We start from the raw sequence: 72,089 nt of genomic DNA on the forward strand, positions 1-72,089 counted from the left end.
CCCCTTGATAAAATTCACCAAACATTCTTTTTGTTCCGGCTTAAAATCCTCAATCTCGGTAATCATTTTCCAACACAGAATGTCTGTCTTCGTCTACATCCATCTCGACGCTTTGTTTACTGATGTGCTGTACCAGAAAAGGGACCCAGACAGGCGCTTGAGTTTAACGTCATGGCCTCACAGCTCTTCGTTGATTGGCCGGTGAACGGTCTACAACTTTCGGGGGTTCTTGCAAACCGTCTAGTGCAGAGATGTCCAAACTTTTTTCATTAAGGGCCACATATGTAAACAGAGACGACGCAGAGGGCCGATCGAGGACTGTAGACTGATGCTCAATACAGTGAATAATTGAAATATTTACATGTTTAACACGTTAGAATGAGCCATCAGACTTTATTCATGCTAAGATCCTTAAAACCATAAACTAAATATTACATTTTAGTTTTTATCAAGGTAGATTTTCGAAAAACTTGCAGTAAAAAAGTAAATTTTTAATTGATGCAAAGTAATTTGGGCCATTTCACCTGGAAGCCTGAGGGCCAAGAGTTTGTCTGAGGGCCGCATTTGGCCCAAGGGCCATAGTTTGGACATGCCTGGTCTAGTGTATTCCAATTCCTGACCTAGTCGCTGGAGAGAAATGAAATTAAACTGAGGCACTAGGTTGCGCCAAATATGTGAAATATGCTGTAATGAGAAAGTTTTGTCGTTTTTTTCATGAATAATGGGCTCATACAGATTGAATTCCACTGATTTGAAATGAACTAATCTAAGCAGGATTGTTCATCTGCACCACTGGCCCCTCCAACCACTCACACAACACATCCATACTTGGCAACAAACAACACCAGATCTTTTTCGCACTGGCGCCTCACTGTGGCACCTGAACTTCCCATCCACGTACTAACCAAACGATGCCTGGCCTGGCTGAGCTTCGGAGACGTGCGCAGGCTTTGACAGGGAGCTTTGTCTTATCTGTTCCAAACTGGAGACACGACGCTGCGACTGTGAGAACACTTCATTAAACACCAATAAGAATCTATTTCACGGCTGTTCATTTTTCAAAGCCCTCGTTTATGTTCCCAATTTGCTTCTGGAGCCGAGACGACACAACACGGATAAAATCGGAGCAAAGTCAATAATCGGAGCTCTGTGTCCTGTGGCGGAGCTGTTTGTGGAGAGATGGAGCAGAGATGGAGGAGTGATGGAGCAGAGATGGAGCACAGATAGAGCCCCCCTCCTCCCCTCAGACCTCATTGTGAACCTGCTGTTATGATCTAGAGCGCGGACCTCTGTACCTTCAGGTTTGTTTTGGTTCGAGTGTTGTTGGAGCAGAGCAGAGACTGGCGCAGACTCAACCTTTCCTTCTGTGAACATGATTCTGTGGCTTCAGTGATGCAGAAAACACAGAGGAGTCTCACAGGGTTTAAGTCTGTCAATACATCAGATATTTGCAGAAAAAACAATCAAAAACATAATATTCATCTCAAAATTATTATTAGAAACTGGCCCTTGTTTACTTCACAAAAACACCTTCACACTCAATACTCATATTCATGTGTCAACATTTATACAATAAGTCTGTACTCCAATATTTACTTTACTCTGGTCACCGTGATTGACAGGTGGATCAGCCAATCAGGGACGCACATGGTCTGTCTAGCAAAACACCTCTGCTGCTTTTGAGGTAAAAAGAAAAGAAAAATAAATCAAAATAAATCACAGGGGGCTGAAAACATGGTGGATTTCTGATCAATGAACGAAGCTAGTCTGATTCATCAGCCGGTTTCCCTTCGTAGAAATCTGACCTCGCAGTGCTAGAATTATTTTGCTCAACGGTAGGCGGGTATTTTTAAAGGGCCCATCTCATGCAAAATCAACTTTTCAGAGCTTTCTACCTTCTAAGAGTGATGTGTGGGCCTTGTATATGTCGCCGAAGTGGTTTTTAGATTGATTTGGCTTTTTTTTAACAAACTGCAGTGTATTTCTGCCACCCTCCCACGTGACAACGAACTAAAGCTGCTACAACAATGACACGGCAGCTACACCTATGACACGTTTGACGTAGCAGAAAGCTCTTCGCCCCCAGCCCCTTCCCCGCTCCACCCTGCCTCCACCCCGCATCATCTGACAATTCCCTCATAAATACGTAAGCAAAAGCGACAGCATAAGCTCATTGTTCTAACTGCAGTGAACATGATATAATAAGTTTATCTACTAGTGTTTATTAATACTTTACCAATCAGTAATGTTCAGCTGATGTGGACGCGGTGCTTGAGCTTCGTGCTCCTCAAAGTCCTCGTCCGATTCCGGGTCCAACACATGCGGCTGAACGCGCTGTATCTCCATGATGAATAAAAGTTTATTCCTGCCACTATCAGGGTGCACGTCTGTCTCCCCCTCCCTCCCTGAGATGGGCGGAGGAAGGGCGGCTCACTCAGAGCCTGCGTCACGTTTGGAGGGCGGAGCCTGTGTTTTCTCAGGACGGGCGGGGGGAGGAGCAATAGTCGGTCTTTCATAGTTCCTGGTCTGTGACTGTCTCCAAGAAATCAGTAAGATTTCAGAACTATTGTGTAATGGATGTTCCAAAACCCAAATTGTGCTTGTTTATGTGCAGAAGATACAATGTGAAAAGAGTTTTTTTGCATGAGATGGGAACTTTAACCAATCACTGTTATTTGGTTGTGACGTATCTAATGCGCCGCTAACGGGGTTAACTGGTATATTAAGCTTTTCCCAAATGCCGTAGGAAGAAGGACAATAACATCTTTCCCCTTGATAAAATTCACCAAACATTCTCTTTGTTCCGGATTTAAATCCTCCAACTCAGGAATCGTTGCCAACACTGAATGTATGGCTCTTCACTGATTGGCTGGTGCCCAAACAGGCACTTCCGGGGTTTTTGCGAATTGTCTAGTGTATTCTGATTCCTGACCTAGTCGCTGGAGAGAAATTAAATTGAGCGGAGGCACTAGGTTGTGCCAGCCTGACTAAAATGAAGCACTAAATGCACTAAATGTTCCGGAATTGTTATTTTATTAGAAGTTTTCAAGTTAACAGCTTTTTGCATTTTGTTTAGCAGAGACCAGCAATTCCACAGCTGATTTCATCCAAATGATTCTTGTAAAGGTGTGTGGAGTTTAAAAATACAGTGGAGCACTTCCTGTATCACCACATGACATCACAAGATGGAACAGAATGTTTTCTGTGTGAGAGAAGAAGTCCTGCCAAAAGCAGAGACAGACTGACAGGATCAGAAGCAGACTGACAGGAGCAAAGTCAAACCGACAGGAGCAGAGACAGGGCTGGCAGGAGCAGAGACGGAGGAGGCGTCGCTGCTGCAGAGAGGCTCATTTACGTCAAACCAAAACTCGTAAAAGTGTAAAACGTCTCGTAATTTAGCCACGACAGCGATAATCAGTGTTCACTTTTATTATTCACTACAGACCGAGATGAGGCTGTAAAACCAAGACTCCAGGACTGGACACAAACTGCAAGGAGGACAGAAGAAGAGTTTAAACCAAGACATAGACTGTATTTATGATAAAAAGATTTTTGTTTTGAACTCACTTGAAAATTTTAAGATTTTTACATCGTTTCCTGGTGTAGGCGAGAAATATTGTGCTTGTGTCTGGTATAGTTATAATCTGTGACACTTGTGGATCTTTATGTTATAATTTGGACATTTTAAATCACAATATTCATCTATAATGACTTAATAAAAGAAACGTGCAGGTTTTTATTGTCATTTATATGAAAATGACGACGCAACGGTAAATGCACAAAATGTTCGGTCCTTGTGATTTCGTTGGAAATTTTCAAATTAACAGCTACTTTCAACCCTTAATTCAGCAGAAATTGGCAATTCCAGAGCTGAAATGATCCAAATGATTCTAGTGAACGTGTGTGGAGTTTAAAAACATAGTGGAGCACTTCCTTTATCACCACATGACATCACAAGGTGGAACATTACACTAGTGAAAAGCAGATTTTTATTCTCATTTATACGAAAATGTTGATGCAGTGCTGCCGAATCCTTCGTGTTTCTCTAATTAAGAAAATACAAGTGCAGAAGGAGTATGAGTATTGAGTATTTTAGATGATAATGATGAATTTGAAATCTGGAAATTAGACTGAATTAATTTTGATTATTTTAAATGCTTAATGCTGAATTTGATAGTGGTTATTTTAAGGAGACACTGTTACTGATGAAATGTTGTTGTTAGAGTTGGTCTAATGTAAATACCGTGTTTTTCGGACTAGAAGTAGCACTGGATTATAAGGTGCAACATTAATAATGTTGAATTCTCTTGTCTATTTTCATAAATAAGGTGCACTGGATTATAAGGAGCATTAATAGAAACAAACGGACAAAACTTGAGACTGATCCTTAGTCCAGGCGTCCATGATCCATCGGACAGATCGTGGTGTAATTCGCCTGGTGTTGTCTCCCTGTTTTGGTGAATGTAGATAATGAATTTGAATGTGGGTGAATCTTTTAAGTTTGTTTCTTTTATTTTCTACAAGGACAATTCAAATATACATTGAGTAATAATGTGTTTAATGCAGCTTTGGCACATTTGTTTATGTTTTACAGAAACAAATCTTAAAACCACATGACTCATTTGCATAAACTATAAGGCTGACAAAAGCAGCTCGTTCCTTATGCGCTGATGTGGTTCAGCTTCTGTTGGACTAAAGGACACGAATCAGTGGAGGTCAGTCAGCTCAACCAGAATTACATAACACATAAGGAGCACCGGATTATAAGGCACAGTGTAAATTTTTGAGAAAATTCAAGGATTTTAAATGCAGCTTATAGTTCCAAAAATACAGTAGTTTCTTAAATGCAGAGGTCTCCAACCTGTACCAGTAACTCCCCCCCCCCCCCACAAGTAGCTCGACAAGAGACTTTCTGACTAATACAATTGTGCTGAATAACAAAAATGTATTTAATTATATGTCTATTACCATTGTAAAAGCCCAACTTTGTGCACTAATAAGTGAACAACTGTTTATGTTTTATAGGTGTCTAACTGCACCCAAGGGCTCACCCTCTTTCTTATAATTGTCTCAAATTCTTGTGGCTGCAAAAATGTATAGCTCTGTCTTTTGTTTTGTAAAGGAGTTCACCGGTTGGAGACCCTTGCTTTAAAGTATTTTGTAACTGCACAATGACTGCAGATGGAAAGTCGCTTGTAGCTAAATCTGGCACAGAGCGTCTTTTCTCTCTAAGATTAAAGTTTTCTGTACACTGTTCTTGTTTTAAATAAATAAATAAAGGAAGTGTGTATACATCACAGTGGGCGTGTACAAGTGGAGGTGAAAATGGGGGTAGATCGGAGCAATAACGTCTTGAATACAGGAAAACAAAGATGATTCAAACATCACAAATTCAACAAACAACAAGGTGCACCTGAACAGAGGCAACGCTACCATTAGACAACAGTAGGGCCCCTGAACCTGAAGAGGCCCCCAACCAATTGCCTTCAGTGCCACTAATGGCTGAGGCCTCAGAATAATCTGATTTTCTCTCAATATGACATTTAATGAGAGTAACGTATTTTTGTATAAGAAAACACCATCAAAATATTATCTGACTGTCAAATCTACTTTAACTGTCAAAGCCTCCCCCCTTTCACAGTAGAATGGACGAGTCAACTTGAACCTGATTTGAATAGAATCATAATCATATGTAATAGATGTAAACAAAAATGTAATTGTACTAGCAAAAAAAAAAAAAAAAAAAAAAAAAAACTACTTTCAGTTTCTGGTTATCTAGTAGGCAACCTGACTAATAAGACAAGTTTCCAATCCACCCTAATTCAAATAAAGATGTGTGTGTCTCATGAACAGTAGGAAAAATCAGACAACAAATATAAAAAAAAAAAAAAAACAAAACAGTGCATTATAATCTATCTATCTATCTATCTATCTATCTATCTATCTATCTATCTATCTATCTATCTATCAGTGTCAGTGAGAATGGGAAAAACTATAGAGAAAGAGCAGAGTTTGCATGTTATGTTCTTAGGTTCTTTTTTCCGACCAACAGTTTGTTTTCATCCCTGACAGTTTGTTCTGCTCCCTGCGCTCTTCCTCAGAGTCTCGTGATGTTGCTGTGACGTGTCATTCAGCTGATTTAAACAGGTTTTGGTGCTGTTTTCCTACCGGTGGAGGCAGGATGCTCCATCTACAGTCCCACTTCCTCAGGACAGTATCCCTGGTGTGTGAGAGTAAAAAAGCCCCTCATCCCGGTTTATCATCCTGTGGGCATGTTTCTGTATTTTGATTGGGTGAAATCGTTTTCCTCTGTCCCAGTGACGCTTGCTCTTCCCAGTCCAGAATGTGCTTTTCTCTTTTACACTGATCACAAATGGCCAATTGGAGTTGTTCTTGTTCCTTTGTGTTTTGTTGCTCGTGTTTCGCCTTTGCTGTTTTCTCATTCTGTCGCATGTTCCTTTTTTCATTTACTGATGTAAATGTATTTCGTATACCCTCCATATGAAGACAGCGCCAAAACCTGTTTCAATCAGCTGAGCGACACATCACAGCAACATCACGTGACTGTGAGGAAGAGCGCAGGGAGCAGAACAGTCAGGGATGAAAAACAAAACTAATAACATAAATTATTAGAAGACCAAAGGAACCTCATTGGACTAGACCAGACCTGGGCATTGTCCAGCTCCAGGGCCACATACGGCCATTTGGTTGACTCTGAGTGGCCCATTTAAGCTCATTTGGAATTAAAATAAACATATTTTATCATTTTACCTCATCCAGTCATCCACCCATTTTCTTCCACTTCCTTCACCCCAGACACGTCCTCCAGCTCCTCCGGGGGGGGACCTCTCGACGTGGAGGAGCAGCGGCTCTACTCTGAGCTCCTCCTGTGTGACTGAGCTCCTCACCCTCTCTCTAAGGGAGCGCCCAGACACCCTGCAGAGGAAACTCATTTTGCTTGTATCTGCGACGAGATTGCGGATACAAGCAAAATGAGTTTCCATTTGACCTCATGCATGGACTAAAGCTGCATTGCTTTTATTTTAGGTGTTTTTTTTATGATACTTTTATAAGGCAGTCTCCCTTTTTCATTGTTTAGTCATAACATAAACTCTTAACAGTCTGAGCAGCTCTTCAAAACAATCATATTTACTACTTTTTATAAAGAAATACTATTAATATTGTGCAGAATAGAGTTAAGCATTTTGGCCTCCACAGTATTTTCTCATGTTGCCCCATGGAAAAAAGAATTGTGAGAAATAATTTATTACACATAGCTAGACTTCAGCAGGTAGAGACATCACTGAAGAGGAAGAGATGAAGGGGCTGATGGGGCTGATGATTCTGCTGCTGTCATGTCAAAATGGTCATATATTTTTACACTGTATACATGTGGTGGGAGCTTGGCTAGAATAGAAGTTCTCCTCTCAAACAGGAAACACACTGTGATTTGTGACTCTTGTGATTTCTCATGGTTCTCCACTGTGTTTCTATACTCCATACACTTTCACTAGAATCACATGGACCACTTCAGGCCTGGAATTGCCAATCTCTAAAGGTAAAAGGAGCTGTTCACTTGAAAACTACCACTTCATGAGATCACAAGTGAAACGGAGCATTTGCTTTGGAGATGTAGACTGAGTAATAATAAAGAGTTACTCAAACATGTGAATGAAACAAAACACAACTCGAGCTATGTTTTTGAGGAGGTAACAACATGAGAACATGACTTAAACCTCACAAGAGTCCATTTTGTGTAATATACAGGGTGTCCCAAAAAAATGTACATCATTTTAAAAGCAGTTGTTCTTGAAAAATACAAAGTTTAGCTCAATGATGATGCTGATGTTGGTCTACCAGATCCTTTAGTCAGGCATAATCAGCCTTCCTCTTTACAGTTTCAGTATCAAGTCCACATTTGTTTGCCTGCTGGTGAAGTTTTTCCAAAATTTACATTGAGGCTGCACAGTCTTGGATGACTCTTTCCATGACGCAAAATGACTTCTTTTTGGGAGTGAACGGCTCAACCTGAAAACAGAACAAAAATAAAATATTACATATAAAATCTTGATTCTGTTTCTATACATTCTGTGAAAATTTGAGGTTATTTCAACAAGAATTGCCAAAATTATTGACCTGCGAAACAATGCCAAACGTTTGGGACACCCTCGTATATAATATGTAGATATTGGCAGATAAAATAAATGTTAAAATGTTGATTTGTGTTCTAATACAGGGAGTTCTTGGGTCTAGTCACTAATACAGTGTAATGAATGGCACTACGTAATCCAATACATCTTCAAAACTAAAAATGTACAAACAAAATGTCATTATTTTTTGCTGCAGTTTCCAGCTCTTGAGGAGGCAACTTGAGGGAAGACGACCCAAACATGCGAATGAACCAAACCACAACTCCAGGTATGTTTTTGACAACGTAATAACATTATAACATGATTAAAAGCTATAAAAAGTCTGTTGTAAATTTTTGTGGTCCATAAATCATGATCCGAAACAGCATTAGCCGAACTCCGCACTAATTATGACAGGAGCGGGGCCAGACGTCAGATTTACGTGTTTGCTCAAGGGCGCGGGGGCAGAGCTGGGAGTCGTACTCGCGGCGCCGGCCTCCTCCCTCCCTCTGTGGCTCTGTTTATTATGAAACGCAACAAAACCGCCCCAGTCTCACCTCCCGTACACTCAGCTCTGCAAAAACAACCATATCTGACGCCGAGGACTTGAAAGAAGAACGACTGTCAGAGGTGCAACAAGAACTCTGTCACTTAAAGCTGCATTCTGGAACTTTTCTGGTGGAGGGTCTGTCAAATACTTTTCTCCGTGGAGATGTTATTGATTTGTCTGGAATATTTTAAAGTATGGTATTAAACCTTATATCGTCATGGAGACCAAACTGCCCCTACAAAGGCAAAACATCTTAACTCTCCAGAGTGTGAAACTGAGAAAAATCACTTCAAAGTTTCTGTTTTTATCCAGACAAAACTAGTTGCTATAATAAAGAAATATATTTGTCTTATTTGTCAGCAGTGTTGGGGAGTAACAGATTACATGTACTGGAGTTACATAATCAGAGTACAAATTTTGAGTAACTGTATTCAGTTACAGTTACTGTTTCAGTGAGTGGTAATTGGATTACAGTTACTTTGTTGAAATAAGTGGATTACACTACGACAGGACTTCTCAGTTTCATACCGATTTTGCTTCCTGTTTACAGACAGATCCTGCAGTTACAGCAGTGGAAACAGCTTATGAAAAAAATAGTTTGTGATTAAAAAAAAAAAAAAAAAGAACTCCATTAAAAAATATTAAATTGTTTTGCTCGTTAATAGCATGATATTTTTGACAGCACTAATAAATACATGAAATACTTTCACATTAAAGATCATTTAAGTATAATTCGAGGCTGGATTATTCATACGGGCAGTGGCACCAACCATTCACAACCAGTGGGGGGCACCACATGACACAAACGTTTGCGTAAATGTGTATGTTATTCACTTGAAAATATTAAATGGCCATACATAACTCATCATTAACACTAATTTCATAATAATAACAATAATAATAATTATTATAATACTGAACAAATCAAGATTACATGACCATTCATTCCCTTTTCCCCCAGTCTGTCAGTTGAGTCAGTCTACAAGTCTGCACAAATAAATCATTAAAAAAAAAAACAACAACAAAAAAAAAAACACAGCACAAATGAAAAATGGACAGGCATCAACTGAGTTGTTCAAAGAGAAAAAAAAGAAAAGAAAAACTCCAGAGGTCTAGCCATGATTAAAAATGTTCCAGTGATTCATTGTTTTTTCGTAAGAACATCAGGAACAACGACTGAACTGGTAACACCACCAGGGGGCGCCACATGGACTTAATACAGCTCTAGTATAAGTGAATATAAAGTTATATTTATATAACATGTTAAGACCAACAAAAAGAAGGAGGCCAGAGGTTGGATTTGAAACCAGAGCAAGTTACAGGTCAGATCTGTGGAGAGGCGACCCCACTCACAGCCACAATGTGCTCTTCTCTGTATTTTTGAGCCATAAAACCACCTGTAATTGTATACATAGAGCAAGAAAGATGGAGAGAGAAAGGAGGAGAAGAGTGTAGATTCAGAGAGAGAGAGAAAGAGGAGGAGAGAGAGAAAGAGGAGAAGGTAGAGAGGAGGAGATAGAGGAGAAGAGAGAAGAAAGCGAGAGAAAGACAAAGAAAGAAAGAAAGAAAGAAAGAGAAGACTCAAGGAGGAACAAGAGAGAGGGGGGAACAAGAGCTAGAGGGAAAAAGATGGAGAGAGAGAGAGAGAGAGAGAAAGGGGGAGAAGAGGGAAAGCTCAGAAAGAGAGGAAGAGAGAGAGGAGGAGGAGGAGAGAGTGTCTTGTCATTTTGGTCTTAAAATGTTCGTTTAAATCCGCTCTACATGATCCTGGTGTTTTGATTTCACTGTTTTGTCCATAAATCAAAATGTGAACATGAATAACAATCAAACCAGGATCGACCTCAGGGAAGAAAGTGTCTGATTTGTCTGACAGCGTTGCTAAGCGCCCGCTCCCTCCTGGACCAGACTGAGAGAGTGACTTTGTTACATAAAACCATCAGTGGAGGTGATGGGCTCACCGACTGCACTCCTGGTTTAGTCCTGTTTTAGTCCTGGTTTAGTCCTGGTCCAGTCCTGGTGTAGTCCTTGCAATCGGTTCAGCGGTTGTGGCCTGTATATATTTATTCTAATGACACTGGTTTAGTCCTGGTTTAGTCCTGGTTTGGTCTTGGACTATTGGGCTGTTGGACTGACCCTTTATCACAGGCTCAGGCGGGTAACGGGTGGAATGTTAAGGGGTCCGCGCGGGTATGGATTTAACTTTGATGTAATCACGGGTTAACGGGCGGGTGTGGTGCTGTACTGTGCGGGTGCAGGTCTTGCACGTGGACCTGTGCAAGACTCTGCTCCACCCCAAGAAAGTGCAATGAAACAGCCAGTCAAATCGGGGTTCTGAAACACAAACTCGAGTCGGTTGGATTTTCTTCACAGCACAAATGTCGGCACACACAGTAAAAGGCTAGAAGCGTCTTTTGGTCATTTTGATGTGTTCAGTTGTGTATGTGTGAGAAAGTGTCTCTAAAAACTTTGCAGTGACATTTATACTTTCTTTGACATCATCCATATTTCCCCCGACTGTTGCAGTGGAACACATTTGCAACGGATGTCGGGAAAACTGATTCGGATTTATCCACTGCCCACATTCAATAGAACACGACATAGATGGGTCCCTCATTGGGGTCACTCACTTCAGCCATGTTTGTAGTTCTCTTGAGACTTTGTTGATTTGTTGGGAGCACATTTCTTCCTCGTTCCTCTTGTGGTGTGATTTCACTCACACGCTCCATAAAAACACAGCGCCTCAGGCCAAAATTCATGGAAAAGTTTGAATCAAAGCAGATAATTAGGCGAGTTCTTTCATAATTACACGGGTTACTCAGCACAGACAGACTGACAGGAGCTCAGGCTGCGGTTTCACACACTCATAAAAACACTGGCAGAAATAATCACTTCATTTATGTCTCATCAGAACAGAAAATGTATTTAAAACAACATTAAAGGACCTGGAGCCGATTCTTCCATATACTTATGCTGCTCCAGTACTGATACATCGTAAAAGCAGCTCTTGAGGCGAAAATAAGTCTGCTGTATACTGTCTAAAGCATTTGACTGTTCTAGAATCAGGAAGTGCACAATGGCATGCTAGTTGTTAGCTTTTCTGTAATGGCAAAACTCATGTGCAAAATGTATACAACTGTAAAAATGTGTAAATAGATGACATGCACTGAAGTAGGGATGGGCATGATTAGTCGATTCATTGATAATTGATCATTAAGAATTTCATCGATTACGTTCATTTTAATCGACAAACCGAATGTAGGTTGCTGTGCGTAGTGTGACCAAACAGGGTCTGTACATGTGTCTCTGCATCAGAAGGAGCGAGACACAAACAGTGGGTCAGTCTGTAACGTGCCGAAGCACAAAAGCATATTTAAAGATGATTTGTTCAAGAAATTCCACGCTTTCCTCGGTCCACGGTCGGGACAAGTGTGAGGCCATGTGCACAGTGAACAAAGCAGCACAGATGTTTCGGTGTCCAGTGGGAAAAAGTTCACCAGGACACCAAAAACATGAAAAGGTTTTGCCAGGTGAGAGTAGCGCAATGTCGATGACGAGGCCCCACCTCCCTCCCCCCGTACGGTGTCCTGGTTTTGTGCAAATATGGTCACAGTAACCTGTATTCCACTGAGTCGTGTCCTTCAATCCGACAGAAGTTGAACCACATCTGCGCACAAAAGCTGTTTTTTTTTCCTTTGCTTAGTTTATGCAAATGAGCCATGCAGTTTAAGTTTTGTTTCTGTGAGAGTTGCGCAAAGCTTCTAATGTCAAACAGGCTAATGTGGCTCTAGAGTCGTTACGGTTTATATGTTGTAAAGTTGAATTTATTTATGCAGATCAGTAGTGCAGATAGTAATAATAATGATGAATTTTAATATAAAAAACGTAAATGATTAATCGATAATCGATTGTTAATTCTCCCGACGATCGATTAAGAAAATGTAATCGAATGCCCATCTCTACTCTGAAGACCTGTTTCATTTGAACTGTCTTGAGTAAAACACAGGACATACAGTATTTTTCAGATTACATCAATATCAATAATGTTGAATTCTCTTATTTATTTTCATACATAAGGCACACAGGATTATAAAGTGCATTAAGGAAACAAACGGACGACACTTGAGACTGATCCTTAGCCCGGGCGTCCACGATCCATCGGCAGATCCTGGTGTGATTCGCCTGACGTTGCCTCCCTGTCGTGATGAATGTGGATTATGAATGTGAATGGATAGTTTTTGTTTTTTTATTTCCTACTAGAAGAACTCAAATATGCATTGAGTAATAATGTGTTTAATGCAGCTTTGCCATATTTGTTTACGTTTTGCAGAAATGAAATTTAAAACCACATGGCTCATTTCCATAAATTATAAGCTCTGAAAAAACAGATCGATCCTTGTGCGCTGATGTGGTTCAGCTTCTGTCGGACTAAAGGACAAGACTTATGTACTCTACAAGGCTCCGGATTACGGTAGCTGCAATGCTCTGACCATCCTTCAAGCGGTGTGGCTTCGTAGTTTATTGAAGTCGTCCTAAAACATTTTGACATATTTTTGAGCACCGTGTACCACAGAACCGGAATTAATACATAAGACACCGGATTATAAGGCGCACTGTTGTTTTTTGAGAAAATTTAAGGATTTTAGTGCACCTTATAGTCTGAAAAATACAGTATTTACAGCTCCTTTATTACACAAAATGGACTCTTGTGAGCTTTAAGTCATGTTATAATGTTGGTACCTGTGACAGTGAGGTCCCTGTCACGGTCATTTTAAAAAACTTTCAATAAAATGATCTATTTGTCTATCTGTCTGCATGCTGTATGGACATTTTTATTATATTTGTAAAAGTTTTAAAAAGTGAAACATTGTTCGAGAACATTATGGGTCGGGGGTTTGGTGGTGGGTTGTGTGAGGTCGGGTGCATCATGATGGATTTGATCGGCCATGCTGTAAAGCACAGGCAGCGGGTAAAACTTACTGATGGCGGCGAGTGGCTTGGGGTGGCTGCGGCGGTGTCTTCCAGGTGGTGTCTGCCAGAAGCGCTCTCACAAACTTCACCCGGTTTATACTGGCTCCGGGTGGGAACTTTGAAAATTCTGAAGTGTGGGGGTACTTGGTCTACAAAAATATTCTGAGGAAGATGGTGGAGATTTGTATAATTGAGTGTTCATGGCGGCACAGTGGCTGAGTGGCTAGCACTCATGCCTCACAGCAAGAAGGTTCTAGGTTACCTGGGCCTTTCTGTGTGGAGTTTGCATGTTTCTCCCCATGTCTGGATGGGTTTCCTTCTTCAACCCAAAACATGCTACACAGATCTCCAAGAACAGTTGATAGTCAAGGTCAGTTAAATACAATCAATCAATGAACCTGCCCAGGGACGACAGGTGGAAATTAGCACTGATGCTACATCCTGATGTACAATGCATCTCTCCTGTTAAGGTTAATGCAAAAATTGTGCACTGTCCCTGTCTCAAATAAATAATATAGAATGAGAAAACAGTGAAATGTGGGCACTTAGAATAAATAAATACATTTAAAAAGACAGCCCTTTATAGGTTATAATATCTTCCAGTACAGTTTTTGGTCCTGGCCCAGCGCTTAAAGAACGATTTTCCATGTTTTGTCCTATTTCTGTAATTTCTACCATAACAATTAGGGATGTAACAAGAACCAAAACATTGTGATATTGTATCGTCAGAAGTCTTACAATAATATCGAAAGCTGTCACAATATATCGAATTATAGGTTCCTTTGCTTAAATGCATTATTTTTTAATAGGAACAGCTTATAAACATCAGGAACTGCATATCCCATGATCCATTTCAGTGCAAACAACATGAAGAAATATGTTTTTACTTGAATTCTTCAGATTATGACAGGTATACTTTACACCAAAATCTTGTCAAGGTATTTTAAAAGCAAAAAAGTGTCCTATGTACAATTCTATTAACCTCTCCACAATATCGCAGTAAATATCGTACCAAGAGATTCGGATATCGTTACATCCCTAAAAATAATAATGCATGTTACATACTATTTATACTATATACAGAGTTCCCATGGTCATGGAAATCCTGGAAGAGTCATGGAATTTTTTAAATTCAATGAAAGTTTTGGAAAAGTCATGAATTTTTGTATCTCTTTCCCACAGCTCCAGCGTTCTGTTAAGTTCTCATGAGGCTATTCTGATTCTTTCTGAACGTGTGTGCCTTTTGTTTAAAAGAGACGACAATAAATGCAATGACAGGATTTTAAATGTTCAAAAACTATAATCCCAAACCATAAGGTGAGTGGAAAGAGTTAAAATTTCAGATTTATCGCTAAAAGTCTGATAAATTCTACACATGTAGGTGCCATAAAATCATGAAAAATTCACTTTAGGTCATGAAAAAGTCATACAAATTTTTGTCCGTGAAAAAAAGTGGGAACCCTGTGTATATATTTAGTTTTGTGAGTTGCACACAGTGCGCTCCTGCTTCAGACTGATCTCGTAGAAAAGGCAAAGTGAAATGCTCGGGGCTCGCAGACAGACTCAGGGACTGCAGTCATTATCGGACCATAACAGCTTTAAGTGCTATAATCTTGGGTTAAAATGATGAGGCGTCTCAGTTTGTACATACATTTCTGAAACACCAACAGACGCTCTGGATAATTAGCATCCACAATTACCTCTGAGCTTTCAGAAATACAACGAGCTGCTGTTAAAATGTCCCGAAGCGGTCCTCCCTCGAAGAAAAGCTGCTCCGTCTGCAGATGTAAAACACAGTATACAAGTTTGCTCATGCCAGACTGAAATGTGCAGCTCGAAATTGAGTTGAGATCGAGGAAAAGGCGGGAGCTCGCGAGGAATACTTGAATCGGATTGGTCGGAATGGACAGTTCTCACCAAACCTACCTCCACCATCTTCATTTGAGCGCTTTAGGTCGATTTGAGGAATAGCCGCGTCCAAACAAACCTGTCAGTACGGCGCTTGTGTGTTCTTCTTGGTGGGTGGGTTTTCTCTGGTTACTCCTTTATGAACCAAAAACGCACAAAGAAAGATGCTCCAGCTGAGGTTAGGCGTCTTCTGACCAAACTGATCTAAGGATCTAGAGATGGGTTCCTGAACTTCCGGGTTCAATGGTCCAAAGTTCTTCCTCACTTCAGAACATCCTAATTATTTGTCATGATAAGTTTATAAGCTCATTTTGGAACTTTCAGAGACCAGAGCGGAGTTTTGTCAACAACAACTAGGATGCTAATACACAATAAAGTGCTTTAATTAGATGGACACAATGGTCTTATTTTGACCTCAGCTGCTTAATGAACTTCTTCCGCCTCGCCAACTTTTGCCTCACAACCGCACTCACTGTAGTGGCACCGTTGACTGTACTTAAAGTATAAATGGACATAACTAACCTGCCAACCGCTGTGTTCCAAACAGGACATGAGCATGGAGGAGCTTCCGGTTCATTCAGCTCTGGCTCTGATTCATTTTGTATTGAAAACCGTCACCTGTCTCTCTGTAACTGCTGCTGTCAGGCTCCTCATTTTGGTCTTAAAATGTTGGTCTTTACTCGCTCGGTCTACATGCTTTTTGGGTTTTATGTTCCTACTTTGTCCCTAATGTGGACATTAATAATTAATTTGTTTATTGCTTGTAGGGATGTAACAATATCCAAATCTCTCAGTACAATATCATCACAATATGCATCTCACGGTACAATATTTAGTACTTATTATTATCTATTTATTATTTATTTTATTATGATATTTTGAAGAGGTTAATATAATTGTAGATAAGACACTTTTTTGATTTTAAAATACATTGACAAGATTTTGGTGTGAATTATTAGATTTATTTATTGTCATTGTATGAAATACAACGAAACTTCAACAGCGCAAATCTGTAGCAGTAAAAATGAATAAATATAGACACACCCTGACATCCATACCAATAAAAACATCAAATAAATAAATAGATTATTGCACTGAGTCCCTTTTATCTGTGCCTGTGCTCCTGAAGCTCGTCCACTGCTCGTGGACAGAAGTCTGTGCAGCCTGTTTGTGCGTGTGAGGGGAGTTTGAAGCCTTCCCAAGGAGGCAGTTCCCAGGGTGTGTGGGGTCCTGCAGAACGGTGGAGGCCCGTGTGTGGAGACGTGAAGAGTAGATGGTGTCCAGGTTCGGGAGTGAGGAGCCCACCACCTTTTCAGCTGTTCTCACCACTCGCTGCAGGTCCTTCTTTTCAGCAGCTGTGCAGCAGTACATTAGAACACTTTCAATGGTGCACTGGTAGAAGTTGATTAGCAACTTCTGGGAGATCCCGTTCTGGCGGAGTATTTGTTAAAAAAAAAAAAGTCTCTGCTGGGCACACTGTATAATGCTGATAGTGTTTAGGCTCCAGGTCAGATCCTCACTGATCTCCATACCCAGGAACTTAAAATTGGAGCGAAATGAATGTGTCTGTTTTTCCTAAAATCAATTATGATTTCTTTGTATTTAGGTGCAGGTCATTGTCTTTGCACCAGGAGATCAGTGTCAGGACCTCCTCCCTGTAAGCAGTTTCATCAGTGTTTGTTATGAGCCACACAATGGTTGTGTCATCAGCAAATTTGATGACAGTGTTGGAGTTACGTTGTGCTATGCAGTCATATGTGAAGAGTAGAGAGCTGGGCTCAAGACGCAGCCCTGAGGCAGACCTGTACTCACAGTGATAGTGGAGGACAAATGCTGACCAATTCTGACATGCTGGCATCCGTTAGTCAGAAAGTTCTTTATCCAGAGACACAAGAGGGGTGAGAGGCCAAGAGTGAGTAGTTTATTAAACAGCTGATAGAGTTGAATGCAAAGTTCATATGAAACAGAAACTTTACTCATCAAAACAATGAAAATGTCAAATGTGTCGCATAAATGAGTTTACTTCCTCTAAACAAACAAAACTGTAGCACTGTGACTGAATAATTTAATAAAATATACCAAAAAATACTCTTGACGATATATCAATACAGCAGCCCAAGATATCGATACTGTATCTTCCCATTAAATGATACAATATATCGATATTTTTGAACACCCCTTATTGCAAACATTATTTGTCTTATCTTTGCTGCACAAACAAAAGGAACAGGAAGAACATAAATCTTATAAACCCACTTTCATTTCCACTTTCAAAATAAATAAATAAATAAATAAATTTAACATTTCTTTAATAATCAATCCCCACCCCATAAACCGAACCCACTCACCCATCAGCCATATGTATGTTACAATATCTCTCTTGTGCTTTCATGTACTTCAAACATTTTCCTTCATTATTTTATCTTTGTACATTTTCTTGAATTTAGAAACACTCGTGCTACTTTTAAAATCAGGATTTAACAATTTCCATATTTTGACTCTATACACAGAGACACATTTCTGTTTTAATGCTGTCCTCGAGAATAAAGTTCAGAAAAAATATTGTCTTCTATGGTCACCAACAGTCTTCAAGACAAATGTTAAAAGATTTTGTAGATCTTCGGGTAAATGTCTTTGTTTGGCTCTTCACAGAACTAATAAAATCTTAAGCTCAACTACGTCTTTAAACTTCAGTTGACTAGACTTAACAGATGAGTTTGTTTTTGATGATTCGTATTGCTGTTTTCTGGTACTTGGATAAGTGACAATGATCTGTCCTCTTTCCCCGGGTTAAATTAAAGTCAGTGATTCTCTGGGAGCCTTTTAAACAGTTTGTAGTCCACACTGAACAGATTTGGTGCCAGGATTAGCAGCCCAAGGCAAAATAATACAGCAATATGACGATGGCAGGTTCCATGGCAATAAGGTACAATATTCTGCCCTACAAAGGCAAAAGACTTTAACTCGCTCGAGTGTGAAAGTGAGAAAAATGATTTCTAAGTTTCTGTTTTGTCCAGACGAAAGTAAAATAGGTCCGGCTCCCAAAATTTGACAACTTGCTGCTATAATGAAGAAATATTTGTATGTGAAAAATCCTGAGTTCAGAATGGACCTTTGACTTATTTGGCAGTTCCTTTGTATCATGAGCCAAAAATAAGGAGTCGTCCAAAAGCAAAAGGCAGAAACTGACATGATCATTATTTGGTTGATTTTCACCAGACTTCCATCCATTATAAAAACACCTCACGACAACGGAAAAAACCAATACCTAGGTATATTAAAATGATTTAAATTAAGAACATTTGACTTTATTTGAGTAGATTCAACTTGACAAGTCAAATGATCTACAAATGGAATAAGTGTGTTTTTCTTCATTCAAGCAACATTCGATTTTGTTTCTTATTTTAAGTGCCAAAAGTTGTTGTTTTTCTTATTTTAAGTGTAGCAAGATGTATTTTCATATTTTAAGTCCAAAAAGTCTTATTCCTCTGGAAAATAATTTTACATGTCAAGTGAAATTTACCCAAATCATGATAAAATTTTATTAATTCAAGTCAACTTAACTTGGCTAGATTTGGATTTTTATTGTGCAAGGTCCAGTCATCATTTGAAATGATATAGAAGAGCAGACATGTCAAACTCAGGCCCGGGGGCCAAATTTGGCCCACGGTATAATATAATGGTCCATGAGATCATATCAAATAGGTATTAGAGTTGTCCCACTGGCTACAGATAGATTATACTGACATTATTTATTTAAAATGTTGTTATTATTTTATATTTTGCTCGCTCTGGATTCCATTTTTAAGCAAAACTATTATTAAACATTTATTTTAATAAGAAAAGGTTTAACATTACATATCTCGAAAGAAAAGAAAACATGCAGATGTTGGCAAAATGTTTTAATACATATTTAGTTTAGTTTTAGTTTGACTTAGACCCAGTTTCTAATTTTGGCCTCTGTGAATTTGAGTTTGACACTCGTGTAGAAGAGCTTAGAATTTCCTGTTTAGTGTTGATCAGGATCATGCAGCGACACTTACACAGTTAAACACAGTTAAACACAGTTGACAGACAAGTGACTTTGCAGTATAGTATGTACAGTATGAATAAATACACCAAATACTTTCATACTAAAGGTCATTTAAGTACAACTGGATACAAAGGTATGCTACCGTTCAAAAGTTTTAGAACGCCACACTTTTTCCAGTTTTTTGCTGTTTACTGTTGACCAAAACGTATTCCAAACTTTTGATTCATGGAAGTGTCCACCTTTGGCAGCTGAACACACTCGTGGGTCATTCTTTTTACAACAGAAATCAAATATTCTTCAGAAAGTTCTCCCTAAATCTGTTGCAGAAGTTTCCATAAATGTGTGGCACTTGTAGGTTGCTTCACTCTTCTGTCCATTTCATCCCAAACCAGCTCCATGGGGTTTAAGTCTGGACACTGTGCTGCTGCTGCTGCTGCTGCTGCTGGACACTCCAGGTTTTCAAGCTTTATCATCTTGTTCTTTTTTCCTGAGATAGTTTTGGCAGAGCTTGGACTTGGACTCTTTTATAATTTTTTTTATTTTTCTTTAACCTCTGGCTGTTCAGTTCTTATCTTTTGTAACAGCCTGGGTAGCAACCTTAGCAGTCGAAGAGTCTGGTTGAGTCGATTTTAGTGCTGACCCAGTGCATTTATTTCCACAACCAAGAAAAAATAAAAATCACAAAAATTACAAAAGTTAAAACATTCAGTATTTAAAGTTAGATATCAAAAACAGTGCTCTAAATATTCAATTACATCAAGTACAAATTAGCAGTGTTTTATTATTCATTTAAAAATACTAAATAGAAAAGTTCAGATATCTGTGCTCCCCTCCTCCCAACAAAATGGTTGCCTGCCCCAGAACCTTCTTAAGGTGCTTCGGCTGCCTGGGGACTCTTTTAGACGGAACACCTGAGGCAGACACAAACACAAGAGGGTAAGTCCAATTTATTTCAACCACAATTATGTAAATTAAATGCACTTATTTCATTTACTTATTTTACAGGTCACTTTACTGCAAAACCACTTCAATCATTTATCAATAAACCTTTAGATCCTTCCTTAATCCTTAAAACTTTGCATTTGTTTTTGTCCTTATCTCACCTTTTATCTGGCACCAGCCCATGTAATGGACTAACTACATTACACCTTTGAATCATTTCAAGCTCTTCATTGGACTTGCACGACTTGAACTGCAATAAATAACTGGAAAAATTAAGGTGCCCTAAAACTTTTGACCAGTAGTGCATATTTATTGAATGTGCCGAGGCCGCAACAAAAAGGAGGAGAGAGGTTTGATTTTAAAATAATATACATATATATATATAAATATATAAGTTCCTACACACACTAGTATGTATCTGAGTCGTTTTTGTTGTGGATGCAGTGTTCGTCCACACTAATCCGATGGAAAACGGCTCCAGAGACGGAACGATCTGGTGCCTCCAACTCAGAGTACAGATCTGATCCAGCACTGTGTGGACGTCTGAAAACGCTGACACGCTGACAGAGGAGCTCTAGTCGCGTCCTTATTGGACCACGTCACTGTGACTTGTGTCTTCCTGATTCGCTGGGTTTGTGACATCGGTCATGTGATGCTATTGAGGAAAACAGCGTTGCTTTTGTGTTAGGCCGGGAAGAAGCCGTGATTGGTAGTGCCTAGTCATGTGACTAGTGTTTCAGGTGGTTTCGCGTTACTATGTGAATAGGGAAGGCTTTGGTTGTGGACACAGAAACTACGTGTTTGGACACAAATCGTTTCCGATACGGTGATACAGTGATTGGTTTCAGTGTATAGTAGCCTAAATCACAAACAAAAAGACAGTTTCTGCTTTTTGCCTTTGCACAACTCCTTATTTTTGGCTCATGATACAAAGACCAAGAACAGGAACTGACAAATAAGAGTCAAAGGTCCATTTTGAGCTCAACATTTTTTGCATACAAATATTTCTTGATTATAGCAACTAGTTGTCAAACTGAAGTCAGGGCAATTTTGAGCTCAGTATTTTTCACAATATTTATTCACATGATAAAGGAGGTGTATTGGGTCATGGCACAGCTGCATGGGACCATCTGAGTGTAGTCCTGTCCTAGTATCTCCTCAGTGCAGGTCCCATAAACCAAACAGAACTCAATCAGAGCGACACAGACGAGCTCTGATACATGAGCCCAGGAGATAATTGTAACGTGTCAAAGCCCCACTTTGGAAAATCTCCAGGATCCAGGATTCCCTCTGAGTCACTCCTCAGTCCTCTGCACGTCTGAACCACACTCGCAAACACGCAGCACACAAACATACACACACACACACACACACACACAAGCCCAGGCCGTGCCTCTGTCTCGTAACATCAGTGTAATCACCACAATCATCACAATTAAACCACTGCACGCCGAGACCCTGGAGGACTCATTTACTTTGGAAGGGTTAGCTCCAGCGGTAGCCAACAAACATCACAAATTATGAGTAATCAAGAAGGTTTTGACAACTGACAACTGCTCGACCGCACTTCAGCTCGAGCCGGAGAGATGGTTTTACATTAGCGTGCAAACTGCAGCTCTGCGTTCACTCGTTACAGTCTTTAGTCTTTATTTATCACGTGCCATGTCAACAGATCTGACTCATTCTCAATTTTCCAGTCGCCTTTTTGATCATAAACAACTCACCGATGGCCTGCCGTGCCCGATTTGGAACCTTACCTGATTTGACTTAGTGTTTCAAACTGAGCATACCCAGAAAGTTTGGCACAAGCACTCGAGTTCCTATAGTAACTCTATTTTGGACCAGTGGAGGTTGAAGTACCATATTTTTCGGACTTTAAGTTACACTTTTTTTCCTGCTTTGGGTGTTTCCTGCGACTTATACTCCGGTGAGACTTATACATTAAAATGTTCATACTAACAGGTGCAAGAGGCTGCAGAAAGAGCCTCTGTCCTGTCTGTATCATGTCAGTCGATCGCACCATTACCATTTTAAAGGAACTTATTAAGATGACTGAGAAGACTGAACACAAATGCCCCCAAAAAGAAAATCATTCTTTTGCAAATTACAAGCTGCAAGTAGGGAAATCTGCAGCCAAAAACTAATCGAGCAGCAGAAAGAAAGTTTGGAGTGAGTGAGAAACTTGTGACACCGGGTGGATGCACCATGAAACTTTCCTGAAGTCACTGGATGGATGGACAAAGCCTGGACTTCAGTGACACTGAAACCATCCTGTCAGGATTCAGAAAGACCCGAATAATTCTAACTGGAACTGATGCTGAGTCTGACGACAGCGACACAGAAGAGGAAGCGGCGCTCTGTTTACCTCCGGAGGTCGAGGCCGAGTTGTTCAGAAGTGACACAGAGGATGAAGAATTGAATGGATTTAGTGATTTGGAGTGAGATGGAGAGTTTGGTAAACTTGTTCTGTTCTGTTGTTTATGTTATAGTTTATCTGAAGAACTGTTCATATGTGATGTTAACAGTCTGTTGTTCTCTCTTCTATTGTTATTACTACAACTTGACTTTCAACAGGAAATGTCAGTTCCTGGTCTCTGATTTAATAAAATAAATTTCCCCCCAAAAGATGTCACTTATATATATATATATATATATGTTTGTTTGTTTTTTTTCTTCATTACGCATTTTTTGGCTCGTGCAACTTGTACTCTGGAGCGACTTATTGTCCAAAAAATAAGGTATTAAATTTTGTTACTTAAGAAAAAGTACAGATAGAAAAAGGTATAAAAGTTACTCAGGTAAAAATATCACATGAAAAAATTTACTTAAAAATGTATGAGTGTAAGAGTAATTACTAAAAGTGTTTTGCAGAGATTTTTAGAACAATTAGAAGGATGATATGTAGTGATTTTGAAACACTGCAAATGATTTCTTAATTTACCTTCCTCTGAACAAGCAACACAACCGTAGCTGTAACTAAATAATTTTGTCAAATACACCAAAAAGGCAATATATCGATACAGCAGCCCATGATATCAATACTGTATCATCACATTAAACAATATGATATATCGATATTTCAATATTTTTGCATAGTTGTTGCCAATACAACACATAGGTCACGACACAATGTCTGTTGATACAGTGCACTTTCAGCACTTTTGATTTCAATACGATTTGATACGATATATTTCAAATCAATCTGACGGTTCAGTAAAAAAATAAAGGCTAAATCATGTCTGTGATGCTAAAAGTCTTTATTAAACCATTAAGTTTGTTAAGTTAATATGGAAAATCACCTATTTTACTCAAAACAATGAAAATGTCAACACAATTGTAGCTCTTACACAAAATAATTTGAATAATAAAATATATCTAAAAATACTCTTGGCGATATATCGATACAGCAGCCCATGATATCGATACTGTATCATCAAATTAAACTATGTGCTATATTGATATTTCAATATTTTTGCACACCACTACTAACCCAGTTGCTGTAGAAGAATAAAAGTTGCACTATGTCACTTTTCTGGTGGAGGCTCAGACATGTTTGTTATGTTGTTGTTTCGTCTAGGATGCATTCTTACTGTGAGTGGAGTCGCCTCTCCACAGATCTGACCTTTCATTTGGCTGTCCTCCATGGAGTTAAATTCAATGCCGTACTGTGGAACATTCCAGACAAACCAATAACATCTCCATAGACATAAGCAGGTGTCAGATCCTTTACACCATCTACTTTTAAATGTTCACAAATGCTCAATTTAATGTTTTTTTTTTAAGTCATGAAGAACTAACTTTATTATTATTATTATTATTATTATTATTATTTATTTATTTATTTATATTGGATTAAAAAAACAAAACAAAACAGAATTGGACTGAGGGAGAAAGAGAGCAGGAGAGAAACGAGGGGAGGAAGAGAAAGGCGACAGGTGTAATACACCCTTTATTCCAGCAGAGGGCGCAGCATCACCAGACTTCAGTGTTGAGGGTTAACTATAAATTCAACACATTCCACACTCAAAGAAACTGTACGTAACTTTTTTTAATTTTACTTTTTTGATTCTATAAACATGACCCAATTGTGTCCCTATATATGAGGTGAACATGTTCAAATCAAATATAACTTTTATTGATAACTATTCTAATGCTGATTTATTATTAATCACAAAAAAAAAAAAAAACCTCTGGAGAAATATAATATGGTGTTTATCCAATCAGAAAGCAGAATGAGCCTCGGATAATCACAGATAATACTCCCTACAACTGCACAACAACTCACCCTTATGTAACCGATAATACTCCCTACAACTGTACAACTCACTCTTATGTAACAGATAATACTCCCTACAACTGTACAACAACTCACCCTTATGTAAAAGATAATACTCCCTACAACTGTACAACAACTCACCCTTATGTAAAAGATAATACTCCCTACAACTGTACAACTCACCCTTATGTAACAGATAATACTCCCTACAACTGTACAACTCACTCTTATGTAACAGATAATACTCCCTACAACTGTACAACAACTCACCTTTATGTAAAAGATAATACTCCCTACAACTGTACAACAACTCACCTTTATGTAAAAGATAATACTCCCTACAACTGTACAACTCACCTTATGTAAAAGATAATACTCCCTACAACTACAACAACTACCCTTATGTAAAAGATAATACTACAACTGTACAACAACTCACCCTTATGTAAAAGATAATACTCCCTACAACTGTACAACAACTCACCCTTATGTAACAGATAATACTCCCTACAACTGTACAACAACTCACCCTTATGTAAAAGATAATACTCCCTACAACTACAACTACCTAATACTCTACAACTGTACAACAACTCACCCTTATGTAAAAGATAATACTCCCTACAACTGTACAACAACTCACCTTTATGTAAAAGATAATACTCCCTACAACTGTACAACAACTCACCTTTATGTAAAAGATAATACTCCCTACAACTGTACAACAACTCACCCTTATGTAAAAGATAATACTCCCTACAACTGTACAACAACTCACCCTTATGTAAAAGATAACCCTGTGTCCTGTCAATCATCATGTCATTGTTGCGTTGTTTTCCTGTGACCCCTTGTATAAAACTGAGATTTTTATATTTTATTACTTATCTTTCTTTTTTATTTTGATTTGTACATTTACATTATTTATATTTTTATGTCTTATTTGACACCTGTCTCTTGCAATCTCTTGTGTTACTAGAATGTATTATTACCATTTATATTTTTTGCATCATATTACATTGTGATGTGTGACTCCTGTGTCCAAATCATTTCCCCTATGGATCAATAAAATTTGTTAAAGTCCAAATCCTCCATCTGTAGGTTAATGCTCTGGAATCTCAAGTTCAGTTGTGATTGCAGTGCAGTATTTATGCGATTGCAGTACTTTCTTACGGAAGCTGAGAGGGGTCACAACAAACAAACAAAAAGCTACAACGGAAATGACCGCGGGACTCTATTTTAATGCAAACGCCGCAACAAATACAAACACCACAACACAAACGCAAATGCCCCAACACATTAAAAAGCCCCAACACATTAAAAAGCCACAACACATTAAAAAGCCACAACACATTAAAAAGCCACAACGGAAGTGACCGCGGGACTCTATTTTCCGACGGACCGATCAAGCGGCAAGTGAAGAAGAACTACAACGTGAAAAGTAAAGGAACGGAGAAGTTATTTATTGTTTTATCATTCATTTCACGTTGTAGTTCTTCACTTGCCGCTTGATCGGTCCGTCGGAAAACAGAGTCCCGCGGTCACTTCCGTTGTGGCTTTTTGATGTGTTGTGGCGTTTGTATTTGTTGCGGCGTTTGCATTAAAATAGGGTCCCGCGGTCATTTCCATTGTGGCTTTTTTTTGGTTTGTTGTGGCTTTTTGTTGTGTTGTCGCATTTGTATTTGTCGCGGCGTTTGCGTTTGTTGTGACCCCTCTCGGCTTCCGTACTTTCTTTTTCTTTTTTCCCTGTAAAAGCTCCGACTACACACAGCTCCTTTAAAAATAAAAAGTCGGATATTTCCCACATGCTTTCTTGAAACTTTATTGATCTGTACAGCAGCATTACACAGTAATCAGTTCATATATTAACCTCATACATATTTAAGATTGTAAACATTCCCACAACAGCAGAGACCCACAGTGCACACAATATAACAGACAAAAACACAAAAATGCATAGTCTTCATTCAGTTTTACAATCAACACCATGACAGAAGAGAGAGCGAGAGAGTGCACGACAGCAGGAGTTTGTGTTTATGGAGTTTCTGAGGTATATAGGTATTGTCTAGCATGGTTCATTTGATCGTTTTCCAGAATTTTAAAATAAATGTTTATCCACCTTCTTCCACGCCGCCCACTTTTGTCTCTAAACGCTCTTAAACCTTGCTTTTTTTGTGGTGGCACTTCCAGTTAAATGGGGATCCCATTCGTGAGAATTTGGGAAACGTTTTGCATCTTAAATACGACAAAAAATTTTCATGTGCACCAACCACCAACTAAGTCACACTGCAGCTATTCTCTGTGAGGCTTTAAAACGGATTTATCGTCCAGATTGAAATGACCATAAAATATCAAATAATTGCCGGGTTTAAATTTGCCGCCAGGTCCTCTTTAAACGCAAAGTGCAGGTGTATATTTTGATAAATAACCGCCGGTTCCAAATAAATGGCAAGTCTAATGTATTAAAAAAAAAATCAAAAAAACAAATCAAGCAAGAAGACGTGACCACTGTCGCTGCATGTTTTTCTTCTTCGCCTGTTTTGTTTTGCTTAGTTTTTACGTAGCCTATTGTGCTTTCTTTGACCACACAGTTGATCGCCGTGAAAAAAATATAAGATATAACTTAAATTTAAACTTTCTGTGGTATAAAAGAATGAGAACTCCGCACATCAGTTACTAGAGATGGGTGCGTCGGAGGAGAGGGAGCACTTTCTGTGGTAAAATACGCAGAGGAAAACTCCGGAGAAGCAGTCGCGAGACGTTTTTCTGTTGACCCCAAGAGAGTGAAAGATTGGCGAAAAAATCAATCGGAGCTTCAGCGTCTGTGGAGGATCATAGAGTGTATAAAAGAAGTGGACTAAACGATTGTGACGTCACCCGTCAGCATTTACAAAGAGAAGAGCCACAAGATCCTAACGTAAGTCCATTGGAGCCTAGAGTCAGAAGGAGCCGGAAGAGCCTCCTGGAGAACTTCTTATTTGGCTCACGGCGGAGGAGGACGGCAAAAGGGCCAAGCTGCATGGAAGAGGTATGAAGAAGACTAGGACTTTCAGGAGTTTTGGTAATTTTACTTCAATTCGGCGAGTGGGAGGAAGCAGCAGTGCGATCGTAGCTGCTGTGGCGTAAGAGGAAAGTTGTGGCAAAGGAGCGAGGAAAAGGCAGGGGACGAGGCGGCAGGAATTGTGCTGATGAGGTCGGCAAAGTGTACGCCAGGCCATCGTATAACGGTGACGCCCACCAAAAGTCATGCTGTAAAAACTGTAAATTATAGAATTTGAGGACCATATTTACGCAGATTTTTGTGAGGAAGGAATTAATTCCCTGCCCCAATTTGTCGCCTGGTCTCAAATAAATGCCTGGTCTGTGAAGTGACTATTATTTTTTTATTATTTGGTATTTTACAGTATTTACTGTCAAGATTGGCACCATACAATATAATACAACCTGAATCATGATGGAGCACCCACGACTTCCGGAATAAGGTGGATAGTCAGCTTTATGTTTAACCGTATTGCATATCAAAATACTAACACCAACATGTCAGAGGAGGTATTCAAGTCAGTGCCTCAGGATAGCGGGGAGGAGTGACAAAGAAAAATAATACAGCTTGAAGGCAGCAGTAACACGGGTTAAATTGTCTCTCAGCAACACAATATAAATTAACATGTTTTACTTATTACATTGTCCTAGGTTTGTACAGAAGAGTATTTAAAGCTGCACTGCGGAACTTTTCTTGTGGAGCTTCGATGTTATTGTTAATGTTCCACAGTATCCAGGGTTCCTACGAGATTCTTCCAAGTTAAATTCAAGTCTTTTAAAAGAAATTTTTAAGACCATTTATATAAAAAAATGTGTATCTTTTTCACGGCCTATTTCTTAGACCTACTGGCAAAGAAAATCAAAATTCTTTAATTTTTGTTCATTTATTTCTCAAACAAATGTGAAAATGTGTTCTCAATTACACCAGGTCAAGTTACAGGTCAGATCCGTGGAGAGGCGACGTCGCTCACAGTACAAAGTATTTTTGAGCAATAAAACACCTATAATTGAATAAATGTTAAATAGAGAAGTTTAAAACCGTACTGTGGAACATTCCAGGCAAAGCACTAATATCTCCATGGAGACAAGCCTCTCCACTAGAAAAGTTACACAGTGAACCTTTAAAAAATGTTCTACAGTGTGTTTAAATAGTCTGATGGAGTGTAAACGTACTACATAAGGAATCGTTATTTTTTTCCTATAAATTTGAATAAATCGCTCATAAAATCATTAAAAATTATCTTTCAAAATGATAAAACTCCTATAATCTACTAGTGCAAAGTCGATATTATGATTGGTCACTAAATCTCTTGAATAGAAGTCAGGGTACTCAAAAGTATCTGTGTACTTACTAATAAATATATCTGAAGTAGTAGTACACTTGGAGTGGCAACATTGGGGAAACAGAGATAAAAACTATATATAAAATAAAATGAGTAGTTTCAAAGTTTCAAAATAAAACCCTGATTGCACAAAACGATGAATGAACTACAGCAATAGCGTCAAACCTGAAGGAGTCTCCCATCCCCAGACATTCAAAATAAAAGCATCTCCACCTGCCTGTCAAAATAAGAGCTGTGCGTGAGTTAAAAAGACTGGAATTCAATGTTTTACCTTGATTTTGAAGTAGGTCTGATGAATCTACTCTGAAAATTCACAATACCTAAATAATATTCGATTTACCACAATATTTTCTGCCAGATTTCAGGTATTTTAGTGTTTTTATAATGAAATTTGAACATTTGACTGGCAGCCAAAACTAACAAGACTACTGAATTACACATTCATTCAAGTCATTTTAACTCATGTAGAATTAGAATTGTATTTTTTCCAGTTTAGATTTTTTTTCTAATCTAATAAATTGTAATAAGGTAAAAAAAATAAAAATTAAAAATCATTGTAACTGAAATATGACTTTTTGCAGTGTAGGTAATTACAGAACTCTAATAAATTGAGTTGAAGTGAATTAAGGTCGTTTTTGCTGATGTAGACTTGTTGATTTTTTTTAGACGCTCATTTCTTCTGGCAGTACGACTTGTAGCTGTTGCAGGCTTTTTTCATGTCCTTTAAAAACCCCGGGACTCCACTCTGACAAAAACACCATCACAAATGTCACAAATAATATTAATATAAATACATTTTAAAGCTATAACTGTCAAATTTAACATTTTAACCAAATAAAGGTTAAAATGAAAAAGGAAACACATTTTCACTCCCTGCAGTTGCCAGCAGAGGGCGACACATGCTTAATGATGCTCAAGTATCGTTTAATATGGAGTTCTACAAATACATATGTACACATTCTGGTGGATATGGCGAATTATTTACTCTTAATAACTTTTAATGACTGACCTTAGCTGCCCAGTTGATGAGCCATGTGGGGATGGAGCCTCCAGGATTGTCAAAGTAATGCATGAACACTGGAACACAAAGGAAAATAAATTCATTTTATTGAATTAATTTTGATATATTAGAAAAAAAAAAGTATTCTAGTCTCCATGCAGATTGATACAGTTAATATGATACTGACATCACAACATTTGATTGGTGGTTTTCAGATTTCACTTTTCAGGAGACAAGGGCCACTTTTCCCTGTTGATTACATCAGACATGTCACACTCAGGCCCGTGGGCCAAATTTGGCCCATGATATAATTATAGTTGGCCCGCAAGATCATATCAAATTTAGTTAATTATTTCAAACCTGCACATAATTCAATTCACATAACAACATAATGACATAACGTATTTTCCAGGCTATTAGTCACCCTGGATTATAAGACGCACTGTCATTAAATGGTCTATTTTCCAACTTTTTTCACAAATAAACTGCGCTGGACTTTAAAGGAAACCCAACAGTGTGATGGGTGAGTGGTTTTGTTTGTTTGTGGCGTTCACAGTGACTCTGGGCTTTGTTCAGTTGTGGTGTGTAGGGAGGGTGTGTCTGGGACCAACGGATTGTCGGCGTGTTCACAGTGACTCAGTTGTTCAGTTGTGTCTAGAAGTGGCACATTGCACTCGCTTTTTCAGTTCGTTCCTCCGTTCCGTTCCTCGTTGGTGTGGAGTGATGAGTGTGTCTGTGGGTGTTTTTGGCTGTGCGGTCGCTGTCTGCTCCGTGTGTGTTTGTGTGTTCTGTGGGTGGTGTGGTTTGTAGTTTACTGAAGTCGTGCTGGGACACCCGAGTGGATTCATGTATAGGTGCTCTGGATTGCGGGTGCACGGTAGTTTTTTGATGGGGTTAGAGGCTTAAGAGCGCGTCTAATAGCCCAGATAATATGGTAAATACAGATACAACTGTGCATGGTTTGAAAAGGGGATGGATGAAGCAAAGCCTTTACATGAAACATGCTTTTACATCAAATATGTATTAGAGCTGGTCCACCGGCTACAAACGGGCTATAGAGACATTATTTATTTAAAATGTTGTTATTGTTTTATATTATGCTTGTTCTGGATTCATTTTTAAGTAAAACTATTATTAAACATTTATGAGAAAAGGTTTTAAATTACATATCTCAAAAGAAGAGAAAACATGCAGATGTTGGTGAAATTGTTCAATAAATATTTTGTTTGGCCCATGACTTGGTTTCAGTTTTTAATTTCAGTCCTCTGTGAATTTGAGTTCGACACTCCTGGATTACATTGTACTGTGCCATGAAATATCCAAAAGGTAAATTCACAGAATGTTGAACTTGGTATTTTCAATTATTGACTAAACTCAAGAACTCAGTGTATTACAACATAATTTTGCATTTTAACAAAACGTTACTGTCAACAATGTTCAACTTAATGTCTCCTCAGTCACGAATAAAGCAAAGTGCAACATGTTAACTGTAAATATTCAAAGACTTAATTCATTTATATTATGTATTTTCTGTTTCTCATGTGGCCCCAGGGAAAAAAAGAATTGCCCACCCCTGATCAAGTACAATAACAGAATTTAAAATACATCAAATCCAGTGTAATGTGTATGTATGAAAAAGAAATCTAAGCTGCTGCACATAAAAGTGAAGATCTCTGTTTGCAATTGATTTTTTGATTTGTGATTGAAATTAAATGTACTGATTTGAAATATTTTAAAGTAACTCTCAGTGTGAATCTGGAAAAGATTACATCACAATATCACTGTATTGTAAGGCATTACACGACTACTGCATTACTATTAAGTGACTATGTCCATTCATATATACAGTCTATGAAACAGACTCTCGTGAGGAACTTCTCTCACCTTTTTACTTTTAAAGAACACCTCAAACTGGATTAACAGAGCTGTTTGTGGAGTGGGGGTCATTATTTGCAAAGGACAAATTCTATGGACAATGTGGATGAGATGCCGCAGTTTATATTTACAACTTTACGAGAGGTGAGAACCATTATTTTCACTGTTTCCTTGAGTTTGTATGTTGCGTCTCTGTGTCCGTCACTCCTCTGCCCCTGACGTTTTATTGTCTGTTATCGTAGTGTTGCTGCTAATGTTTGGTGGTTATGATCTGACAGAGCAGCTCAGAGTCACACTCACACCACACTCACACACACACACACACACATACACACACACACACACACACACACACACACACACACACACACAAGGAGCACAGCGGCTTCAAAAACTCGCTCAAAGTCAAAAGGCACCCCGATCGCAGCCTAAATGGGGCAAATTCTCCTGCAGTGTGTGACCGCCTTTAATAATTCATGTGACGTGATTCCCAATGACGTTGTGTATCTTTTCTGATCGGATGTTTCATTGCTGCTGATCTCACGCTGATTTTAGTGAATTTGTATGAAGAAAAACAAAAAACTCACCATTTCCATCCAAGTTAAAAACTGATTGTAACTGGATGGATTGTGTTACTGACCTTTGTATGAAGTAGAATATAATTTTTTTTTAGTATAGTATAGTGGCAGCAGATACTGACACACAAGACTAGAGCGCCCTCTCATGGCTGTCAGTGTGAAAATGTTAATATTTAAGTCGCACCAGAGTATAAATTGCAGGAAACACCCAAACCATGAAAAAAAAGTGTGACTTATAGTCCAAAAATATGGTACCTGTTTTTTTTTTGTAACACCTTACATTACTGCGTTCCAGCAAAAAGCAATGCATCACAGTAATTTGTTACTTTTGTACTGCGTTACTCCCAACACTGATCAATATTTTCTTAAAGAATGCTGTGATGTCATCTGAAACCCAGCAGTGGGCCAATAACACAGGAGAGAGCTAAATTCATTTACCTTTTGGATATTTCATGGTAAAGTACAGCGTGATCAACAGAGAATCTGTCTCCTGTCCCTAATCTGGGAGTAGAACATCATCACATCCTAGAATCTGAAAACCACCAACAACTCATTTTCACTGGGTGTTTCTTACTCTTTGTCCCTGAGGCTCCGTCGCTCTCGATGGCCAGGCTCTGTTTGTAGTCGTTCACCCGGATCACTCCGCTGGTCTCTGGGCACGGGGTCTGAGGAGCGCTGCGGGCCAGGACCACGAAGATCCTCCTCGCGTCCACCTCCAGGTCTCTGCGCTCACGGATGTACACATACTCACAATGATAAGGAAAACATCTCTTCTGCCAACTGACCCTCTCATCTGCTCCATCTGACCCTCCCCCTTCTTCTTCTGCTCCATCTGACCCTCTCATCTGCTCCATCTGACCATCTCCCCTTCTTCTTCTGCTCCATCTGACCCTCTCATCTGCTCCATCTGACCCTCCCCCTTCTTCTTCTGCTCCATCTGACCCTCTCATCTGCTCCATCTGACCATCTCCCCTTCATCTTCTGCTCGATCTGTTTCTCTCCTCTGCTCCATCTGATCCTCTCATCTGCTCCTCTGACCTTCTCCCCTGCTCCTCTGATCTACTCCTTTGCTCCACCTGACCTTTTCCTCTGCATCCTGTGCTCCTCTGCATCCTCTGACCTCTCCTCTCCTCTCTGACCTCTCCTCTCCTCCTCTGACCTCTCCTCTGCATCCTCTGACCTTCTCCTCTGCTCCTCTCCTCTGACCTCCTCTCCTCTCCTCTGACCCTTTCCTTTGTTCCTGACCATCTCTTCTCCATTAACGCTCTCCTCTGCATCCTCTGCTCTTCTTCTCTCCTCCTCTGACTCTCTCCACAGCTCCTCTGTTCCTCTGACCCTCTCCTCTCATTCATCTCAGAAGGATACGTCTCGGTTGGACAGAGGAAACGGGTATTTGACCTCCCAGTAGATGGCCTTCTGTCCACCAAAGTCCTGCTCGTACAGCTCTGGGACAAAAGAAAAAGAGAAAAACATTTGTACGTGAACAAAAGACATCACATTTATACAAAACTTTGACTAATCACAACAACCACTGCGGGACTTGAGTACTACAAACTAACTACTGTACAGACGATCACACTAGTCTGAGTTACCTTTAGTTTACAGCAGTGACGCTTGGAGTGAACGGAAGGAATGAAATGAACAAGAAAACAGGGAAATGAAGTTTGAGACATGAAAGAAGGAAACATATGCACAGTTTTAACACTCATATATTATAAAAGCCGCTGTTGAGGTCAAAATAGTTGGCTGTGCACTGTCTGTATCTAAAGCACTTGATAATCAGGAAGTGCATGTTAGTGTGCTAGTTGTTTGCATTGCAGTAACGTCAAAACTCCGCTCTGGTCTCTGAGAGTTGTGACAAGCACTTATTATGATGATGTAAGGATATGATAATACTAAATCTTTATTTATAAAGCACTTCTAAAAACAAGGTTTACAAAGTGCTGTACAATCAGAAAGTGTACAAAAACAGACAATGATGTAAACTATTTAATTAATACATGCATCCCGAATTTTGTACTTCCTGTCATTGGGCAATGCAAACTGGGGAGGATCCTCCGAGAAAGTGAGTATCAAACCGCCATGTTTGTTTTCTCAGTGCGATGTGTCTATTGTCAAAGTCAATCTTTTCTAGTCTTTTGAACGAACCATATCATTTTTGTTTCTGGTTCTGATATTGTCATATTTTAGTGTTGGGATTCGGACATCATAATTGTGTGGTTGTTGGATCCTAACAGCGGAAAACGGCTCGAGAAATGGGCTTCAGAAGTTTGCGAACTCCATAAATGCAAAAGGGAATCAGATGTGTGACTGCAAACTAGGGATGGGCATGATTAGTCGATTCATCGATAATTGATCATTAAGAATTTCATTGATTACGTTCATTTTAATCGACAAACCGAATGTAGGTTGCTGTGTGTATCGTGACCAAACGGGGGTCCGGAGCGAGCAAACACAAACAGTCGGTCAGTCTGCAATGTACTGAAGCACAAATGCACATTTAACGATGACTTGTACAAGAAATTCCACGCTTTCCATTCCGGTCGGGACAAGTGGGAGTCCATGTGCACAGTGTATAAAGCAGCACATATGTGTCAGTGTCCAGTGGTAAAAAACTTTACCAGGTGAGAGTAGAGCAATGTCGATGACAAGGCCCCACCTCCCTCCCCCCGTACGGTGTCCTGGTTTTGACAAACGCAAATCTGGTCACAATAACCTGTATTCACCTGAGTCGTGTCTTTTAATCCAACAGAAATTGCCACATCAACGACACAAGAGCTGTTTCTTTCCCTTGCTTAGTTTATGCAAATGAGCCATGCGGTTTTAAGTTTTGTTTCTGTGAGAGTTGCGCAAAGCTTATAATGTCAAACGGGCTGATGTGGCTCTAGAGTCGTTCTGGTTTATATGTCATAAAGTTGAATTTATTTATGCAGATTAGTAGTGCAGATAGTAATAATAATGATGATCATTTTAATATAAAAACGTTAATGATTAATTGATAATTGATCGTTAATTCTTCCGACGATCGATTAAAAAAATTTAATTGAATGCCCATCTCTACTGCAAACCTCCATTCAAACTGTTTCCCTTCCCAACGGAATTGAAAAATAGTGAAAGGTGAAGGCGATGGGCAGGATTGATCCACAGGAAGGACAAAAAAGGAAACCTTTGACTGCATAAATCATTCCGAGTTTGCAGTGAACATTTTGTATGTGGAGCAACATCAAAGCAAAATCCCGTTTGTTAAGTGAGAGGTGCAGAAGACAAACAGACTGAGCTGCACTTTCTTGTTCTTGTGGTTTTACAGCAACATCACGTCTTGGTCTCTTTGCAGTGGAAGGTGTTTCTTTGCTTTGGTGTTGACTTTTTAAATTCGTAACCAAGGTGGAGTGAGGGATGGGGATTTTGCTTTGATAGTGCTCCACATACAAAATGTTCACCTCGGGATGATTTCTTCCTCTTCACTGTTTGAACCTTGGTCAATGTAATGTCTGTAATACTATGTGCACTGAAAAAATAAATAAATAAAAACTATTATATGGACATTTTATGTAATGTGTGAAAAACTAATTTAGTCTGCACTGAAACAGAGTAAAGGATCATGGTCTGTGTAGTTTTTTTTTTTTTGCTGCACCATAACTATGAACTTAACCAGAAGGATTTGTGATATTGTAATGGAATACAACATTATTGAGTGTGTTTACATTCGCATCAGTATCCCAGGTCTGACAGTAATCTGGATATGGTGCTTACCTGCGCACACAGAAAGCAGGATAGCCTACTCATATCTCTGTGTGCATGAGGATATTTAGACTAGTTGCTATAGTAACTATGGCACAGATATGGCAAGGAGCTAAACATGGAGCAACTGCTAATTTAAGGCTTTTTAATGGGTTTCTGACAACAAAAAAGAAGACATTCAATAAGACCATGAGACTGTGGAGCTGTCACAACTTCAGTAAAAGTTGTTTTTAACAGCTGAAAAATACAATAAAATACAAAGTCTCACAGCTTCGGTTTGGTTCAAGAGCAACACAAACCACCACAGAAATGAGCCTGGTGTTAAAATGTGGTTTTATTAAACAGGAGACTGCTTTATTTTGTCAATAAGTATAAGATATTATTATCTAAAAGGTTCTGGTAGGAGTTTGAGTCGAAAGGGAGGGAGGGAATCTAACTGCTCCTAGTGTTTTTGTTATTTGAGTTTGCACATGCTCAGTACAGCACCAGAGTTGAGAAATCAGGATACTGTGTCTACAATAGGGTTGGGCGGTAATACGGTATTACTGTAACTACTTTTAAGGTACTATGGTATCTACAGGTTCCTAATTTTTGTAACAAAGGTATCAGTTTCATTACTGTCATTTAAAAATCTGCAGCGAATAAGGACCTTATATAATATTATAATTTACTGATACCTATAATTGCTCAACACAAATGAATGTGTGGTTGTATTTTCAGTTTAATGCATCACGATTTAAAACTAGTAGTGTCTATAATGTTTCTTGGGGAGATGATGTTCGATTAGTTTTGTTCCGTTGGCACGTGACGCTCATAAGGGAGACCAAGACAAGACGGAAAGTCAGGCCGCAAGCGAGTTGATCCCAAAAAAATACTAGTACTTCTGCAGTTTGGCAGCATTTTGGCTTCAGGTGCACATTTGTTTACATTTTACAGAAACAAAACTTAAAACTAGTGATGGGCGAAGGGAGCCTCGTGAAGCATTGACACCTCAGTCGCAATATTGTCTCAGAGAAACACTGACCTCTAGTGGACAAATTTAACCATTGGCACACAGGTGTCTCAGCATCGATGAAGTATTGTTATACTTAATAATAATACTTGTGTGCAGAGCAAACACTGTACCTAACAACAACAATAATAATGATGATTTAAAATAATATGTAAAGAGCAACATAAATAACATGCTGTAAATAAGAAAATAGGTGTTACCTTGTTAGGTGGAATTAGATGAAAGTGATCCCAAACCATGGATCACTTTTTTCCACTTGTAGATGCCATTGAAAATGAAACAAATGCCAAAAGTCGCCAAAAGTCACCAAAATCACCACTAACGTCACACAATACTCCTCACTACCCAATATTGGGGCATCTTTTATAGTGTAGCAGTTTAGCGCTTGTTACACCACAGAAGTGCACTGAACACTCTGAAACACTCTGAACCAATCGCAGAGCGGAACATTCGCCGAGCCAATGAAACGCTTCGATACACTGAAGCGATTGACACGCAGAGCAAAGCAGTAGGGGGAGGGACCGACACTTCGGTCACGTGAGACGAGCTCCGAGGCAGTGCTTCGGAGCAATTTGTTTCAGAAAGAACGAGACGTGCTCCAGAGCTCCGTCTCATTTGCCCATCACTACTTAAAGCTCGCTCCTTATGCGCTGATGCAGTTCAGCTTCTGTCGGACACGACTCAGTGGAATATGAGTGTTCTTTCTGTGACAGAGGGGTGTTCTGCTGATGGTGAGTCTGTTCTGTGTTTCTATCACGTTGGAGATGGTTCATGTGAAACTTTTCAGAGATTATACGTCTGCAGGTCGTACACATAGACCATATAGCAGTGCGGCTTCGTAACTTACCAAAGTCATACTAAAACATTTTGGTAATACAGTAATACCCCAATAAAATACTGAGAAGGTTTAACAAAATTTGGATCCTGCCCAGCCCTAGTCTACAAGCCACAATCTCTTGGATACTATCAGAAAAACCCAGTGAGACTCTCCTGGTTTCTCTTAAGCGGGACACTGACACATCCAAGAGACTGAAATCAGAATACTGTGTCTACATGAACACTCACAAAACCAGGATACTAAAAAAACTGATCATAACCAGAAGACTCGAGCGCATGTATAGCCTCCGACAATACGATACCTAATTATCTGGGTTGTTACATCCTTGATATTTATGAGAAAAAAGTCTGGTATTTGAACATTTGAAATGTGATGACTTTCAAACCGCTCCAGTACTGTACATTCTCTTACCTTTGACGTAGGAGTCCCAGTGCTTCCTGTAGGTGAGGTCCATGTACACGTCCGCACACAGATCAGCAGGGCAGGTCTCCAGGATGCCAAATACTTTGTACTCGTAAAGACCCGTATCCTGCAGAAGAAATCTTACACTTAGACAAATGTATTATTATTTAGTGGATTAGGACTAGAGTTGACTAAAGAAACTCTTGTTGAACCAAAGACATGTCCTGCCAGTTGATTAATTAACTAAAAAGAGAGTGTGGCAGAAGCTCTCAAAACTATTCCAAGGCTGCGTCTCATTTCTCTTTCCTCTCTTCTTTCTCCTTGATTCCTCTCCTCAAGCCTCCAGTTTTCAGCTGTCAATCATGTGTCATATTAAGCAGCAACCCAGAGAAAACCACAAAATGAAGGAGTAAACCTGAGGGAGGCTTCAGCAGACACTAGGGCTATCAGGGAATTTCTCCTGCGGTGCGGTATAGCAGCTCAACAGTGTGGTATGGGATATCACCACATACCCCCCCATCCCCTTTTTACAGCGGCACTGAAAACTCTCTGATGATGCGCTTGTTGCACAGATGCACATGTACCTTGGTTGTTGCACAGATACAGCGTGGCCTCCCAAAGTGGAGAAGTAACATTTGGCTTTGGAACAAGTGCCGCTGCATCTCTAAAGCTCTCACTGTGGCAGGTAACGGCTGCGTTTACCTCCATGCGGCGCGGAGCTCTGCACCGGTCCTTCCATCTGTGGTCACCCCACACTCTATGCGGGCGCACCTCCTAGCCCGTCTCCACACTGAGTCCTGGTTCAGTTCTGTTTTAGTCCTGGTTTAGTCTTGGTTTAGTCCTCTTGGTTCAGTCCTGGGTTAGTCCTGGTTCAGTCTGTGGCGTGTGAGGCGCAAAAGTCCGGCATCTGAATCACTGTTTCTCCTGCTAATGCCTGTGAAGTGATGACAGTCGAGTCACATCTGTGAATTTGTATTCGTAATGAAGAAAGTGAAACTGTTTTTATTTCGTGACAGTTATTCTTGAAGTCGTAACTAGAGCCTGACCGATATATAGGCTGGCCGATATTATCGGCCAATATGGGCACCTGGAGACATATCGGCTATCGGCCGATATTCTTGCTGATAGGGGCCGATATTTCACGTGGGCATGTTATACCTCGTTATAAAGCTTAGACTCTCTACATTATGTTCATTTAATCCAATTTACAGACAGATAAATGTCCTCATATGTGGCTCCACATCAGTATTTATCTACGGTGTAATTTGTCTGTGTGTCCGTACTGTCCCTGAACACACCACCAGAGTGACATCACTTCACTCGCGTGTGTTTGTTTACACCTGCAGCCGTGCGCAACACTGAGATTATTTTCTTTTTCGGACAATCGGTTTGAGTCTGGATTAAAAGGACATTTATTAGTGCAGACTTGTGATGTGAGGAGGAGCCTGTGTGAGCGGTGAGTGTTGGAAATACATCGACTTTGAAGCTAGTTTAGGTTTTGTTAGCGGTTAGCTGCTGTAGCTCCCGCACATAAACAGGCTGTTTTCTATTGGTCTATTGTAAAGTGACTATATTGGCCGTATATTTGTTACTGGACCTGCACTGATATGTAAATGAGCTGTGAATAGACGTGTGAATGATCCACATTTATGCATATAATTAATTACCGCGGTGCGCACGTTTTTACGGCTAAAGGCTAATAGCGATAGTTTACTAGCTAGGAGTTATGGGTCGGTCGCGATCGAAGCGGCTCTTAGTGCCGACTCTTTGAAGCGAACAACAGGAGCCTGCTTCTTATTGGGAGCCGTGTTTTCTCTTTTTCTCACTTTTTCTCTTCATGCCGCATGTAGACCCGTAGATTGACAGCAGCAGCGGCTGAAAACGAAACTTTCAGAAATCTGCGTGTGCATAGGATTAAAAAAAAGTGCATATTTGGCTGCAGTTTAGCATAAAATGAATAAACCAGGACTAATCTTGGGCTTGAGTGAAGGAGAGAGATAGAAACAGAGTCCCGACACTCAGTCCTGGTTCAGTTCTGGTTTAGTCCTGCTTGCAGCAAAACAATCTCAAGAGTCGCTTGGGAGCCGAAAGAGCCAGCTGCTTTAGTGAGCCGAGCCGGTTCTCCAAAAAAAAAAAAAAAAAAAAACTGGAATACCCATCACTAGCAGTGACAGTAACAGTAGCTAGAATGTGATGCAAAAATGCCATTAGGCCAATCTACTGTATGTAAATATGATGTAAAGAGTCAAAATAACAATAAATGTTGCCTAAATAAACCCAATTTAAAATCCACTAGAGCCAAACCTAAGTTTTTTAATCAATTCAAGATTTACAGTGAATTTTTACATCACTAAATATATCGGCGATTATATCAGCTATCGGCAGCTCCAACTTCCATTATATCGGTTTCATATCGATCACAACAAAATCCATATCGGTCGGGCTCTAGTCGTAACTTTTCAATTTGTATTCTGATAGATGTTTCAGTTAGAATGTTTTTTGATTTGTGTGAGATTTATCACAGGCACGGGCAGGTAACGGGTGGAATGTTAACGGGTCCGGGCGGGTGCAGATTAAACTTTGATCAAATCACGGGTTAACAGGTGGGTGTGGTGCTGAACTGCGCGGCTCTCCAGAAATGAGCCCATGCAGGACTCTGAGTCGGGTCACGTTGGTCACGTGCAGTGATCGCAGTGGCCCAACATACACCGTGGGCCTTTTAGTATCGCGGTGATTCATTTTTGTGGTTATCGTGACAGCCCTAGACACCAGAGAAAAGAATCTAACTTTATTGGTCTCAGTGAGGAGTTTAGATCCTCTCTCCTCCCTGAGTCTACTCTGTGGGCGGGACTTCCTCACCTATTTCCCCCGAATCGAGGAAAAGAATCAAGGTGTAGGAAGCGAGGAAAGAGAAAAGAGACACGGCCATGGAATAGATTTGAGTTTCTGCCGTTCCCCTTTTTAGTCGATTTACGGCCAGTTTATACCAGTCCTAAAACAATAAAATCAGTAAAAAGCAAATAAAAGCAAAACCATAAAATCATAAATAGCAAAATAAAATAAAGTAAAGTAGTAACACTTTTAGCAAGTAAACATTTTGTTATCTTCGTTTTATGATCTCTGTGCAGCACTTTGGAAACTGCTTTGTCTGTAAAATGTGCTATAGAAATAAATAAAAGTGGATTTGGATTTAAGCTGATTTTTTAACAGATAAATACCAAAAAAGACCAAATCTTCAGCTACCTCACTTCTCCTTTCTGCTGTTGTCCCGTACAAATCTTTATAATCTAAGTAAATGATTATCCAGTCCAATTTATTTCTATAGCACAGTTCATAAACAGATTCCAAAGGGCTGCACAAATACACAGTAATAATATAATGATAAAATAAATGTTCAGATTGAATCATACGAGTCTTACAGGCCGGGAGCCCCTCAGGATGTTTTTAATACCTTTTTTCACTGTTATTTCCTGTTATCTTATATCTTGGGCCATAACGAGTTGACTGGGAGCAACCCCCAACTCGGCCCCGTTTGGTCTCAGGGCCCGTGATGTTGGTTGTGTGTGTTTGTGTGTATAACCTGGTCACCATAGTTTTCTCTGACCCTGACCCCTGTCCACCTGGAGCTTTCAGTCTAACACTTTTAAGTCTTCATTCTTTGGATTAAGTCTTGTGAAGGCATTTTAAGAGGAAACAGTAGCATATTAACAGTTTTGTTTGTAAGCCTCCACAAAATATCACAATAAATATCATACTGTGAGATGTACATCATGAAAATATTGTACAGAGATATTTAGAAATCGTTACATCCCTAATCGTGAGCTTTCCCACGATATCACAATAAATATCATACGGTGAGGTTCATACTATGACAGTATCGTTACACCCCTATGCATTATAACAGTGGCCTGCAAGTTCTTCTCTGCTGGCCTAATAAAATCTCTGAATCACAGACTGATGTTAATTATATTATTATTAAATAATTCCAAATGTTCTGTCCTCTTCCTTTCAGAGCTTTTCCGATGCTTGTGCTGCTTCCACACGTGGATTTTCATATTAAAGCTTTTGACCAATCACATTTCAGCTGTCACTTGTTGCTAGGCAGAGTCAAAGTCAAAGGCGTGTGCCTGAAGCCTTCACAATCTGTTCTTCAGGCCCTCGAACACAGAACAAATGTCCATGAAAATGTTGCTTCAACCAATCAGATTTTGAGTTGGTGTCGGCAGAGCCTTTAGCAGCGAACGACAACGTCACCAGATTCAGACCAGACAGAGAGCGAACCAGCCACAGCAGCAAACTGCATCTGTAGCAAAACCAGGACTAAACCAGGACTACACCAGGTCTAAACCAGGTCTAAATCAGGACTACACCAGGATTAATCTTGAACTTGAGAGAGCGAGAGAGAGAGAGAGAGAGAGAGAGTGTCAGCAAAGCGCGATCGGGCGACAGCTTTCGTCAGCAGTCACCCGACAGTCTACGCGGGTGCACTTTTGGGCCAGTCCGGACAAACAGTCCTAGTTTAGTCCTGGTTTAGTCCTGGTTTAGTCCTGGTTTACCCCAGCGCTCCTCACTTCTTCTCTGTGCACCGTGCGCCCCCTCTCTTCACCTCTCCGTGTACGGAATCTCCACGGCTCTTTATACTGTGTATAATTTAACTATAAAATAATTGTTGAGGAGTGGATTGTTTCAGACGGAGCACTACTGTAGACCTAGATATGAAACGCACGCTCCACCACTGCATTATTATTATTAAAGACTATTAATATTATGCTAAATTGAGTGAAGCATTTTAGCCTGACCCTCCACCATGGAAAAAATAAATGCCCACCCCTGCTTTATAACATGACACCACTGATGTTACGTAGTTACATATAGTATATTACGTATTACACAGTTTTGCTTCACAGTGATTACAGACATAGTCCCTCCAGCGTGGGACTGACTGTGGTGGAGATGTCTCTGGACTGGCCTGGGAACACTGTGGGGTCCCCTCTGAGGAGCTGGAGGAAGTGTCTGGGGTGAAGGAAATCTGGGAGTTCCTGCTTTTAGACTGCTACCCTGTGACCCGGCCCGTATAAGCGGAAGAAAATGGATGGATTGAGTGTTTAGTGTTTCAGTGTTTACTTCACCTCTGCCTTTTAGTGTTTAGGAGGATTAGTCCAGTGGAATGCAGGCGTTGTCAGGACGTCATTACTCATTCAGATTATGGAAATCAACAAAGAGGATAATAACTAAATTCCCACGTATTTAAATCAATGCCGTTTTATAAGTCAGATAGTTATTTCTTATTAAAATACCTTCATTCAAGCGTAATTGTGTAGTTTTAAGCGCTTTGAGCCGAGGCGAATCTAGTTTTGCACAATTTATGAAGGAAGTTTGGCAACAGGAATGTCAGGTTTCAAACTTCCACCTTTAACCACCAGGGTAAAATCACATGACATAATTTATAGCTCTTAAAATGTTCACTGCACGTATTCTTTTAATTTTAGTCCATGCATTTTATAAGTTTGCCAAATAAATCTGAAAAACAGCGCGTTGTGAGTCTTCCGTGAGCTCCGGCTCGTACACCGACTCTCCTCACTGACCGTATCCGCGTTGAGAGCGCTCGTTCTCCGCTGTTACCTTGTCGTAGAGCCGGTAGATCTTGACGCCCATGGTCTCGGTGAAGAGCTCCCATCCTCCGTCCAGCTGCGGCTCGTCCAGCTCCTTCCAGGCCGCTTGGAACTCTTCATCGGTGAACTGTAGCGCCATGGCCGGGGCTCGGTGCAGGGCAGGCGGGGCAGGAGCACCGGGGATCTCCGCTGCGGCGATGACACGAACCGGACAAGAGCGGAGGGAGAACCGGGGAAGACAGATTTCACAATAAAAGCGGAACACTTCCCACGGATATATGACAGAAAAAACCCATGGACTAGTGATCTTTAAAGCTGCACTGTGTAACTTTTATTTGTCTCCATGGAAATGTTAATGCTTTGGTTAAAATTGTTCACATTAGGGCATTAAACTTACCTGTCTTGCATTTATTCAACTACAGGTATAATTTATTGCTCCAAGTATCTTAAAAAAAACATAAATTCTTACTGGGAGTGGGGTCGCCACTCCACAGATCTAACCTGTAATTTGCCTTGCAAGTCTCCTACTTTTATAAAACGAAAATACCAGAGAGCTCCTCCTTACAGTGGTCACAAGAAATGAAGTAAATATAAAAAACACTGCGAGCCTTAGATGAGACACAGTTAGATATAAAACATAAACCCAGGGCTGTTGTTAGCCATTTTGGTGCCCTTCAGTGCACAGGACTGTGGAGAATATTTCACTGATGGAAAGAACAACATATAATCTTAAAGTGAAAGGGTACAAATGCGATGAGCCGTGGGAAAAGTGGAACGCATTCATAAATGACACCAGCAAAACAACATAGTACATTAAAGTGTCATCACCAAATGCATGTTGAAATAAGAACCTGTAAGTCCCACTGTTGTTACATTGTTTTTGAGTTATATTGTTTTTTTGTATGTTTTGAAATGTTACTTAAAACTAATAAAAACAAAGCTGATGAATGATGAATGAATTGTGTACAGTGGGCAAACCCGCAAAACCAAATCACACAACCGGTAGAGGCAGCCACTGCAAATAACCCAACCTAGAGGCTCACTGCAGTTGTGTAGATACAAAGTAGGAGATGTCCTGATCACATTTTTTTGCCCCCGAGTCCGAGTCTGAGTCCTTTGATTTTGAGTATCTACTGATACCGAGTCCCGATCCGATACTTCTATAAAACTTATGAAATGAACTAAGAGCAAAGAATAAGATCCAGGATGGGTGCGGGATCAGATTGTGTTGATTTCATGTGTCGTATTTGGGCTGAACTTAGTGTAAAAAAAAAAATAAAAATCAAATGTCCAAAACTTAAATTTTATTCACTTTGTTAACCATGAACCATCAATGTTGAAAATCTTGACTTTTCACAGTCTGGTCTTGGAATGTGTAACTTAGTAAACTTAATGAACTGGACAAAACAGGAACCAGACCAGAACCAGATCAGACCTGAGACTCTGCACAATCTACACTTTGTATATTTGATATTATATGGAAGTCTGTGCATTATATTTAAAACATTTAGGCCTGTCTATGATCCAAATAAAACAAAATCTTATCAAATAAAAATGAGATGACAGAAGCCCCCCCGCTACACGGACAATATGAAATGATTGAACATTTGTGTTTCTTGCAGCTTCTTCCTTTAGTTTTGTCTCATTTTTGTTTCTGTCCATTGAAAACTCCAGATTTCCAGCATTATTTCATGTTTTGTTCTTTAAATTACCTTCACTTCAAATTATAAATCAGATGTCACTCTTATTCGAGTAGTTTTACCAAATATTTTTTTTAACTCTTACTTGAGTAATTTCATGGAACACTTCTCCAGGACCAGGACTAAACCAGGTCTGAACCAGGTCTAAAGCTGGACTGAACCAAAATGAAATGAGGTCTGAATCAGGTCTAAACCAGGACTACACCAGGACTAAACAGGGACTGAACCAGGACTAAAGCAGGACTAAACCAGGACCAAACTAGGACTAAACCAGGTCTGAACCAGGTCTAAAGCTGGACTAAACCAGGTCTAAACCAGGACTAGCCTACACCAGGACTAATCCCAGGACTAAACCAGGTCTGAATCGAGTCTAAAGCTGGATACAACCAGGACTAAACCAGGACTTAACCAGGACTAAACCAGGACTTAACCAGGACTTAACAAGGATGAAACCAGGACTTAACCAGGACAAAACCAAGACTTAAAGCAGGACTTAACTAGGCCTAAAGATGGACTAAACCAGGACTTAACCAGGACTAATCCAGGTCTGAACAATGTCTTACACTGGACTAAACCAGGTCTTAACCAAGACTAAACCAGGACTAAACTGGGATTTAACCAGGACTTTACCAGAACTTAACTTTTTACTTTTACTTGAGTAATTTGACGGACCACTCCTCTGTACTTTTACTACTACTACTTGTACTAATACTATAATTTTAGAGTAACATTACACTTGGCCTACAGATCCTTTTGACTCTCACAGTTTCATTTTTATTTTACCCACCTCACATTATTCATTTGTACACAATCTTCCAACATGACATCTCTACTTCTTTCGTTTTATTTTGTAATCTCCCGACAGGAAGCTCCCCCTCCTCCTCCTCCTCCTCCTCCTCCTCCTCTTGTATTTCTTGAGGAGCTGTTTGTGAATGAGCCGCAGTCTGAAGTGTGCACAGACGTGAATGAGTCCGGCCCCGGGTCACCCCTCACCGGACCCGCTCGCAGCTCTCAAGACTTTCACTCTCCAAAAATACAACTGTTTTTTTTTTTTTTTTTTTTTTCAACATATTTTCAGAGATTTCCACGAGTGATTTCCTTTTTTTTTTTGCTGAGACGATTTGGAGCCTGAGTTGGGAAAGCATGGGGAACAGCTGTGAGGTGAGTGCACATGCCTGAGCCTATAGAAAGTCCAACTGGAGCCTAAAAGATTTCACTGTTTACAAAGTGATGAGACGCTTACAACTGTGACAAAACACACAAATGTGCACGTGTGAATACAGAATTCAGAAAGGCACAGGTGGAATTTTGGGTTTTCGTGTCAGGGATGGTCTAAAGAACAAGAATACTTCTACAGAATTTAAAAAAACAAACAAACAAACAAAACAAACAAACATAGAAAGTAAAAGTATGTTTAGAAAAATGAGGGTGAAAATGAGAGAAACAGACTCACACCAAAACTGAGGCTAAACTGAGATTAAGTCTGGACTTAACCAGGTCTAAACCAGGTCTAAACCAGTCTAAACCAGGTCTAAACCAGGTCTAAAGCAGGACTAAACCAGGATGTGACCAGGACCTAACCAAGACTAAACCAGGACTGAACCAGGAATAAACCAGGTCTGAACGAGGATTAAACCAGGACTAAACCAGGTCTGAACAGATTAAACAGTCTAAACCAGGTCTAAACCAGGTCTAAACCAGGTCTAAAGCAGGACTAAACCAGGATGTGACCAGGACCTAACCAAGACTAAACCAGGACTGAACCAGGAATAAACCAGGTCTGAACGAGGATTAAACCAGGACTAAACCAGGTCTGAACGAGGATTAAACCAGGACTAAACCAGGTCTAAATCAGGACTAAACCAGGTCTGAATGAGGACTAAACCAGAACTAAACCAGGACTAAACCAGGTCTGAACGAGGATTAAACCAGGACTAAACCAGGTCTGAACGAGGATTAAACCAGGACTAAACCAGGTCTAAATCAGGACTAAACCAGGTCTGAATGAGGACTAAACCAGGACTAAACCAGGACTAAACCAGGACTTAGCCAGGTCTGAACGAGGACTAAACCAGGACTAGATCAGAGCCAGGAGTAAACCAGGTCTACAGGTGGTCTAAAACTGAACTAAACCAGGTGTAAAATGGGACTAAACCAGGATTTAATCAGGATTTAATCAGGACTTAACCAGGATTTAACCAGGTTTGAACCAGGTCTAAACCAGGACTAAAGCAGGACTTAACCTGTACTAAACCAGGTCTAGACCAGGACTAAACCAAGACTAACCCAGGACTAAACCAAGTCTAAACAAGCATAAAGCAGAACTAAACCAAGTCGAACCCAGGTGTAAAAGAGGACTAAACTAGGTCTAAACCAGGACTAGAACAGGACCACACCAAGTCTACATCAGAATTAAACTGGGCTCAAACCAGAACCGAAAGAGAACCAAACTAGGACTAAACCGTGACTAAAAATGGAATGAACAGTTAGGCAAGACAAATAAAACCAGGACTAAACCAGGTCTAATGCGGGTGTGCACCTCAGTACTCGAGAGCGTTGTGTGTATCTATAAACACAAGACCAAACCAGGGCTAAAACCAAAACTAAACTAGGTCAAAACCAGGACTGAAGCTGGAGTAAAACAGGACTAAAGCAGGACTAAAACAGGACTAAACCAGGTCAAATCACACATTAGTCCTACTCTTAGAATTTGAAATGTGTGTAAAGAAAAGGGACTAACCAGGTCTAAACCAGGTCTAAAGCAGGACTAAACCAGGTCTAAACCAGGTCTAAAGCAGGACTAAACCAGGTCTAAAGCAGGATTAAAACAGGACTAAAACAGGTCTAAAGCAGGACTAAACCAGGACTAGAGCAGGTCTAAAGCAGGTCTAAAGCAGGACTAAACCAGGACTAAACCAGGACTAGAGCAGGTCTAAAGCAGGACTAGAGCAGGTCTAAAGCAGGTCTAAAGCAGACTAAAGCAGGTCTAAAGCAGGACTAAAGCAGGTCTAAAGCAGGACTAAAGCAGGTCTAAAGCAGGACTAAAGCAGGTCTAAAGCAGGTCTAAAGCAGGACTAAAGCAGGTCTAAAGCAGGTCTAAAGCAGGACTAGAGCAGGACTAAACCAGGACTAAAGCAGGACTAAACCAGGACTAGAGCAGGTCTAAAGCAGGACTAAAGCAGGTCTAAAGCAGGTCTAAAGCAGGTCTAGAGCAGGTCTAAAGCAGGACTAGAGCAGGTCTAAAGCAGGACTAGAGCAGGTCTAAAGCAGGACCAGAGCTCTTGGCCCTCCTCAGCGTTGGACCGGGGCCCTGTCACTGTGTATGTGTAAACAAAGGCAGAGGAAAATGATGAGTGTGCATAAACAGACGCCTGAGGAGAGGAGGAAATTAAAACCCTTCAGCCCATGTTCAACTCTGGGCTTAAACTGGTCTGGGTCTGGTCAGGGTCTGTCTGGGTCTGTTGTTGGTCTAATCTGGGTCTGGTCTGGGTCTGAGTCTGGGTTGGGGTCTGGTCTAGGGCTAGGTCTGGGTGTTGGTCTGGGTCTGGGTCTGTCCTGGGTCTGGTCTGGGTCTGGGTTTGATCTAGGTCTGGTCTAGGTCTGTCTTGGGTCTGAATCTGGATCGTGGGGGGTCTCTGAACAATAATTGTGCAGCTCGAGGGACTCAGGACCAAGATCTGCTCAAACATCTTTCACATTTCCATCCATGTTTGTTTCACTTCATATTCAGTGTTCTTCTGCCGCCACATCTGTCCTGGGGCAGACTGAGGGAAGTGAGCCTGTCAATCTGCACCATCAACCAACACTCACACTCACTCTTACACACACACACACACACACACACACACACACACACACACACACACACACACACACACACACACTCACACTCACACACACACACACACTCACAGTCACACTCACACACTGATGAAAAACACATGTCTTTACTGTGATGGGGTTTGCTTCTCCACAGACCTGACTCTTATTTGGCCTGGTTGGACAGTCTCCTCCTGCTTGTTTCCATGGAAATGTTGTTCCTTTGGCTATAATATTCCACATTTCGGCATAAAATAATAAATATATCCTCACGGAGAATGTTCCGGAGTGTGATTTTAACTTTCGGTGTCCGTAGGGTTCATCTATTTCCACTGTGTTAAGTTAAAGTTAAGGTATACTGTAAATCATTTTCTGTATTTGACCCATCCTTCAATGTCTCTGGGTTCAACCTACATTTGACCCATCCTTCAATGTCTTTGTGCTAAACCTGCATTTGACCCATCCTTCAGTGTATCTGGATTAAACTTGCATTTGACCCATCCTTCAGTGTCTCTGGATTAAACCTGCATTTGACCCATCCTCCAGGGTCTCTGGGTTAAACTTGCACTTGATCTATCCTTCAGGTACTCTCGGTTAAACTGCATTTGACCCCTCCTTCAGGGTGCCTGGTCTAAACTTGCATTTGACCCATCCTTTAGTGTCTTTGGGTCAAACCTACCTTTGACCCATCCTTCAGTGTCTCTGGATTAAACCTGCATTTGACCCATCCTTCAGTGTCTCTGGATTAAACCTGCATTTGACCCATCATTCAGTGACTCTGGGTTAAACCTGCATTTGACCCATCCTTCAGTGACTCTGGGTAAAACCTGCATTTGACCCATCCTTCAGTGTCTCTGGGTTAAACCTGCATTTGACCCATCCTTCAGTGACTCTTGGTTAAATTGCATGTGACCTATTCTACAGTGTCTTTAGGGTAAATCTGCATTTGACCCATCCTTCAGTGTCCTTGGGTTAAACCTGTCAGGAGCAGAGGGACCATCTCCAGGTCTTGAGTTAGTACTTGTCAGGACCTGAGCTGGAGGATTTGACCCGTGGCTCATGGTTTGGGTTGATGTAAAATAACAAGTCACATTAGTTCTCAACATTTTCATAAGAAACATTCAAATGAAATCAAAGATGCAGATGAAGATGGATGAACATGAGGAAACAAGTTGTCGTTTGTCAGCTCTGGAGTTCTCTCTCGTACCGGTCCGCGTGTATGTGTGGAGTGTGTGTGTGTGTGTGGAGTGTGTGTGTGTGTGTGTGTGTGTGTGTGTGTGTGTGTGTGTGTGTGTGTGTGTGTGTGTGTGTGTGTTTGTATCGTACATTCTGCAAAGTGGTCGCCCCCAGAGAATCCCTGCCTCTCCTGTTACATACCCCCCAACCCCCTCCACTTCCTCCCTCCTCTCTTCCTCTTCCCCCTCTCTCTCTCTCTCTCTCACTCACACACACACACACACACACACACACACACACACAGAAGAAGAAGTAGAAGTTGTGTGTCCATGCTTTTAGGGACGTTACATTGACCTCCATTCATTTCCTGGAGTCTGACCCTAACCTGATGTTATTAGGTTCTTTTTTCAGACCAAGCGTTTTGTTTTCAGAGTCAGTGAGCAGTCGGAACTGTCAGGGATGAAAACAAAACTCTTGGTCTGAAAAAAGAACCTAATAATGACCCTAACTTTAACATAAGTCGAACCTTAAACTATTTGAACTCGAAGTCTTAGAAGTCTCTAGTTTAGAGAGCACATTTTTATAACTATGTGCTAATTGCGCTTGTCATTTATGAATACTGTTGTTGTGTCCTTGGGCAAACACTTCACCCACCTCAGCCCCAGTGTCTGTGTATGAGTGTGTGTGGGTGTGTGAATGTTTCCTTGTAATAAAACGCTTTGACCTTTAAAGGTGGAAAAGCATTGTATAAAAAAATAACCATTAACCATTTAATTGTTAAGGGCCCTAGGGCCCCCAAAACCTTGAGGGGCCCCAAACCCTCTATTGCCACTAATGCTCAAGGCCTGAGGGCCCCAAACTCAAGTTCACCTAGGGCCCCTAAATTGCTAACTCCGCCACTGTTCAGGTATTAAGTCATATTTAAAGCAACAGTACCTAATAATACACATTAAGACAGTTAAGATAAAGTTTAGTTGCATCCAAATGATGAAAAATCAAACAACAACAACAAAAAAGTAAAACTGTATTTTATAAACAAAGATTTAATTCATTTCTAAGAATGCCTCTAGTTTGGCATTAATGTTTGGTGCCTAAACTCAAGTGTTGCCTGTTGATCTCTGCAGTGATGTCACACTGTGGGTGTTCTACATGTATCTCTATGTTGGAATGTTCAGCAGTGACCATGGTGACGCAATGCACATATGAACAAACACTGTCACTGCTTTTAGTTTTTGCATCACACTCCCAGGAAATGTTGATGACATCAGCCGCAAAGTGTCAATAAAGGATTTGTGTCATGATGAGAACCTGTGTTTTGTTCCCAGAAATGAGCTGAGTTCTTTGAAATGAGTGTGAGCGTTTGTTTGAGTCCCAACAATGTCTAAAAGATCCTAGATTACACAAAACGGACTCTTGTGTGCTTGAAGCCATGTTAGAGTGTTGTTACCAGAGGGGAACCCTCAGGGCCTTCAAGGCCCAAGAAAAAATATTGAAAACATTTTTGTACTACTAATATATTTTTTCAATATTTTTTATTCAATCAGTAATAAACACTACACTAGTAATAATTTCTAGATCACTGTTATAAACTTGGAATAATATTTCAAAATATAATATAAACAAAGGCTTAATTAAATGAAATGGAAACGGATCAATCACAAATTTTCTTCCAGTGGTACCCGGTCTAAAATCCTTCAGTTGTCTTATAATCATTCGCTCCGGCTCCGCTCTAGCTCTTCTTGCTCTGATTGGTCAAAGCGATCACGTGGTACGTGACCGTGCTCCGTGCATGCGCTCATGTGCAGTCACATGTGTGCGTAGGAGAAAAGACACTACTGCACATGCTCGGTCAGCCCACAGCCACAGGAAGTACCTCACTGGGCTAAAGGCGAATCTGGAATCATGCGCCATTGAGCTCGGCCCATTGACGTAAATGGGAGGCCATTTTGAAACCCCGGGGCTTCATTTGAGTCCCCGCAAGGTCTAAAAGATCCAGTATTACACAAAATGGACTCTTGTGAGCTTTAAGTCATGTTCTAATGTTGTTATGTCCTCAGAAACAGACCTGGAGCTGTGTTCACACATGTTTGAGAAACTCTTTATTATTAGTCTGTCTACATTTCCAAAGCAAATCATCTGTATGTGAATGGAGTTTAAAAACACAGTGGAGCATTTCCTGGATTACCACATGACATCACCAGGTGTTTTCCGTTTGAAAGAAGAAGTAAATGTGCAGGGTTTGTGTGTTAAACATGTGCGAATGAAACAAAACACAACTCCAGGTCTGTTTGTGATGAGGAAACAACATTAGAACACGGATCCGAAAACAGCATAATAAGTGCCCTATAAATACACTCTCTTTACCCTCTCTCCTCCCCCCGCCTCACGTCCTCTGTCTCGGGGAATGTCTCAGCTCGTGGAGGGCCGGAGCGCCTGCGTCAGAGCCCCGCGCAGGAGGACCAGGGTCAGGTTGTGAAACTGGGAGTAAACTTGAGTCATGTGGAGGAGACGGGCGCATGTGCTCAATATGGAACTATGGAGCGCACGGACGAGACACGAGACACGGGAAAAAACGACCGCAGGGATGAGACGAGACACAGTTTCTACGAGATCAGACGAGACACGAGATTAAGTCCTTGAGAACGAGACAAGACGAGATTTGAACATAATTCCTAATATATACATTGTGGTATACAGTAAAAAAAGAAGAAGAAAAAAACAGAGAACAACAGACTGTTAACATCACATATGAACAGTTCTTCAGATAAACTATAACATAAACAACAGAACAGAACAAGTTTACCAAACTCTCCATCTCACTCCAAATCACTAAGTCCATTCAATTCTTCATCCTCGGTGTCACTTCTGAGCAACTCGGCCTCGACCTCCGGAGGTAAACAGAGCACCGCTTCCTCTTCTGCGTAGCTGTCGTCAGTGTGTGTGTTTTATTAGTAATAAAATAGTAGTAGTAGTATAATGATTTGAACTGTGTTTTGGTCAAAATTGACTTGTAAGGTGCCATAAATCAGGCAACCTTAGTGTGACCATATTTGCGTTTGTCAAAACCAGGACACTGTACGGGGGGTGGGGGGTGGGGCCTCATCATCGAGATTGAGCGACTCTCACCTGGTAAAGCTTTTTCCATGTTTTTCGGTGTCCTGGTGCTTTGAGGTCCCTGACACCGCCGCTGGACACCGAAACACATGTGCCTGCTTTGTACACTGTGCACATGACCTCACACTTGTCTCGACCAGGATGGAAAACAGAATTTCTTGTACGAGACATCGTTAAATGCACATTTGTGCTTCGGCGTGTTACAGACTGACCGACTGTTTATGTCTGCTCCTTCTGAGTTACAGAGAGACACAAGAGATGCTCAGTTTAATGGCTCAATAAAAGAAAATGAAAACCCGGACATTTGCATCACTTTATGGAAAAAAACCCAGACGCCCTGGACAGGATGCATAAAACGGACATGTCTGGGAAAAAACGGACATTTGGTCACCCTAGTTTTATTAGTAATAAATTAGTAGTAGTAGCAGTAGTAGTAGCAGTAGCAGTAGCAGCAGTAGTAGTAGCAGTAGTAGTAGTAGTAGTAGTAGCAGTAGTAGCAGTAGTAGTAGCAGCAGCAGTAGTAGCAGTAGTAGTAGCAGCAGCAGTAGTAGCAGTAGTAGTAGTAGTAGTAGTAGTAGCAGTAGTAGCAGTAGTAGTAGCAGTAGTAATACCAAGCCAGTGCAGAGACTTTAATACATGCTTTTATTAAAATCGCGTGATTACTGTAATGTCTCCTTTCTGGTCTCCAAGAAATCTACAGCTCCATTGCAGCTCCTCCAAACTCTGCAGCCCGGCTGCTGACGAGGACCAGGAAGCGAGAGCACATCACCCCAGTACTGAAGTCTCTGCACTGGCCTGGAGCTTCAGATAGATTTTAAAGTTCTTTTATTGGTTTATAAAGCTCTTATGGTCTTAGTCCTATTTAATCTAGCTTTATCATATGAGCCTCTCGGACTCTCAGGTCCTCAGGTAGTTTTCTTAACTTCCCAAGAGTTCAAACTAAAACTACGGTAGCATCTTTTAGCTTTTACGGCCCCGTCTGTGAACAGTCTGCCTGAGATCTGAGGTCTGCTGCGAGTTCATATTTTTAAAAGTAAACTTAAACATATCTTTTTAATTTAGCTTTTACTGAAACTTTTAGTTTAACTTCAATTATCATTATTATTGTTATTATTATGGTAGTTTTAAATTAAATTATCATTACTATTTATTTTGTCTCCAGTAGCTATACACTTTTAATTTTTACTATAACTTTTAAGAGCTTTATGTTTATTAGTTTTTTTAGTTTTAGTTTCTGTTTAAAGTTAGTAGTATTATGTTCTGTTGCAGTGAAGCAGCTACATTTCAAAGTATAGCAAATAGTAGTGAGTAATAGTAGTAGTAAATCTTTTCTTAAAATATGATGATTTGAACAATGTTTTGGTCAAATTGACTTGTAAGGTGCCAGAAATCAGGCAAAGTGGAATGTTCAACAATATGGCATTATACAGATCGATCTCCATTGCTTTGTGAGAATAGTTTGTTTTTTGTTTGTTTGTTTTTGTTTTGTTTACAATACACTTGCCAGGAAATCAGTATTGAAGAAACAATTTTTTTGTCTATTTGAGAAAAGTTCTGTTCAAGTTCATGTTTTGTGCCCGTGAACCTACCTGATCCGTGTCGTATTTGAGTTTAACTACCTTCTTCTCTCCTTCCAGACCCCGTAGCTCCGGAACAGCCCCTGGCCTGGCGCCCCCTGTCTGTCCCTCCCTGCGATGCCCGAAGAAGTCCACAGCCCCAAATCCGCCATGAAAACTCCTGCTTCCTCAGACAAACCCAACGCTAACTCCAACCCCGACCGCCACGTCACTGTCGTCGCCATCCCACTGGTCAACGAGGGCCAGCTCACCGCGGCGACGGGAGGGACGGAGCTCTCGTGCTACCGCTGCACCATTCCGTTTGGCATTGTGGTGCTAATCGCAGGAATTGTAGTCACTGCGGTTGCTTACAGTTTCAACTCGCACGGATCTACCATCTCCTACTTCGGTTTGGTTTTGCTCTCCGCCGGGGTGGTGCTGTTAGCGTCCAGCGCCATCTGCTTTAAGGTCAGGATGGAGCGGAAGAAGGAGAGGAGGCGGGAGAGTCAGACTGCGCTAGTGGCCAATCACAGAAGCATTTTTTCGTGAACGAATTTGGAGTAAAATGACACAAAAACGATGGCTTTGTAAAGACTTTCGGACTGTTGGGGACTGGAAGAAATGCCACAACTGAACTGTTGAACTGTGACTGAGAAATAGCAGGAAAATTGTAAACAGATTCACAGAGATGAACATAGACTGTATGTAAAAATGGACAGAGCTAATGCCATAACCGTCATGTTCCAAATGAAGTGAAGGGAACATGGACGCACTTGCAGTTCCGTAAACTCCATTGGCTACAATTGACTTAACATTGAAAAATTGCCTCTGTTTGTAACTGCTGCTTTGAGCCTCGTGATTTTGGCCGTAAAATGTTCGTATTAACCCACTCTACGTGATCCTGGTGTTCTTATTTGGTGTTGTTAAGCGCCCGCTCTCTGGTTCTAGGTTCCCTCAGCTTTATGTTCCCTCAGACCTATATTTAAGGTACTAAATGAATATTCAGCCCCGCTCCTGCCTGCACCCACATTTTGCAGTCACGCTCCCGCAAAGAATTGTAATTTTCATTCCCGCTTCTGCCCACAAATCCTGCAAGATGGGGACGTTCGCTTTCTTAAGTTCTAAACACAGAGAAGTGGAAAGGACTTGTCTAAAATGTGTGCGAGATTAGACCACTTCCTGCAAATTTAGGCTGCATGCATTAATATTATGCATTTTTATTCATGCTAAATAAAAGATCCAGCACAAATGATGTATGATAGGCAAACATTCATCATATGTTTAATTTACTTTACAATCATCTGCAGTTTATCATCCTTCTGCCCTACGCCCGCAATGAGCTTTCAAACTGTTTTGCGTGCACGGCTCAACCCTACGTTCCCTTATTTTTAAGATTTTTCAAAATTAAACTCTAAGTCAAGTCATTTTTTTATTTTTATACCACATTTAAAATTCAGATTCAGATGATTCAGAGTCATTTCAACCTCGGCTCCTTTGCACCATGTCCTCTACATTACATCTGTAGTCACCTGCTACTGGAGAATAGGTTAGGTGTAATTGACGACCAAAAGAAATGTGGGAACATTGGGCCTAATTTTGGAAAAAAAAAAAAAAAAACTTGAAATGAGGGAACATAGGGCTGAGGGAACATAGGTACGCTTCCCATGTGGTTGGTAAGGGATGTTACCTTTGACAGCCTCGCTCCTGATTGGCTCTTTGGTTGTTATGATGCTCACGGTCAGAAATTCAAATATAGAACTCGGCACCAGATTCGTCCCTGAGCTTCATTTGACTGGAGCTGAACGCTGTGAGTGACATCACACTCCTGGACTAGACCTGGGCTAGACCTGGGCTAGATCAGGGTTAGACCTTGGCTAGACCTGGTTTAGACCTGGGCTAGACCTGACCTGTGTTAGACCTGGTATGAATGCAGTTTGGACCTGGGTTAGACCTGTCTTAGACCTGGGTTAGACCTGAGTAGGACCTAGGTTAGACCTGGCTTGGACCTGGTTTAGACCTGAGTAGGACCTGGATTACACCTGGCTTAGACCTGGTTTAGAACTGAGTAGGACCTGGGTTAGACCCGTCTTAGGTCTAAACCAGGTCCTACTCAGGTCTAAACCAGGTCTGAGTAGGACCTGGGTTATACTTGGTTTAGACCTGGGTTAGACTTGACCTGGGTTAGACCTGGTATAGACCTGGTTTAGAGCTGAGTAGGACCTAGGTTAGACCTGGCTTAGACCTGGTTTCGACCTGGGATAGACCTGGTATGGACCTGGTTTAGACCTGTCTTAGACCTGGGTTAGACCTGGCTTAGACCTGGTTTAGACCCGAGTAGGACCTGCTGAATTAGACGTGGGTATATTAGGAGCTTTTGACCAAACCTAAACTCATACACCAAGACCTGAGATAGACCCCAACAGAACTGGGTTAGATCTGGGACAGATCTGAGACCTGGGCTAGACCTGGATTAGATGTCACACTCCCTTAAATCCATTTTTTTTATACAGTCTATGGAGCAGAATCAAGGACAATGCTCATTCTGCGAAAGATTCACTGTGTAATTTTTGTGATGTCCGAACCTTCTTGTCTCCATAGAGATGTTTCTGCTTTGCCTGAGCTCAAGACACAGACTGATATCAATCTGTTTAAAAAAAAAAAAAAAAAGTGCAACTGAATACAAAAGGTAAATGAGGAATAACTTTGAAGCACTGTTTAAAATGAGTTCTGGCAGTAAAAATCAGGAACAGAGCTTTGAAATGTACCACAGCTTACATTCAGTTGTAAACGACAATGTACTTCTCAAGGTACTGATACTATGGCCTCCTTGTGTTACTGTGGCGGAGTGGTTAGCCTCTCTCCTCCTCTCTGTAAGGAGGTTGTGGGTTAGATTCTCTCCATCCAAAGACATGAACTGACGCTAGACTCCAATCAGACGACAGAGGAATGAACGCGCTGTCAGAGTAGATCCTGACACGAATATAATGGACTCGTATAATGGACTCTTATATTCAGCTGTATTTACCTGAAGCACTTTGATTCACCAACTGTTACTGAGAACTCCCACGCTGTGAGAGGTCAGTGAATGTAGCATGTATTTACTGTGTTTACTGTATCCGACAAAATCACTTAATAAATATGTATCAAATTACATGTGGAGTGCTCTGAATGTATGCTTATTTTACACTAAATCAACTTCTGAGCTTTTAAACCCGTCATCAAAAACAGACCTGGACGTGTATTCATCTTAAAGTTGCACTGGATCTAGAACACACACTTTATACATATACTTTGAACCCAGTCAAGCAGAAGTAAACAGCAAGGCCAAAAATTCAAGTTAATTCATTTGATATAAAAATGTATTGAACAGATACATATGTACTCTAGTTTATGAAACTGTTGACCTTTTTTCTGTACCATTTTTGGTTCTAAAGTTCCATATGTTTTAAACAGACCATGTATGAAACATGGAACAAAAATTATTTCCCAAATTTCAAAGACCTGCAAATCATGTCAATAAATGGATGTATTTCATCATATCTTGTGTTATTCCATCTTTGAACTGTTGATGAAGGTACAGGATTTTTCAAAAAAAAATTATTTAAAATGATAAAATCCTGCACCTTCTACTTGTTTGCACAATTTTCCCTCCGTTACCATGACCTTTCTTAATAAAAAATCTCATGAGTCAAAAAGTAAGAGGTTTTTCAACCTAATCTTGTACCATATGGTAGAAAACTATATGAAGCAAATATTCAAACCAGTTTGTTAAGGATATGGAAGTGAGAACCAAGAGTTATCACTGTTTGGATTTATTGCCCAAAAAGTGCTGCTTATTTCATTCCCTCTGTTACCGACATGAGTTTTTACATTTTTTGTCAACAACTTGAAAGAATATCACAGGTTTAACTTGACCCTGTTGGAGTGTAACTCTTTCCTACATTCTGATACTTTACTTATTTCAATAGTCCCTCTAGTTTCTGAATAAGAGACAGTTGAATGTCAAAAATCTGCCCGTTTCCCTCTGTTACCACTTGACCGGACCCATTTACAAAGATGTGAGTCTGGACACTGGTGAATCTCCCCGAGTTCAGATGGGAGTGACTGACAGGTGGATTAGCCAATCAGGGACATGCATGATCCGTCTGTATCAAAACAAATATGGCTGAGAAGGAAAAAGTAAAAATATATATAGTAGGGCACTGAAAACATTATCCTGATTCATCACCTGGTTTCACTTTGTAGAAACCGTCTGACCTCACAGTGTTAGAATTTGTTCACTCGACAGTAGGCGGGTACTTTTTTTATTTAACAAATCACTGCTATTTGGTCGTGACGTATGTAATGCGCCGTTAACGGGGCAAACTGGTATATTAAGCTTTTCCCAAATCCTTTAGGAAGAAGGACAATAACGTCTTTTCCCTTGATAAAATTCAAACATTCTCTTTGTTCTGGCTTTAAATCCTCAATCTCGAGAATCATTGACAACACTGAATATATGGTTCTTCGCTGATTGGCTGGTGCTCGAACTTGCACTTCCGGGGTTTTTGCAAACCGTCTATTGTATATTGATTCCTCACCTAGTTGCTGGAGAGAAATGAATTTGAGCGGAGGCACTAGGTGGTGCCAGCCTGGTTAGAAAAAACATGGCAAACAATGAACAGAGCACTAAACTAAACAAGAGAAATGTCTTTGTTTGTAAATGATAGGTGAAAAATGAGCTCCATTGTTTCTCAAACGTTAATGAAATAAACAAATTTGCTTGGACAAGTTTGGTTCTGGTTCCAGATGGAGATAAGATTTTTGGATTTGACGGTCAAATGTTTGAGTAATCCTGTCTATTTTGGGTGTCAATTTTTTAATCACTTTGGTCACGTTTACATTTCAAATTAATAGGTCTGAAATAAATAGTTTGAAATTAAAGTATTCTTGTTTGAGTTTACATGGAAATAAAAATGAATAATTATTAATAATAATAATTCCAAATTGATGTTTACATGGAAAACATGTTAAACAGCCTTTATTTTATTCTGCTCAACATCTTGAGGTGGGGAAGGGTTCTGATTGGACGGAGACACCAATGTATTTTCATCAACCAAAAGAAAACACACACTTCAGCTGCTACCGGCTTTTTTGTCATCTCGATTTGTCGTTACGCCACGGACACAAATACGATCCAAACTTTTTCCGCAGTCGTTCTAATGATAATGAAGCATCAGGTCACGAATTCTAGACTTTACACTTTACGTTTGTCAGCTGAGGAGGAAAAGGGAAGAGTGTCGGAGAAGGGAGGAAGAAGACAAACTGAGTCAGCGGTTGCTCTACCTCAACCTACTCCCACATCCCGCTTACAAATCCAAAGAGATGTAGATGAAATTCCGAAGTCACGACTGGTGGAGCCGGATCGCGTCAGAAGGGCAACACAACGAGCATGCGGCTGAACCACCGAAAATATTTTTAAGAAGAATAAATGTGAAACATGATCGAGGAATAACTTAATTTGGCTTTAAAATTTGAATAAACCACACACTAACTTCAGAATTAAGTTTAATTCCCAGTAATAATTTTCATTAGGAATTAAGTGTTTACATGGTCTTTTGAAAGCAGAATACATTTTTATTCAGAATTAAATGATTTTTATTCAGATTTAAAGCTCTCAGGTCAAACTGTGTGACGTCATCATGTGGTAATCCTTAAGTGTTCTGTGGGTTTTTTTGGAAGAGTTCAGTGTGTGTCCAAGTACAACTGTCACCCCGGAACGACGCCTCTACCCAACTCACAACAAGGGGTAGCATTATACCACACATCTGACAAAACATTAACTTGTTGATTTAGCGTATACAGCAAGAAAATGAACAATAATGCTGACCCGGTACACTTTATCATGGGTGGGTACATGCCACGGGGTTCACATACATCAGTTTTCTGCTTCGTAGCATCTCAAAGTACAGAAAAACATGTCTTTTTATAGAACCATAGATAGAAAACGTGTTTTTCTCCCTGTTGTCATTCCAAGGTACAAAATATTGGGTGAATCAGCATGAGCAACACATAATATTTCCCACAGTTCCTCTGTGTAAATTTTTTTTTTTTTTTTTTTTTTTTTTTTATCCAATGCTTTTTGAAAAAATACTTTCTTATCTTTAAAAAGCCTTAATTTTTTAAAATGACCCACTTTTTTTTCTTTTTTTTTTTACACTCCTGAATGTGCCATTAGAGGGTATGAAGTGATGTTTTGCCGCCTGATTCATCAGCCTGACCTTGCAGCATTAGGCTTCGTTTGCTCGATGGTAGGTGGGTACTTTTTTATTTAAGCAATTGCTGCTATTTGGTTGTGATGTATGTAATGCACCAAATCCCGTAGGAAGAAGGGCAATAACGTATTTCCCCTTGATAAAATTCACCAAACATTCTCTTTGGCCCGGCTTTAAATTCTTGATCTCGGGAATCATCGCCAACAAAGTGTATGTTTTCGTCTACATCCATCTCGACGCTTTGTTTACTGTTGTGCTGTAACACAAAAGGGACCCAGAGAGGCGCTTGAGTTTAATGTCATGACTTCACAGCTCTTCACTGATTGGCCGGTGCACGGTCTACAACTCCTGGGGTTCTTGCAAATCATCTAGTGTATTCTGATTCCTGACCTAGTCACTGGAGAGAAATGAAATTGAGTGGAGGCACTAGGTGACGACAGCCTGACTAGATGTTTTGTATGCTCAGATATAAACTTTTTAATACTTAATTATTACATTATTATTATATATTACAATATATAATAAATACAACAGTCTACTAAATCATATATTGTAAAGAGCACTAGACTCTCTGTGACTGGCTTTGTGGATAGAGCCTGTGCTTATAGTTTCACATGAGTTCAGTGACAGTGCCGAGTTCTAAAAATGACCCCCTCTCTGCGTCGGGGGGAGGTAATTGTTTTATCCCAAGGGCCATATTTAAACCCAGGCACGAGGAGGAGGCCGGACCAGCACCATCACTGGTGTGAGGACGGATTAAACAACAAGGAGCAGAGCGATGTTTTAACGCCTGACGTGGAGTCTAGAAACACCACGACACACAGCGACATGTGGACAAGCTTTTAAACACTCAAAGCATTTGTTATTTCTGTTTTAGTTGACGCTAGTCCCTCCTAAGCGTAGTTCATTTGTTTATCCGGTGCTATGGTGATTTTCACAGTTTACCCACCTTATCCCGGACGTTGCCCTGGGCGCCACCAGCATGATTCTGGTTGTATTATTTTGTGTGAGGCTGCCGAGCTTGACAGTAAATAAGTTCAATACGGCCTCTAGAGAATCAGTGCAGTGTGACTGAAACATGAAAACTGAACATTTTACACAAATGAACAGAATTTATGTCAGATTTAAGATGCAAAACGTTTCCCAAATTCTCCATTGACATGAATGGGATCCCCATTTAACCGGAAGTGGCACTACAAAAAAGCACCATAGGCTCTTATTCACGCTTATGGCACAAACCAGGAAGACGTTTGGAATCATGCAATGATTTCTGGTGTAGTTCCCGACACTAGGCTCGCTGATTGACTGTGATCAAACCCATCCATCCATTTTTCATCTGTTTATCCAAGGCTGGGTCGCAGGATCAGCTGTCTAAGCAGAGACTACCGGATTTTCTTCACTCTGGACACTTCCTCCAGCTCCTCCGGGGGTACCCCAATATGTTCCCAGGTCAGCCCAGAGACACAGAAATGATCAAGTCTTAAGTGATCAAACCCACTGAAGTAAATGTGATCAGCGGTAAAATGAAGACTGCAGACGTGTGTGCTGTTTGGAATCATCTGGAATTTGGCCTCATCTCTTCTAATCACATGTATTCAGTGCACTCAGAGTTGTGTCAGTGAGGAAATGATGAAAACTGAGGTCTGGCTGGAATTGTTGATTTGCCGAACATAACGGAACAAAACAATGACGTGGAGATGAAAAAAACTGGGACATTTTCTTATTTTTCCTAGATTTTGTCAAACTTTGTACCGTGAACAGAGCCCGCCTGAAGTTGTCATTGCATGTTTCCAAATGTCTTCCTGGTTTGCAACGTAAGCATGAATAGAGAGAACATAGAGATATTCAGGAAAACACACACTTCAGCTGCTGCCGGCTTTTTTGTCATCTCGGTTTGTCGTTACGCCACGGACACAAACATGATCCAGACTTTTTCCGCAGTTGTTCCGATGATAATTGCGCAGCAGCTGGAGAATTGTCTCATCATGCTTTACATCTGTCAGCTGAGGAGGAGAAGGGAAGAGTGTTGGAGAAGAGAGGAAGAAGACAAACTGAGTCAAAGAGCAGTGGATGAAAGTCCCAAGCCAAGACTGGTGGAGCCGGATCGTCCGGATCGCGTCAGAAGAGCGTCACAATGAGCGTGTGCTGAACGACCAGAATTATTTTTAAGAAGAATAAACGTTTACATCAGGGGTGTCAAACATACGGTCTGGGGACTGGATCCGGCCCTCCAAGACCTTTAATCTGGCCCTCGGCTGATTTTCTACTAAAATATTAGAATTCTATTTTATATTAAAACATTGTACATTTTCTGTGGTGTTTATCACAGCAGCATCTCCAGTGTCTCTGTACGTGGCCCCTCCCACCAGAGCAGCACAAATGAAGACTTGTCTCTTTCCAAACGCTCTTAAAGGACGATCGTTTTGACTGTTGACCGTGACACCCTCATCAGAAAAATGTCCAACATGAGAAAAGTGGAGCCGAGTGCAGGATTTTCCAAGAAAAATTGACTTATTCCTATTTGCATACAAGTTCATGTTAAAACATTGTGTTGAAATTTTATTTTTCTTCAAGTTTCAGGTTGTTCATAATATTATAATATTTTGTTGAAAGAGTTCATCAGTTAAAAAAGATTTCTGTAATAGATTTGTGTTTCTCTGCACAAATATTTGAACTTATTGTTATTTTTGGAGTTTATATGACATGAATTTTCTGATCCGGCCCCTTTGGGATCAAAATAGGTTGATACGGCCCCCGGACCAAAATGAGTTTGACACCCCTGAGTTACATGATCAAGGAAAAAAAATATTTGGCTTTAAATTTTGAATAAACCACACACTTACTTCAGAATTAAGTTGAATTCCGAATAATAATTTTCTTTAGGAAATAAGTGTTTACATGGTGTTTTTAAAGTGGAATTAATTTTTATTCAGAATTAAATTATTTTTATTCAGACTTAAAGCTCTTTTTTTCTTTTATCCAATGCTTTTTAAAAAAATACCTTATCTGTTCCCGAAACTACCTGTGTGGTTATCGAAACTAATGCACGGGAGTTGGCCTCAGATTTTTCACTGACCATGTTATAAATAACAGAATAAGCATATTTCTGTGACATAGGCTACTTTAATCTATTAAAACACTAAAAATAATAGTTTTTCAAAACTTTTATTCCAAAATAAAGAGACAATTTAAGCACAAGGAACACATTAGTTTGATTTCACGCATTTATTTAAGAAAAGGAAATAGTTGCAATCTAGTTTTATTTGTCAAAAAATAAATTTTGTGGAGGTTAGATGAGTTTTGGCACTTGAAAATGTAAATTTATTTAGTCTAGTTTAGTGTTTTGATCATGGTACTAACATTTTAAACTCGATTTTTATTTTCTTTTTAATGTGACTTTTTTAGTATTGATTCTTGCTCAAATCAGTATCTACTTTTGCTACTAGTTTTAATATTGAATAGTATTTGATTTTCGATACTTTTAACAGCCCGAGTGTCGCTGTGTTCCTGTCAAAGCTCTCACTGTTTTGAGAAAGTGTCTAAAATGATTTATTCAAAGACTCCATGAATCTCCTGTGTTTGTTTTGGTGCGGACAGACTTTAAATCTCTTTGACAGTCCGACCCCACGCCCAAAGTCCTGATCCTGGTTTGGTCCTGGTTTGGTCCTGGTTTAGTCCTGGTCTGGGGTCTTCACAGCAGGACATAAATCTGAGCCGTGCAGGAAGAGAAGACGGCGGCGGCTAAAGCTGAAGCGAACCCAGGACGACGCGCGGGGCTAAAAATACATCCAGACCCGAAGCCGCTATGTGCCCCGCGATACAAGACACTACTACCACTGCACCTCCTGCGTCAGAGCACGCACCAGCCAAGACCGGGACAGACCTGGGACAGACCTGGGACAGACCTGAGTTACGTCTGGGCTAGACCTGTGTTAGACCTGGATTAGACCTGGTTAGACCTGCGTAGGACCTGGATTAGACCTGGTTTAGACCTCAGTAGGACCTGGATTAGACCTGGATAGGACCTGCTTTAGACCTGGGTTAGACCTAGGTTAGGCCTGGTTTAGACCTGGGTAGGACCTGAGTTAGACCTGGTTTAGAGCTCAGTAGGACTTGGATTAGACCTGGGTAGGCTTAGACCTGGGTTAGGCCTGTCTTAGACCTGGGTTAGACCTAGGCTAGACCTGGGTAGGACCTGGGTTAGATTTGGATTATACCTGGTTTAGACCTGTCTTAGACCTGAGTTAGACCTGTTTTAGACCTGTTTTAGACCTGGGTTAGACCTGGTTTAGACCTGGGCTAGGCCTGGGCTAGACATGAGGTAGACCTGATTTAGACCTGGGTAGGACCTGGATTAGACCTGGTTTAGACCTGAGTTAGACCTGGTTTAGTCCTAGTTTAGACCTGGGTTAAACCTGGGCTAGACCTGAGATAGGTCTAAACCAGGCCTAGGTAGGACCTGAATTAGACCTGGTTTAGACCTCAGTAGGACCTTAGGCTAGACCTGTGTAGGACCTGGGTTAGACCTGTTAGACCTGGGTTAGACTTTGGCTAGGCCTGGGCTAGACATGAGGTAGACCTGGTTTTAGACCTGGGTAGGACCTGGATTAGACCTGGATTAGACCTGGATTAGACCTGGGTTAGACCTGGGTTAATCATGGCGATAGACCAATATATCAATTGGCTGATATATCTGGCCTATATTTGCCTTAAATCTGCTGCACAGGCCACGTTTTTTTTTTTTTATTTATTTTTTTGGCCAAGCGACTGCCTAAACCTAAAACCTTATTTAAACAGCACAAAACATGACTTCATCGCTCTCACGGGCTTATGGTCAAACAGCTGTGGTTCATTTAAATAACACTGGTCTATGTGTGTCGATCTGTTTAGACAGTACAATATTAATTTAAGATATTTTTTTATTATCGTATATCCAAACATGCACATCTGTTTCATGGTCTAATGAGAAACCACCGACATAACGCACGGGCCTGTTGGCTTGGACGTGAGCGTTACCAATACAAAAAGACTCATTTAAACAAACAACTGCTGCTTCTTCCAGGATTTACTGACAAATGAAGCCAACTTATAAACACCAGAATTAAAACAGCCATTTCATCTCGTTGTCATGACACCAGAACATATCAGGGCTCTGGGTGAACATTTCTAATCATAAACTCTTTGTATAAATGGACACCTCTGAGGAAGTGAGCATGAGCGTGTGTCCGGCTCCATCGTCTCCGGTTCCAGTTTACTTTTTACTGATCAGTGTTGCTTCTTCCTCCCTAACTGCTGCTGTCACTCTCCTCGTTTTGGTCTTAAAATGTTTGTATTAACACACTTTACATGATCCTAGTGGGTTTCGCTATTTTGCTATTTTGAATTCCTATTTCTAATATCGAACTTGGCTCCAAATTCGCTGCTATAACTGCTAGCCTCAGTGAGCTTCATTTGAGTGGAGTTGTTTTAGTTGCTATGGGTGACGCTCACTCACTTAGGCTACGTTCAGACTGCAGGGTTTAATGCTTTATGAAATCGGATTTTTTTTGCGAGGTTGTTCACATTTCCAATTACCGTATTTTCCGGGCTATTAGACGCGCTCTTAAGACTCTAACCCCATCAAAAAACGACCGCGCGCCCCGCAATCCAGAGCGCCCCATACACGAACCCACTCGGGTCTCCCAGCACGACTTCAGTAAACTACAAAGCCGCAAACACACACGGAGCAGACAGTGAGCGCACAGCGAAAAACACCCACAGACACACTCATCACTCCACGGTGACTGTTACGACCCAGCTCGTTGGGGTGAGAGAAGTAACAAAAATAAAACCAAGATGTAAAATGGAATGAATTAAATAATGTTTAATTTACAGGAAGGTAAAAGACTAAAAATATACAGAGAATAACCTAAACTAGGAAACAGAACAACAGAATAAACAGTTTTGTGCCACAAAAGGGGTCACGCGGGCTTCCAAAAAATGAGTGGTAAAATTAAGGGACACACACGAACTAAAAAACAAGTTCCCCAAATTAAACTACACAAGTCCACAAACAGAATCGAGTGACCAAATCAAAAAAGGCACAAAACAGAACTAAACTAAACTACACACACAAACACAAAATGGCAGACTGGCCACCAAGACCAGCAGCCCCGAACAGGTGCAGGTAATCTCCTTAAATAGGGGGCGGTGGCTGCAGGTGAGGTGGGCGTAGACCTGCCCCACCAATCACAAACGAGGTCTCCCACAGCAGGAATCCAGCTGTGTCAGCAGAATCATTTTAGAACCGAACGGAGGAACGAACCGAAAAAGCGAGTCCAATGTGCCTTTCTGAGCCACAACTGAACAACTGAGTCACTGCGAACACGCCAAACAAAGTCCGACTGACCCATCACACTGTTGTGTTTCATTTAAAGTCCAGTGCGGTTTATTTGTGAAAAAAGTTCGAAAATAGACCATTTAATGACAGTGCGTCTTATAATCCAGAGCGACTAATAGCCCAGAAAATACGGTAAATGCGACTTGTATGTGATCTCAAGTTATGCTACATAAATGTCCTCCTTGTATTTGGCTGGCAGGCTCTTTATTTTTCGTTTGTTCGACATTGGAGCTAGGACCGCCTGTAGACACGCTCGGACATTTCTTTGCCAATCATTTAAAAAAACGCCCGGTTCTGATGAGACCTCTCTAACTTGGCTTGAATACAGCGATTCCCCCCAAATATGAATTAACTCGCTAACCTCGCTTTCCCTCCGTTGATTAGACTCCGAGTCTTCAGAGTCTGAAAATTTTCTTGCATTGTTGTCCGCCATGGTTGTCACTTTCTTTGAGTTTTTTCCAGTTAGATGAGTGACGTTTGTGGCTTGTTCATGATGTGTAGGTGGATGAATGTGACCTGGCCGTTCAGACTGAAGTCACATGTCAAAAGATCGGATATGTATCGGTTTTAGGAGCACATATCCAAGGCTACGTTCAAACTGCAGCCTGAAGTGACCAAAATCTGATTTTTTTTTCACCCCTATGCTCTTGTATCTGATCTTTTAATGACGTTTAAAAAATTGGATATGAGCAACTCAGACTTGATTTATTAAAATGTGACCCAGGACACTTGGATATGTGCTCCTAAGACGGATACATATCCGATCTTTTGACATGCGACTACATGTCAGGCTCAGAGTCTCATCAATGTAGAGAAAGCAAGGTTAGTGAGTTAATTAATATTTGGGGGGAGCGCTGTATTCAGGCCAAACTGAAAAGCGTCTCATCAGAACTGAGCAGTTTTTGAAATGATTGTCACAGAAATGTCTTAGCGCAACTACAGGCAGCCCTGGCTTCAATGTCAACAAAAAATAAAGAGCCTGCGAGTCAAATACAAGGAGGATAAAGACTCAAAAGAAGCGGCCGTGGACGTGTAACCTGTCCATTTTGCCAAGAACTGGGCCTTATTTTGGGAGACAAGCTCAGCATTTAGGCGACTTCCGTAAACACTGAGTGTGCTTGTTGCATGTGACGTCGTCGTGTCTCCAGTGCACATGCGGGACACTTTTGGGGTGTTTAAAGTTCACACTGGAGATCACATACAAGTCACATTTATCTGGAAATGTGAACGACCTCACGAAAAAATCGGATTTCACAAAAAAATCCAAATTGAGCATTAAGCCCTGCAGTTTGAACATAGCCTAAGTGGACTGGGTCGCATTAGAAAAAGTTAGGTCAAAAATCTGATTTGTGTCACTTCAGGCTGCAGTCTGAACGTCAACTTAGGCTACGTTCAGACTGCAGGGCTTAATGCTCAATTCAGATTTTTTTTGTGAAATACAATGTTTTTGCGAGGTCGTTCACATTTCCAATTAAATGTGACTTGTATGTGATCCCCTGTGTGAACATTAAACGGCCCAAAAGTGTCCCGCATGTGCACTGGAGACACGACGACGTCAACCGCAGCGAGCGTCTGTGTTTTATGGAAATTGTCCAAACATGGACATGAGCACTAAGCACCTGGAGATTTTAACCTCTCGTACCGGAGGCAGAACATGAACAACTTACTTGTTTTAAGGAGGAGATTGAGAAGGCGAAGGACGAGGTTTTTGATCGTGGTGTTTTGTGGGGCAGCGGCAGCGACGTCCATTAAAAGGAACGTGTGGATGTGGAGACGTAACCAAGAGTGGTGGGATAGTGATGTGCTTTGCTTCAGTGACACGGAGTTCATTAACAATTTTCATATGACGAGAACAACGTTTGTGTACATTTGTGAGCGCCTACTTGTGCCACTCTCGCAGGAGGAAACACATCATCAGCGGCTTATTTCCGTGAGCAGACGTGTCGGCACTGGGCTGGATTGGCTTGCAACAGGTGCTTGTTACTGCACAATAGTCAACCTCTTTGGCATAGCCAAGTCCATCGTGTGATAACATGTAGGTGTGATGAATGCACTTTGGCCGTTCAGACTGAAGTCACATGTCAGAAGATCAGATATGTATCGGTTTTAGGAGCACATATCCAAGTGGCCTGGGTCGCATTTGAAAAAAATCGGATCTGTGTCATTTAGACTGTCATTAAAAGATCAGATACAGGAGCATAGGGGCCAAAAACATCTGATTTGGGTCACTTCAGGCTGCAGTGTGAACGCCGCCTTAGTCCACTTCTTTATACAATCTACGCTTTAAACAGAGACTTTCTAAACTCATCACAAAATGGATAATAATGCTTACACAAAGCAGAGTGAGTCTTCTTCAAGAGGTTCGATACAAACAAAACAAATAATATTACCAACTCCAAAGATCCATTTCAAACATTAAAAACAGGAGCAGGTGTGACTTTAATTGTCCATCACCAGATTATTCAAATGTGTCTCCAGTGTGTCCAGTTTTGAATGTCCTTGGAATCCTGTCATTCTATTATTGGGACGCAAAAAAACAAAACAAAAAAAAAAAACTTTTGGAAATAGACAATCCTGAATCTTTCAATGTTTCAGAAAGTGTCAGAGGTTTTTGTCACATCCAGGTCCAAGAAAAGCAGAAATGTTTAGAAGCAGACAATTATGAGATGGACGTGAATGACAGTGTTTGCTAATGTGTGCATTGTGTCACCATGGTAACTGCTGAACATTCCACCACTGAGAGCCATGTAGAACACTCCCAGCATGATGTCACTTCATAGTATCAGGACACTCCCCTTTATAAGACGACTTTGTTGACATCTGGGTTAGATCCGGTTCAGACCTGCTCTAGGCCTGGTCCAGAGCCGGTCCTGGACTTAGGTCTTGGCAGCAGGTGGAGGGCTCTGAAGTGCGTCACTCGGAGTTTCCACTGCGTGACGTGGTTTGTCAGTAAACAGAGTGGATTATGTAACAGCAGAGGACAGCGGCCCCCTGGTGGGCTGTGAGGGGGGTACAGAGGGGGGTAGATGGGGCATACAGGGGGGTAGAAGGACTAACCCTGCCCTCTCTGGGGTTTGCTGCAGGCAGGGGCATTCACTAAACTGATCTCAACACTGGGTTTCAGATTGAATCACAACATTCTATAAGACAATAATATTTAATACAGACTGAGGCACAGAACATGAATATTGTTCAAATGCAGATTTCTGTTAATACAACCAGTTCAAGGGTCTAGAGTTCCTTTTAAGATCTGGTATTTTTTTGGTATTTCTGTGTAAAAAGGCAGAACTCATTATTCACAAAACTAAAACTAAACTCATGATTCACAACTTTAATCAGTCTTTACATTGTACTTTTACTATATAGTACTTTTTTCTGCATAAACAGTAGTTTTAGATGAGCTCCCCCTGCAGGGTTAGTCTTGTGAGTGCACTTTGGCTCAGATACACGATGTGTGTAGAATCCCTCAGTTGTCCAGATAGAACCCACTGCAAAAGAAGAAATACAATTTGTCAACTGGACAAACATTTATTTAGACCAGGAGTGTCAAACTCATTTTGTTCCAGGGGTCGTATCCAGCCTACTTTGATCCCAAAGGGGCCGGATCAGGAAACTCATGTCATATAAACCCCAAAAACAGCAATAAGTTCAAATATTTGTGCAGAGAAACATAAATCTATTACAGATTTATTTTTTTTTAATTGGTGAACTCTTTCTTTTACAAAATATTATAATATTATGAACAACCAGACACTTTAAGAAAGATCCAATTTCTACACAATGTTTTAACTTTAACTTGTATGTAAATAGGAATAAGTCCATTTTTGTTTGAAAATTCTGCACTCGGA

At 40.5% G+C, this 72,089-nt stretch overlaps 2 protein-coding genes across 2 annotated transcripts; one reads left to right on the plus strand and one right to left on the minus strand.

Moving 5' to 3' along the window:
* Positions 1 to 26,607: 26,607 nt before the first annotated feature.
* pctp (phosphatidylcholine transfer protein) lies at positions 26,608 to 44,462 on the minus strand. The gene is made up of 6 exons (XM_020939621.2): positions 44,254 to 44,462; positions 38,641 to 38,758; positions 34,004 to 34,083; positions 33,213 to 33,384; positions 30,195 to 30,262; positions 26,608 to 29,930 (listed from the first exon to the last, which is right to left on the minus strand). The coding sequence occupies exons 1-6, from the start codon at positions 44,380 to 44,382 to the stop codon at positions 29,856 to 29,858; spliced, it is 642 nt and encodes a 213-aa protein (XP_020795280.1). The 5' UTR covers positions 44,383 to 44,462; the 3' UTR covers positions 26,608 to 29,855.
* A 2,440-nt stretch (positions 44,463 to 46,902) lies between these two features.
* tmem100a (transmembrane protein 100a) lies at positions 46,903 to 56,498 on the plus strand. The gene is made up of 2 exons (XM_020939611.2): positions 46,903 to 47,104; positions 55,690 to 56,498. Exon 2 carries the CDS (start codon positions 55,747 to 55,749, stop codon positions 56,155 to 56,157), a length of 411 nt encoding a protein of 136 aa, XP_020795270.1. The 5' UTR covers positions 46,903 to 47,104; positions 55,690 to 55,746; the 3' UTR covers positions 56,158 to 56,498.
* The last annotated feature ends 15,591 nt before the right edge of the window (positions 56,499 to 72,089 follow it).

Source organism: Boleophthalmus pectinirostris, unplaced genomic scaffold (assembly GCF_026225935.1).
Source record: "Boleophthalmus pectinirostris isolate CB_2022bp ecotype Guang Dong unplaced genomic scaffold, ASM2622593v1 HiC_scaffold_17, whole genome shotgun sequence".
NCBI classification, from domain to species: Eukaryota; Metazoa; Chordata; class Actinopteri; order Gobiiformes; family Gobiidae; genus Boleophthalmus; species Boleophthalmus pectinirostris.

Excerpts from the sequence above, each read along its gene's own strand:
- tmem100a (XM_020939611.2), top strand. The coding sequence starts at position 55,747 with ATGCCCGAAGAAGTCCACAGCCCCAAATCCGCCATGAAAACTCCTGCT.
- pctp (XM_020939621.2), bottom strand. The coding sequence starts at position 44,382 with ATGGCGCTACAGTTCACCGATGAAGAGTTCCAAGCGGCCTGGAAGGAG. Across the intron at positions 30,263-33,212 it reads CGGAGCCTCAGGGACAAAGA|TGTTCATGCATTACTTTGAC; the intron begins GTAAGAAACACC and ends TTTGTGTTCCAG. Across the intron at positions 29,931-30,194 it reads TCATCAACTGGGCAGCTAAG|AGTGGAGTCCCGGGGTTTTT; the intron begins GTCAGTCATTAA and ends TGTTTTTGTCAG.